The sequence below is a fragment of the Pinus tabuliformis genome, chromosome 8 (genome assembly GCF_031772625.1).
Source record: "Pinus tabuliformis cultivar Carrire ecotype Pingquan chromosome 8, CPIR1, whole genome shotgun sequence".
Classification (NCBI taxonomy): Eukaryota; Viridiplantae; Streptophyta; class Pinopsida; order Pinales; family Pinaceae; genus Pinus; species Pinus tabuliformis.
The window spans coordinates 133,227,177-133,299,265 of NC_142294.1; positions in this window are offsets into that span (position 1 = coordinate 133,227,177).

A 72,089-nucleotide genomic window follows, 5' to 3' on the forward strand; every position below is an offset into this window, starting at 1 on the left:
TGCAGAGATCAAGAAGAAGGTACAGGAGCTACTCGACAAAGGATTCATAAGACCAAGCACATCACCATGCAGATCTCTAATCGTGTTGGTGAGAAAGAAAGATGGTTCGTGGAGGATGTGCATTGATTACAGAGCACTGAATAAAATGACAATCAAGAACCATTATCCTCTTCCTTGCATATATTATCTATTATATCAGTTGAAAGAATTTGTTTACTTTTCCAAGTTGGACTTGTGTAGTGGCTACCATCAGGTCAGAGTTGCAGAACAAGATGCATGGAAGACTGCTTTCAAAACAAAGCAAGGGCTATATGAATGGCTAGTTATGCCTTTTGGCTTAACTAATGCTCCTGCCACTTTCATGAGAGTTATGAATGATGTACTCTGACCTTTTATTGATTATTTATAATTGTATATTTAGATGACATTCTTGTTTTCAGTAAAACATGGGAAGAACATTTGAAGCATGTAAAGCAGACTCTAGATGTTTTGAAAAAATAAAATCTCTATGTTAAGTTATCAAAATGTGAATTTGGAAAAACATCTTAGAATTATTTGGGTCGTATTGTAGGGGCTGGTGAATTGAAGATAGATCCCTCTAAGGTCGAAGTCACTGTGAACTTGCCTAAACCCAAATCTGCTACAGAAGTTAGGAGCTTCCTAGGAGCAGCACAATATTGGAGAAAGTTTATTGCTAACTTTTCCTTAATTGCAGCTCCCTTACATGCTTTAACAAGATTGAATGAGGTGTTTCAATGGGGAGGAAAATAGTAGAAAGCCTTCGACACCTTGAAAGAAAAAATTAGTACAACACCAGTACTAGCATTGCCAGATCTTCAAAGACCATTTGAGATTGAAATAGATGCCAGTGACTATGCCATGGGAGCAGTGTTGATGCAACATGGTAAACACATATGTTATCATTCCGAGACATTTAATTTTGCAGTAGTTAATTATCCCACATATGATAAAGAATTGTGTGCATTAGTACAGAGTGTGAAAAAGTGGAAACATTACCTAATGGGAAAATAAATAGTTATACATACTGATCATCAACCACTTCAATATTTTCACTCACAAACTAAATTGCAGCAATCAAGACACTATAGGTGGATGGGTCTTCTACAACAGTTTCATCTAGTCATCAGATATAAGAAAGGCATACACAATAAAGTTGCAGATATGTTGTCCAAACCAATCATAAATTCATCTACTATACTTAAGCATAATTCAATATTGCATGAAAGCTACATTGAACAATATGCTCAAGATGTAGACTTTAAATATATATATGCAACTTTAAGTCATGGAAAACAAGTAGAAGAATTGGATTATCATGTTAAGGACCAACTCTTTTATCATTTGGGAAAGTTATGCATTCCTAAAACTGAAAGAGTTAACATAATCCGAGAAGCGCATACTTCTCTAATATCAGGTCATTTTGGTGTAAGTAAAACAGTTGCACAACCGCAAAGATTCTGCTATTGGCCAAGAATGCGTGAAACAATTTCTAGATATATTAAAGGGTGTACCATGTGTGCTAAAAGCAAGCCTAACAATAGAAAATTAGGCTTGTACACTTAGCTACCAGTCCCTTCTTGTCCTTGGGAAAGTGTTTCCATGGACTTTGTTGGGGGATTGCCAAAATCCATAAAAGGTCACGACTATTTATATGTTACTGTGGGCAGGTTCAGCAAAATGTGTATTTGAATACCTTCTAACAAACAGATTATAGCCGAACAAACAGTGAAGTTGTTCTTTCAGCATGTCTAGGTGCATTTTGGGTTACCCACTTCGATTGTATCTGATCAAGATTCCTGATTTGTTGGGAAGTTTTGATCAAGTCTGTGGGAGTTGATGCACACCAGACTAAATAAGAGCACAGTCTTTCATCCACAAATAGGTGGCCAAATAGAGGTGGTCAACAGGACAGTGATCTAGTTGCTCAGAGGCTTTTGCAGTAAGAATCCCAAGCTTTGGGATGAACATTTATGTTATGTGCAACATGCTTACAACCGTGCTAAGCATTCTTCTACAGAAAGATCTCCTTTTGAGACTTGTTTTGGTTTTACACCAAGATCTCCCTTGGATTTTGTCTTTAGTAAAGACATAGCAGTTGATGCACACAGTGATGTGGAAAAAGAAACCAAGTTCATTGAACAGATCTTAGAAATTCACCAGGCTATGTAGGAACAACTGGAAAAGAGCCAGGCCAAGTACAAGGCAAGGCATGATAAGCATAGAATTGAGCATAGCTTCCAAGTTGGTGATCAAGTCTAGCTGTACATCAACAAAGATAGAATGCAAGGTGAAGGAAAGAGGTTGAAGCCAATAAGGTATGGGCCTTTCAAGATACTTGAGAAAATTGGTGAGAATGCCTTTCACCTTGATCTTCCAGATTACATGCACATCTATTCAGTAGTTAATGTAGAGAACTTGAGACTATTTGAACCTTCATTGATTGAAGATCCCGAAGAGCAAAGTCAGTTGCCTTCTATTGATGGTCTATTGCCTAAATATCTCAATGAGTTGTAGGAAGATACAGTTCTGGACAGGAAGGTGAGAAATATGCATAGAGGGGATCTCGAGTACCTCAGAATTGGACTCAAAGGTTCAAAACCAGGTAGTGCAAGATGGATAGAGATTGGACAAGTGAGGAAGCTATATCCTCACTTGATTGATGCTTGAAAACCAACTTTTGGTGGTCCAAAATCCTTTTCAATGGGAAGGCGTGATCCAAATGGATCATAGAAAAACCTCTAAGTCTTCAAACACTTGAAACTAATGCATGAGAAGAACTTTTCAAAAAGTTGGATTACACTATCAGGAGGCAAAAATATGAAGAACACAGTGAAAACATGCTTATCGGTGGTCAAAAGGAACAATGCACAGAAGCTGTCAGATCTGGCTGATCAACGGTCCAAATCCGATCGACATATCACAAATCAGCGGAGGCTATCGGAGGCTATTGGAGGTAGTCACATAAGTGTTGTGATAGCTATTAGTGGGGTCAACGAGGACTTTCGATCAAGCACATAGATCGACGACCCACGTTAACCCGCCATATTGCATCGACAGATTACAATGGAAGTGCTTACAATGGTCCGGGGCTCACGCAACATGCGATTGCGATAAGTTGCATCGCAAAATCGCATCAGAGCCACATAGAGGAGCGAGGCTATAGACATCTATATATATATATATATATATATATATATATATATATATATATATATATATATATATATGTGTGTGTGTGTGATGTGATAGCCAGACCCAATAGAGCTATCAACGATATTCCATAAAATTTCAGATCCATCAAATGATAGTTTCTATGTATTTTCGTGTATTTCGTTTATTAAAAGAAATACGAAGGGAAGCGCCAATGCAATGAAAACCAGACCCGAAAGGGTTTGTGAATGAAAATATATATTTTTTCAAGTTCGATATGGGCCATTTTTCGGGATTTTTCAATGTTTAATGTATTTTATAATACAAAGGAAACAAGGAGAGAGAAAATTATCCTTAACAAGCAATTAATCCTGGTACGAAAGAGCTGCCCGAAATGAACCATAGCTGTTGGATCTGGATCTCCTAGATCAATGGTGGAGATGCGATGTCGATATACAGGTGGATCGGATAGGAGTTATAAGGTGGATTCATAATGTTTCAAGTCCGATAAATGGCAATTTGGTAGAGTTTCATAGTTTTGAATGTATTTCTCTGTGTAAACAGACAATGGCTATTTTGGGGATTTCGAAGGCCAAATGGACTCTTTCATTGCAGAACAAGTGGCCACCTCCCCTGAAGACGTTATGTTATGATTGCTAATGCTCAGAAGGGGGATTTGAGCAAACAGAGGTTGGAAGCTAGAGAGCCCGAGAAGAGGAAACGAACAGACAACACAGATTGGCTTTAAATCCACATAAGACATGACAGAGGTAGGCAGTGTTGAGACAGAGCACAGACAGAGATAGAGAGTGATAGAGAGATTCTGTGTATTGAGAGAGGCTTGAGGGGTTCAAGAAAAACTCTTGTTGTTGTATCTGTTGTGTGTTGAGACTCAAATTGAGCTCATACTTTTGTAAAAATCTACTTCTAAAGACATAATAGGGAGGCCACCACTAAAGGCTGGACCAAGAGACATAGCCTAGGAGTTTTGGGTGAACTCCATATTAAACTTGCTGTGTTTATGTGTGTTGTCTATTATGTTTCTTTAACTGCTTCATTGTCTATGTAATTCACAATCTTATCGGTCCATTGCACAAAGTAACATAGGAAAATCCATGCACATGAGTATGTAATACCTTAATAATTGTCTAAGATCTCATTATCAGATCAATATCAGTTCAATCAAATAAGCTTAAAACACATAAACAATTTAAAAACAAACACCAGCATACACCTTATTTTCAAGCACATATTTAATTCCGCATTGGTTAATCATAAAGACTTGGGAATATTTAAGTTTTGGAAGTGGGAGAGGTTCTTGTAAGTTAGACAAGAAGCCTAAGTGTGCTATGGGGTAAAATTCATGGTGTATGGAGAATGGAAATACCCTCAAAGCTCTTCCCGGGACCTACAACAGACTGTAAGATTATCTACAATTGTCACAAAGTTACATGCATGTTCATAAACAATTACCAACTATCAAAGTATGAGAAGGAGATTACCTCAAGACTCCGTGTAGATTTTCTTGAGAGCACAAATGCAGCGAGGTGGAAGTCCCCTGAGTCGACTCTAGATCAAGTCCTGCACAAAGAAGAGACAAGGGTAGTCACAGCATACAACTCTAATAACTAATACATGAATACATAAAGAGCATATGATTGCATCCAACTAAGCTACTCATGCAAATAGATATTGGACAAACAACTTAATGAATGATAGTACCAACACCACAAAGTAGACAACACAACTGCAGTTCTGTATTAATATTGGAAGAGTGATTACAACCATCTGTTGCATCAACCTTCCTTTGCCCCTTCATCTTCTCTCTCTCTCCCCCTTCTTGCCAACTTCTTATGATATGATACCATGCTCAACAGTCAAGTAGGCTATCCTTCCAAATGCCCTAACCCCTTTCACAATAGCCCTAGCTTTGCTTATGTAGCAATTGAGTTAGGGTTGCCAAGTTCCTCCTTGAGTTCACTAGGGCAAAAGCAATGAACTTGCCATGCTTTACAGCTCTTTCCCATTTGCCTCCTTCTTTTAGATTAGAAATTCTCCAAATAGGTTGATTTTGGATGTTTCCTTGCTTTTCTTGAGTAATTTTAGGAAAAAATATCTAGATATTTATGAGTCAATTCATTCCTTTGACCCTTGGAACTTCACCAAGTTTCACTAACACTGTCCCCTGACTAGCAACTTGAGTTAGTAGGGTCACTAATGCACCCTTAGGCTTGGTAACACGCTTTATAAAGTAGGTTGTTAGTGTACAGCCAGTGTTAGTGTGGAATCAAGGCCTGTAATTGTTTTCTTTGCTTCAGCTATCATGTCTTTCCCCTCTGAGTTGATGAGGAGGTCAATTTTTTGTATAACAGATGCCCCCTAAAGTATGAGATCAGAGGCTGCGATGATGGCTGAAATAATTTACTTTAGCTGTAATTTTCCTTCAAAAAGAGAGAGAGGATCGAAGCTTCGGGTGACAAGGGAAACCTGATACAACACATATATATAAAACTGCTAAAGTCATGTCCTGAGTCGGGCATTCCCATGCTCAGTAGCTATGTCAAAGTGATTTTTCTCTAAAGAGATATGACGATAGGCCACCGATAATCACAATGTGGATCCAGTGTCATAATACAATCATCCTGAAAAACTGTCTCCAGAAAACAATATCCGCAGCTTGGGAGATGAAACAAGGCTGAGTGATGCAAGCCTCTACCCAAGGTCTTGATTTACGCTTCACCAAATAGCATAGATCGATACATGTGAATATATGCATTGACATTCAGCATGCACAAAATCATCTGATTATCAGTCAATAATGGAGACCATTAACAGATGCGAGGAAGGCCACCAATAATGGTGATGGTCTCCAAGATGCACAGTACAATCTAATGAGTGTGAAAGATGTCTTTGTTGTCGAACACTCATAGAATCGCTTAACCAGGAGCCATTAATGAGAACCCCTAATCAAACACAAGGAAACCTGCCAATAATATCTGCAAGTACCAAGGCACTGAATGTGTTTCTAGGTTATCCTCCTAGATAGAGTGTTGAAGTCGATAGGAAAAAACCTGTCGAAAGGTAGGAAATAATGTGTCCTACATCAATCGACATGAAACGGGACAAGAATGATTTTGTTTTTTGATGAATATTTTGAGCATTTAGGTCTAAACAACAAAGGGCATGATGAAAGGATATGTTTGATGGGTTGATGGAGGAAACTAAAGGTTAACCCTTGAACAATAGAAGGCATGACAACAATTTTAACCAGACAGCACTAGACTCACGAATACCAAAGAGTGTTAGGATATAGAGATGAAAGAACATCAGGGTATATATGCTAAACTCATAGGATGGTATGGTTCATATTGAGAGGCCAACACAAAGAAGGTTTATCTGAGGGAGTGCCATGTTCAAGGGAATGACTGCTGCCAAAACATGCTTTCAAATACGGAATACAGTTGTACTGTCCAATTTCCCTGCCTGATTAGTTTAGTAAGTCCAGATGGTTAAACTCATCGATCTTTTCATATTTAAAGAGTCTGAAAAGGACCGCAAAAAGAGCGACTCTATTCCCTATTTGATTAGTTTAATGAGTCTAAACTAGCAAATTCATCGATCTTTTCATGTTTTAAGATTCTGAAAAGGACCGCAAAAAAAGCGACTCTATATCTTGTCTGTGTAATTTAAAGAGTCCAGACTAGACAACTGGGTGGTATTTTCATATTTAGAGAGTCTGAAAAGATCGTAAAGAGCAACTCCATGGTGGTCCCTTTGTCATAGTTGTTAACCAGGTGCAACAAAAGGTTAATAGTATACCCGGATCGGTTACTTTTCCGTTAGTTAATCTATTGAATCCGGATAAAGAGAAACCTATGTTCAATAGATGTCGACCTCATTTTGTTACGAGTACAAGGAGACAGACTAAACTCGGTTTTCATCATGAAATTTTAATGAGTCATGTGATGACAAACTCAATACCTTCATTTAAATTTTACCTAGTCAAATGAAGAAAACTCAAGGTATCATTTTTCAGTTTAGTGAGCGAGAAAAAATAGGAAAAGAATTGCTCATTCCTCCTTCATAGTTTTAACAAGTCCGAAGGGGGGTAAAACTCGGGGATTTTTTGATTTAAGAGTGAGAAATAGTCCCAAAAAAGCAGGTGCTCTTGTTGCTGCCATATATGTTTAACGAGCCCGGTAACAAAAACTCGGGATTTTTCAGTTTAACAAGTGAGAAAAGTACCTAAAATAATGCTCGGGTCATCTTTATAAAGTTTAACAAGTCTAAAGACAAAACTCAAGATTTTTTTCAATTTAACGAGCGAGAAAAAAGCACCTAAAAAGAATGCTCTGATGATCTTTTTTAGTTTAATGAGCTAGAAAAAGAACGAAAAAGAGTTGCTCAGACCATCATCATATAGATTTAATGAGCCCAACGATGAAAACTCGGAGATGTTTCTATTTTTTAAAGAGCAATAAAATATCTCAAAAAGTGCTCTAATCTTCGTCGTAGTTGTTTAACGAGCCCAAAGTAGGAGACTCGAGGTTTTTCGGATTAACGAGCAAGAAAAATACCATAAAAAGAATACTCGATCTTCTTCATGGTAGTTTAATGAGCCTGAAGAAGGAGACTCAAGGATTTTTGGGATTAACGAGCAAGAAAACTACCAGAAAAATAATGCTCGATCTTCTTCATGGTAGTTTAATGAGCCTAAAGAAGGAGACTCAAGTATTTTTTGGATTAACGAGAAAGAAAAATACCATAAAAAGAATGCTTGATCTTCCTTGATCTCATGCTTGACAATATAAGGGTCTATGACATGCTCTTCCTCATAAGACCAAGGGAAAACATCGCGGAATTCCTTAAAAGGGCAGGTGAAGCTCACAATTTCCTCATGATTGCGATTGGTTCCAATCTGTGTGTTTTCCACAATGCCTATCATGACAGAAATATCAATGGGCAATGTTATTGAGATATTTCCCCTATTTCCTTCTGCCTCCAAAGTCTGGAGGATCATATAGGGTGAGGAAATGATTTCTGGAATGTCAGGGGACAGGATTTGAAGAGCATCATGTCCGAATCAGATATCGAATCACGATGATGCCAATCCTCCCAAGGTCGCTCTCCTAAACTCATGATTTCTCGAATACCTTCGTCTGTAGGAGGACTTGATCGAGTAGATCAAAAGGAGGAGCATTTATGGGAGGGGTGGTGGTTTCGTTGGCCATAACCAACGTGACCAGAGATGTGGATGCTGATTGAATGGCTTGGTAGGCCAGTTTAGTTGGTGATAGTGGCATTTGGTCTCCGTATGTGTCAAGGTCTGAAGGAGCCGGTAGGATCCATGGATCGGTCTGTTCATGAGGAATAGATGAAAGGATGTTGACCAGCTGTGGAACCTTTAGTAGCTAAAGAGGGAAACAACCCATGAGGGAAGAAGCCTTCAATAGACTGGTACTGAGACTAATGTAAGAGTCAGGCACACCACCTACTAGGGGTACAGAGCTACTTGGTAATGGTGAATAATCAGGGGTGAAAAAGGACAGTTGATCTACTATAACTACCTTTCCATCCAGTGGGAAAAGGATGATGTGAAAGACAATAGATATTAAGGCCGTCATGGCATATGTCCAACTGTGACCCAGTAAGAGATTATAGTCGATTTTTTTGTCTACGACTTCTATGTCCACCGTAACTGTTTTTCCATACAAAGTCATAGGGTAGGTAGCTAGGTAACCTTTTGGGATAAAGGTGTGGCCGTCGAAAGCTTTAAGGGAGTTCGACGACAGGGATAGGGTTGGATAACCCAAGGTGAGCTAGCATGAAGCCTACATGACGCAGGTAGAAGCACCTTCGTCAATGACAGTTCTATGTATACTTTTACCTTTCGAAGTAATTTGCACTTGAAATGCAAGCTAGTGAGAAAGGGGAGGTTTACACTTTTCCATGTTGAAAATGGCAAGCATGGAATCCTATGGGTCTATACCACCAATAGTCGAAAGCAAAGCTTTCTGTTGTGTTAGGCATGTTTGTAATACTTCGAGCGCCAACATAGCCAACAGTGCTTGTGCCATGTCTTCTACAATGCTGTAGTTTTGGGCGGCATGTGCAGATGTATTGTGCATTGTGCATTGAAGTGCCCCTTTTGGGGGTCAAATTACAAGGTCCACAACCGGCCTTTTGATATGCAAATCATTGGGTGGCGATGAGTTTGGACTTGAGGACGGTTCCTCTACATGAGCGACAGGAGCTTCATAAGATTTGGCCCGTGTTTGTAGATCTATCATTTCAAATGTGTAAATGGTGGAAGATCCTTCACTAGCTAAAGGATGTTGTGAACCATCATTGCCCCCTTGTGAGGGTTGTGGTTGGTTTGCAATAAGGTTTTGCTACTGTTGAGCAGGGAAAGGATTTTTGAGGACAGCAGGGGTCAGGCCAGTATCCTTTCTAGAAATGTATTCTGTGCATTCTGAAGACACGGACAATGATAGGTCATGTGGTCTTCAACACAGATTTTGCAAGGAAATGTGGCGGGTTTATCCTTTCCATCATCAATAGGTGTAGCAACCTTCTGTTTTGGGTTTGGCTGCTTTGTTGACTGCTCCTCAGAAGGAGCGGTCTTTTTCTTATTCTTCTTGTTCTTACTACTGGTATTTTGCGTAGATTGCACAGAGTTGATCACGGTGGTAGGAAGAGTAGTTGATTTGGTAGAGGGGTCGACTACCATCTGGGTAATGTGATCACTGAGTTGTTGCATAGCAGCCCTAGAGGTTGCACTGACAATCCCGTCGGCATGCGGTCCAGGGTGCTGAGGAGCAGAAACATTGGAGTTACGAGGGGCATTAGGGATTATGTCGTAAAGAGTGTCAAACTGTGAATATATTAGATCTAAGTGCTGGACATGACTTATGGATTGGTCTTCCATGACCGTACCACCTAAAGTAACATCTCTAGCAATTTGTGAGAGTAAGGACTTGCAGAACCAGTCTGTTAAGAGGTAGTTTGGGAGGGGATCTTTGACTAACCTCCGCCTACATCTCCATTCATGTATATGATCGGAGATGTGGGTAGCGGTATCCTGACATAATTAAGTGAGGAGCTTTGTCCCAGTCTCATAGCAGATGGGAAGCTAGAAGTGCTTTAAGAATTCCATCGCTAAAGCATCAAAGGAGTTTACTGACGTGCGTGGTATCTCGATGTACCATTTAGTTGTGTTTCCAGTGAGGGTGCGGGGAAAAAGACGTAACCGGACACTATCATCCACCATAGAGTTTGAAGCACACCAAAGATGGTAGGTGGTGATATGGGTGCCCGGATCCTCCCCTTGCTTGCCATCGAACTTGGGGATGTTCGTTGGTATCTTATGCGGGATCGGCGGCAATTGTAAGTTGTGATAGATGGGGTCGTTTGTCAGTTTGTACAAGTCAGGTATATCCAACGTTGCCAAGAAAGGTAGAGAGTGTGGTGCCCCCGACTCAGAGCAAGGTGATGACATATGACATGAGGAGCCTTACGCTCCTCCCATCGTTTGATTCTAGATATTATACATGGGCTGCGTGGTGTAGCAGTTACTTTGAGGTATGGTGTTGTAGAGTGGATTTCCATGAGGATTTTTATACTGGGGTATAGAATTGCCCCCAGGAAAAGCGGTGCTCCCTTGACTCATTTGAATGTGTGAGTAGGGTGCCCCCATGGATTGGTTGGGACCTCCTAGAGGATTCCCGCCCATCACAGAACTAACCATTTTTCCTTGATTGACATAAGGAATGCTCATGTCAATTAGCGAATGACCATGCATGCTTGAGAATGGAGGGGGAACTGTTACATTCCCTACTGGCATGTGCATACTAGGAACCCCCCCAGATACATCAATCTAGGGGTTTGAACTTTACAATGGTGGCTAGCCATATTGTTGGTAGATGCAGACCGCACCCATAGTGCCAATTTGAGCATTATAGGGAGCACTGTATGTGGCACTTGTAGAAGGTATGCAGTTTGACACTATAGGGGTGGAACCCAGCATCAGTTGGGTTCCACTCATAAACGGTGTCATGTGAGTGGTTGTACCTGGGACAAATGGGATAGCGGGGTTCGCCATTACCGGTGTTATGGTGACTGTTGACTGGGAAAGTGGTGGGGAACCAAAAGTGTCCCTTAAGTCCCACGAGCCATTAGTCATCGACAATATAGATGGAAATGTTCCAACTACAGAAGCAGGAAGTACAGGTATTGCGAGATCCAAGATTGGGTCTAACGGATTCATAAGCAGAGGTTTTAAGGGAGGAAGGAATCCTTTGGTAAAGAAATTCTTCGGAAAACTTGAATCATCAGTTGTCCAAACAGATCCTGAGTGAGATTTGGGAGACTGATTCCCTGAAGATGGGGAATCCAATTCACTGGACCTTGGTGGATCTTCCATAATAAGTGGAGGAAGTCCTAGCAATCGTCTAGATTGATGACGAGGGCCAGAGTAGCCACGGTGACCATTAATTTTTATCAATAAATTTTATCATGATATTTGTTAAAGTCTCAAAATGATAACACTCGGGTTCCTAAAAATATTAAAAAGAAAAATACACTAAATTGATCAATCAGCAAACAGAGGGAAATTTCCCTGTCCGATAAGCACCAATCACCAGAGATGAAACCCAGTTTCTCAATGAATAATAGAGAATGATGGCCAGATGTACGGTTACAGTTACTCTAGAGCTTCGCCCAAACCTTAGATTGAGGGGCCAAGTACTCTCGTGGAGACGAGCACCCTCGCACAAACTAAAGACAGAGTAGATCTATCCATGTTAGGTACCAGGATAGCCCTTCCCAGTCACTTACATAAGGTGACTTACATAAGGTGACTGGGAAGGGCTATCCTGGTACCTCAGATCACAGGCACCACTAGGGGGGAAATATTCGTAGATAGCATGCTATGTGGGCAGGATACCTGAGTCCCCGACTTAGCTCCGAAATCCCCGAAGGGATCCCCAAGACATAGAATACCCAAAGGAGTTGTAGGAGAAGGTGGGCTACCTTCACTTACAGTTCGATGTTGTCTCATATTTCGCTATGCTTTTATTGGAGTGGTCCCGGTAGTATGAGTGCAGAAGGAATTTTTCTCTCTTTTAATAACACTAGTTAGGTTTTTGACCTTGGGCAGTTTACTCACATGCCTATCCCAAGATTTTAGCTTGCACTAATGTTTGTTTGTTCAATAAAGAGTTACTGATTGATTTTAGGTAAATTTTATGTGTACTTGATTATTGTCTTTGGTAGGGGAGTTGACGTATGAAATGTGATGAGACTCTTGGCTCAATAAATCATGCACAAGACAATGCTTTAAAAAAAAAATCAATTCGATGAAAACAAGTTGTATTCTACATATTCATATTTTTCACATATTCATATTCTTTCCATGCATCTTAGTCATTTAACACATGCATAATCAAAAGACTTCTTTCCAATGTTTCTTAACAACTACTTGAAACCAAAATAGAGCAGCTTTTAACTAGCTAAATAGAAGGATGAATAAAAAATGTGGGTCTTTCTTTCGTAAAAAATTCTTTTAAGAAAGAAAAACAAAACTTATTTACCAAAAAAAAACTCTTTAGGACACCAATTTTTTCTAGCAAATTGTAGTTACAGATCTTATTTCAATCCATGAGAAGGCTTCCTATCCCTTTTGGCTTACAGACACAGCTGAAAATCAAGTTATTGGGAAACTAACACTCTATAACAGTGGCTACTGAGAGTTAATAGGTCCACTAACGCTCCCTGTAAGTAGACACAGTGCTTTATAAATCTCTGTGTAGTCTGCTAACCTGCGTTAGTGTGGGAAATCAGTCAGAAAGAGGGCTTTCTAGATCAGATTCAAAGATGAATACTTGTAAGCAAGATGCAACAAGATATTTGGTGGGTCAGAATAGGATTGCAGAAGTATAGGGAGCTAATAGAAGGAGGAGAAAATTGAGAACTGTCCGGGAAAACCGGGAACTAGATGTATAGTCCCCAGCGGAGTTGCCAATTCTACTATGGGGTAAAATGCACAGTGTATGGAGAATGAAAATACCCTCAAAGATCTTCCCAAGACCTTCGATAGACTGTAAGATTATCTACAACTGTCACAAAGTTACATGCATGTTCATAAACAATTACCAACTATCAAAGTATGAGAAGGAGATTACCTCAAGCCTCCATGTAGATTTGCTGGAGAGCACAAATGCAGCTAGGTGGAAGTCCCCTGAACTGGCTCCAGATCAAGTCCTACACAAAGAAGAGACAAGCGTAATCACAACATACAACTCTGATAACTAATACATGAATACATAAAGAACATATAATTGCATCGAACTAAACTACTCATGAAAACAAATATTGGACAAACAACTTAATGAATGATATTACCAACACCATAGAGTAGAAAACACAACTGTAGTTCTGTATTAATATTGGAAGAGTGATTACAACCATCTATTGCATCAGCGTTCCTTTGCCCCTTCAGCTTCTCTCTCTCTCCCTTCTTGCCAACTTCTTATGATATGAGACCATGTTCAACAGTCAAGTAGGCTATCCTTTCAAATGCTTCAACCACTTTCACAATAGCCCCAACTTTGCTTATGTAGCAATTGAGTTAGGGTTGCCAAGTTCCTCCTTGAGTTCACTAGGGCAAAAGCAATGAACTTGCCATGCTTTTCAGCTCTTTCCCATTTCCTCCTTCTTTCAGATTAGAAATTCTCCAAATATGTTGATTTTGGATGTTTCCTTGCTTTTCTTGAGTAATTTTAGGAACAAATATCTAGATATTTATGAGTCAATTCATTCCTTTGACCCTTGGAACTTCACCAAGTTTCACTAACGTTGTCCCCTGACTAGCAACTTGAGTTAGTAAGGTCACTGACACAGCCTTAGGATTGGTAACAAGCTTTATAAAGTAGGTTGTTAGTGTACAACCAGTGTTAGTCTGGGATCAAGGCTTGTACTTGTGGTCTTTGCTTTAGCTATCATGTCTTTCCCCTCTGAGTTGATGAGGAGGTCAATTTTTTGTATAACAAAGTTCCCCATTTTCAGACCACAAATGGATATGACCCTTTTCCATTAATGTCAAAGGGGGAGTGATAGAGGTGATCGGTCTGGAGTTTGTGTGTGGCTTCCATCAATGCCAAAGGGGGAGATTGTTGTCATTATGGCTTTTGTAGTTGCAGCTTGTGTGTGTTAGCATTGATGTCAACCTTGTAGCATGTCTTGTTGTGTGTTATGTCATGCATATGTTTGATCGGTTGTAGCTATTTGAGTTGGCATTGAGATGGTTATGTTGGCATTGATGTCAAATATTAATGTCAACCTTTTGATGATCAACTAGGTCTTCATCTAGGTCTTCATGCTTATACTCATGGAGACAAATTTTTGCAGTGATTGGTTGGCATCATGATGATGATGATGTTGCATAGGTTCTACAAAGGTATGTTAGAGGTGTTGCAATGTTAGTAGATGTTTTTTGGAGAGTGGAGGACTTGTTGGCACTCTTGCCAACCCTGTTTGTTGGCCCTTTAGGCCAATTTGGTAGTGACACTTGGGAGACTTATTTGATCTAGTTGTATAGGTGTTACTAGACTTCAAAAAGGTTTGGAGGTTTGTACAAGAGCTGGATAGGGTGACAAAATAGCTGCGAGAGGCTCACGACTGAAGTTCATTTATTTTTCCTTATGCTCTACCTTAGTTGCTCCATTCCAGGATCATGAGAGACACTAAAAGTCTCCAGTCGCTAGGACATAAAGCTATGAAAGTGAACAAAGGCTCCAATCTAGTTTACCTAGTGTTGTGCATGTGACTTAGCATTTTCATGAGAAATCCTACTCATTCGTCACATAAATCGGATGAAAATTAACATGAAAATTCCTAGAGGCTTCTAGATGAATTTGAAAACGTTAGAAATGGTTGATTAAGTCCTCCAAAGGGTGTGAATGCATTTACTGCATAAGTAGTGATGTTAGTGGCTTGATTTTGTAAATTTTGTGCACCCTTGATCCTAGACCCGAGATGCTTTTTTCCCAACACATTTTATATACATAATTTTGGAGTTGACTTTTGGTTGGTTGTATGTGTGTATGAGTGAGAAGGTTGCAAAGAAGTAGTAGAATGTTTCAGATCAGTTTTTGAGGACATATGCTTCAGTGTGTGAGGGAAATGGTAGTGTTGTAGTATATTTTTGAAGAATTTCTTTGGCATTTAGTCTAGAGTTTTTGTTTGGAGGATTGGGGTAGATATTATGCTGTTGGATAGTCACAATTTTGATGGATAGATATGAGCCACTATTTTTCTAGTGTTGAGAGAAAATTGTTGGTGGTCTCTTTAATTATGATTTGCAAAGAGTATTGTTGCTGAGAGCATGATTGCAGAGTTGAATTCTTGTTGATCGGAGTGCCTTGGATCCAGTTTGAAAATAGATGAAAGGAGGTATGCATAGTGTAGAGGAGTAGTGATTTCATGAGAGAGGAGCAGTGATATCGAAGATTTAGTGAAAGGAATGGTTTTTCCATCCAATCGTACTTGGGTAGTCCAATAAGAGTTAGGTGAGGATAGATTAATTGTGGTGACCCTCAGTGGATGGTAGTCCATAGATCCATGTGAGAACAAAGTCTTCAAGCTGATCAGTAGTATCAAGTCTCCTAGCTAATTGGTGTTGACCTATTGTACATGAGGTCGAGTCTCCAAGTTGATCGGAGTCAAGTAACTATGTAAAGACAAATTGCTTGACTAATAGAGATTTGGAGCAAAGTAGAAACAACAACGGTAGTTTTTCTCCAGGAAGGGTTTCTGCCAAAAATCTTGTGCCTTACGTGTGTGATGTGTTTATGTTCATTGTTTTTTTGTTGTTGTTGTTGCTTATGGATTTCAATTATGAAAATGCTATGGTTTTTATTAATTATTGGTTAACATATGTGTGATTCAGGAAGTGAATTTTAAATTGGTAAAAAGCACATATATATCACTAGTGATTCATCCCCTCCCATTATTTCTCAAAAGTTTCCAACAATTTGTGTATGGAAAAAGCTGTTGGCGCACTAGAATCTTTTGAAGTTGAGATCTTGCAGCATCACTAATTTGTTGGTGCAGAAGACTTTAGGTCACCCTTGTCTATTGTTGCAATTGTTGGTGCATCTTCTGGCTCCTCTAGCAATTCTTCTTCAAATAGCTCATAAATAGTATTCCAAGACTAGCAACCAAAATTTGTTGTGTATACTGTATCTAAGAAAAGGAATGTGTTAGATAACTTCTCATTGATTTTTTCTTTAAATATTCCAGTCGATTCTTGCACATGAGCCTTCTTCTTGCATTTAGCCATAATAGTTTGTTGATGGGTGCTTCACTGAGAATTCACTTGTAATGGGCAAGGGAAAGGGGAAGAAGAGTTACTATGAACAAAGCATAGACCAGTGTAAAAAGGGTTAAGTAAATCTTAAAAAGATGTAAGAATGCGATAAATGAGGTCATAATGATCCTTCACAATAACAACCAAACACATTAAAACTAGTCACGTGACTTTCAATTTTACTTTACAGTGACAACGTACAATAATACAAATGTTGTATATTCATTCGATATGATTAATAGATAGTAAATGACATGTCACCATATGTCATCTCATAAGGTTGAATCCTGAGGGTATCGTTTGATTTTTTCTATTCAATTTTAAATCCAAACGAGATGACTAGGATGCAGGCTCATGTCGTATTCCTACCATGACATACCAATGAAAAAGTGATGAGAGGGGCCTACTTTGTGATGACTTGTCCAACTAAGTTAATCCCATTGTTTGTGAAAGGACTACAAATTAAATGTTGTCACGTATAGAAAAATGGATGACATGCTTAATAAGGTGAATCAATCCACATTTTGATATGTGTGGGGCCTCACCAGCTCATCTTGTAAGAGGGATCTTGGCAGCAATCAAAATGATAAGTTATATGAAGGGTTGGGATATCAGCGTCAAGCCACATGTTTAGTAGTAGATCCATGAGTGTGTGAGATTTAAAAAGATGAAAATATGTATAAAAAGAAGCCTAAAGCTTGATTTTAATAAGTCTCAGTCACAGCGGTTCTAAGTTGAAAAGGCCACATTTTATTTAATAATAAGAAATTTATTAAAGCAAAGGGTTTTTTTAAAAAAATATTTAACTAAAGATTAAAGAAATAAATGTCTCCCTATTTTTATTATGGATATGTTTAAATGGGGGTTTGTTCTTTGCCACAACAATTAGCAACGCACTGGGTGAAGCAGTTATCTTTGTTAAAAAACAAAATCCGTAAAAATGGAGGAATAACAATTAGATGATAAAAAATGCTAAATCACCAATATCCTGTTAGATTTTTCCCTAACATTTAGAATTAACAACCATAAATCATATCCATCTCCATCCAAGAACTTATATGCAATAGTAAGCTTTCTTGGCACTTAGTTTTGGGAAAGCAAGGTAATCAAGAAAATCATAGTATTAAAATAACTTCTATACTATAGGTAGGGCCAACAGATGTCTATATCCTTGGCAATGATTCATTTAACCCTTTTGGAGGCAAGTATCTGATCAATTAGAAATAAATACATAGTTACAAGTTTATTTTAAAATTTCTTTGAATGTGAATTAAAGAGCACTGCCCTATCTTGGTGACCAGATGATGATAGTTCCACTCACGGTAACTAACAAAGTGAACAAGTCGACTCGTGATGAGATTGCGGCCAAAAGTCGTTACATTGGCTTGGTGACCAATAATGGTAATGCCACAATGTTATATCCTATGATCATGGTAGGTCAACTTGTGATGAGACCTCTTATCCTCTAATTAACTTATTTTATTTTTTAAAGGTTCAACTATGTTTATTGTTAATATCTTAGAGATTACTTAATGTATGGGAAGGAAGATAAAATCCTTAAGGGCAGGGGATGATGTAAAAAAATTTAGGTAACTAATATTTTCTTGGCTAGCCTTTCTTCCCAAGAGAAAATTACCTTAAAGAAACTATTGGTCATTATATTTTTCTTTCATAGAAATGGGGTTAGAAGTATAGTTCATTGGATAATGACGAAAGGATCTAAACACAATGAATCATAACTAAGTAGTTTACCAGTTAGTAAAGTTCAAAGTCAACATAATAACATCATCTTTTAGAGAAATATTCCTTAAAGATCAGATTCCATGTATAGGTAGTATAACATAACTAATTACCCAAAAATGATGCCAAAAATGAAAAGAATATAACTAGAAATTCAAGAAACGTAACAAAAGCATGAAAACAGGTTGACAACAAGTAAACATCCATTAATACATTAATCAAATGACAAGCCAAACAATATTTACATATAAAAGCATAAAGGTAACAAGATTTTAGGACAAATATTTTTTAAGGATAAGTCCATTTACATGGAGATTCTCTTTCATCCCTTCAAGATTTTGCAAAATAAAAGTAAATGGACTTATTTTCTCAACAATTTTGAATGGGCGTAAGCATAGCTTCTTAAATTTAGTATGTTTTCCATTCTCTTCATGAGCTTTATCCCATTTCAAAACTAAATCACCAACCTAGAAATATTTGTTTCCTATTGAACTATTATCGAACCGATTTTTGCTAATTTTTTGGTGTTTGGCATAAATTTCATTAGAATTTTCTCTTTCTTCTTAAAGTTTAAAAAAATTTGATAATCTTTATTGTAGTGTAGATCAAGGTTATTCCTCAATGGAATGTATCAAAGCTAGAGAAGGAAAAAACAATATTATTTGGGAGAAAAAACTCCTTCCGATATACTAGGAAGTATGAAGCTGTACCTAAGAATGCTTTGAATGTTATTGTCTCTATCCATAAGGTGTATATTGAAGCTTTATGCCAGTTGTTCTTATTAATATCTATGGTTCTTTTGATAATTCTCAAGAGATTGTTTTGTGGATTATGTCAATCCATTACCCCGAGGTAATAATTCGCAAAGTATTTTATCATAAAACCTATTTTTAAAGAAAATTGTGTTAGAGCATTTCGAGAAAAATAAGAAGTGTTATCAAACATCAAAGAGCTTGGGAGACCGAATCTAGTAATATTGTGTTGATCAATGAAATTGATAACCTGCTCGAAATTAACCACTTTCAAGGGCATGACATGCACCCATTTAGTAAAATAGTTTGTTATAGTAAGAATATATCTAGACTTCTTAGAAGAATGAGGAATGATCTCACCAATTACCTCCAATCCCCATTATTAGAGTCAGTCTTTTCAGTCCTCCGTCAGAGATCAAAAATCTTTCTACATTTCATTTTTAGGTGTCTTGCTCCATTCACTCAGCTACATTCCACTAGGGGCATGCCATAATCTGATGGAAGGGCCTTATCATTCATTCCCCTCATGTCTTGCACCTGCTGGCTTAGGTCTTTTCATCAAAGTGTAGTAAAGTCCATGATAGTCAATGTTTGATCTTTTAATGGACGAGAGTCATTTCGGTCATTAAGTCTAAGGATTGGTCTTCAAACAATGTCCAATAAAGCCAGCAAGGCCAGAGGGAGGCTCTTATAAAGTTGTGATTCAAAGATTTTCATCGTCATGTTGATAGATTACGACTGTTCTTCAAAACTTTGTTTTGAAGAAAAGTCAACAGTTTATCATTTGTAATAATTTTCAAAAGTTTCTCAGTGGATTTATCCAAGTGCAGCCCTGGTCTCCTTAGCCAAATTCCATGTCAGCTACCCCTGCAAAAAATTGCCAAAAATTTCATCATTTTAGTCAAATAAATCAAAAGGAAGTGTCAAAAGCAGTGTTGTATTAATTGTGAAAAAGTGCCAAAGTGAAAACATTACAAAATGGGTTCTGGAGAAAGAAAAAATCAAATCCAACTCTTGCAAGATATTTCTCCAAGTATATAAATCATTTGTACCAAGTTACATTCATGAAATCTTATAGCAAAGTCGAATTTGGAGGTTGAAAAAAAAACCACAGTTTGAAAGGCTGTGACTGTGTTAAAGGTTGGAGCGCGGCGCACAGGTGGAGTGGCGCGGTGCACTGGAAGCGTGCGACACACTGGGGATTTCCTCCCAGTGTTAATTTGAATGGGCGCAATGCACATAGAGAGCGCGACACACTGGGTTCTTGGTGCGGCTCACATAGTTCAGAGCCCAAAATTGTGTCAAATTTTTTCAAATTGCTCATCCCTTGCGTGGAGTTGTTAGGTAGGGCCTTCTATTTTGACATTGCTTTAGATTTTATGATAAGAGATGGTGGTGTAAGGGTGATAAAGTTTGAAACAAAAATTCATACCCAACACAAAAAAATTTGATGCCAGGGTTTCAGAGCTCACAGTTTTGTCACCAAGGACTCTCCTCCATCCCCATTCTCCCTTGTTGCCTCATTTCCTACCCCCCCACCAAGTTGATCAATCCTACATTACATTCAACATCCCAAAACCCTAGCCCTTATTAAAATCTCCTCAACCCTATATAACTAATCCCAAACCATAAACCTTATTCCCATATATAAAATCCCCCTCCTCTCCCTAATTAAAATTATCCCAATAATTCTCATTCCTCAATATTGTTTCCCCTTCCTCACAATCCCTAACAGTCCCTGTTGCATTTGTTTTTTCCCTTGGTGGCAAAAATCGAAATACAACACCAAAAAGAGCAGTTCAAGCACAGTTCATACACAACAGTCATCTTGTCTTCAAGGTATTTTGTATAGCAGTCATGGCATCTGAGCATTCATCAGACTATGAGGTGGAAACCCAAAGTGACTCTCCCTTGGAAGAATAGGCACCCCGGAGGCCTCATAAAAGTGGTAGACATGTTAGAGAAGAACCGACCACCCTTACAGAATTGCAGGCTTGCCCTCTTGCTATGTCATGTTTTCAACATCAGTCATGCTATGAGTTTTTTCAAAAGGTGGCTAGTGTCCAATTTCATCATGAGTTGGCTCATCTTTTTGTGTTGCACTTGCATGGAGATCAAGCTATCTTGGCTGGTGTCACCTTCACACTTACACCAGAATCTGTCTCATTAGCAACCGGTATACTGAACATTAGTGAACCATGGCACAAGAAACAGAAGATTGACCAGCAGCATTATGAGCCATACATCAAAACCAGTTTCTTAAGGCAGCTCAAGAGAGTGTTCCCGTTCCGATATCTGAAGGATGAATATGCTCCACTAATGAGATTGATCATTAAATATTTCAGCTGTGAGGGACGGTTCTCTCGTCTTTATGCTTACCACATCAGGTTGCTCATGCATTTCACCAGGGTATGAATGATGAACATTCTATATTTCATTTGCAGGAACATAGAGAGGATGACCACCTTTATACAGCGCAAAACACCTCAGAAGCAACTTAACAGTGTCTATCATTTTGCTCTTATTAAGATTTTGGTGGTTCATCAGCTTGGATTGCAGGGCATCACTTGGGATGATTTCATCTCGCGTGATTTCTTCAGAGCTTCACGGGGAGTATCAGAGGTTAAGCATGAGGGTGAACCTTCTCATCAGTATGAGCGCCATGAGATTGCTAGTGTGCCGGTTTTCATCACATATCAAAAAGGCACCAGACGTTTGTTTGCAGCGGCAAAGCGAGTGTTATCTCCACCTGGGATGGAAGGGGCCTCACTTCCTCCATCAGCATCACAGGAATAGGACAAAGGCAAGGAGCCAATACAAGATGAGGGGCCTTCAGGTGAGCCATCAGGTGAACGAGAGACCGACTTCATTCTCCTTCATGATGATGATAGAGATATGGGTCCACAAAGTGCCAAACTTAGAGAGATCATCCAGGAGCAGCAATCAGAGATCGAAGCCTTATCCCTTGACTTGGAGAGGGCTAAGTGGACCATGAAATACTTGGAGTAGAGGAACAAATATCTTGAGTATTAGCAGCGAGAATCGCCAAGCTGCGCAAAGGAGAAGAGTTGAGCTCACGTCATTGGAACAAGAGATTAATTAGGATCGGGAGGCCAATCTCGAGAGAGTTAACATGCACCTAGAGAGGCTGTTGGACAAGGCCAACAAAGACCATGCATTTCTGAGACACATGGCTTTCCACTACATGGCACGAAACAAAGTGTGCAAGGCCCGAATCAGGAATTTGAAGACGAAATTGAGGAAGGCAATCAAGAAGCAAAAGAGGCAAAGGGAGCTCGATCATCTTTAGATATTGGTCAAGGTAGCTTTAGCCTAGTAGAACACTTGATAAGGAAGCTTCAGCCCAAATTTCAAGAAATTTGGGGCATTTTTGGTATTTTTGGAAATTTTTGTACAAAAAACAGGGTTTTTCTCCCTGTGCGCGACGCCACGTGGCGTGCGCTTACAATAGGAGGCTCCAAATGAAAAAACGTTTATAGTTTTGGATTTTTCATGTAAAATCATGACTTTTGGTGCATGGCCAAGAAATTTGGGCAAGTTTTGAGTCCTCAGGAGGTCAAAAACACCCTAAAAATGACCTCTCCGCCCCTAATTTCACACACAGGAAGTAGTATTTGGAGATTGAGGTTTTGGAGGGGTAAATGGGCACCAAATTCAGAAATTCCACTTGGGTTGAAAAGTAGACAGGTAGGGCTTTCCAACAAGCACACTTGGGCTTAATTTGGACTTCAGAAGGTGCCTCAAAACCAGCTCCAAAGTGGCGTGATGCATACAGTTTTTGGCGCGACGCACAGAGACCCAAAGGCCAAAATCACTCCCGCTCTGTGAAATTTTGATTCAAAATTTTCTCCAAGTGGGCCCACTCATTTAAAATACATTTTTCCTGGCATCAAAGGCAAAGTTTAAAAAACATTTTTGGCTTCTATCCAAGTGGCCAAATGAAGGCGAACAACCACCCAAAAAATCTACGCTCATATTTGATTTTTTCTAATTGGTCCTCATAGAAAATTAAATGTAACTGCTGATGGTTGGCTCTTCATTTCCTGGGTTGATCGAATTTCTCATGGCAAATCTTATTTATTGTATTGAGAGTCATTTTGTAAAGGGTTGGAATTTCTGGGAAACTGTGGGAGAGAAACCCAGTCACTCACTGTACATTTTGACAGAGAATTAATGAAAGATTGCAGCTCTGGTTCATGAGATTCCTGTGGCGTGAGTTTAGCAAATGTATTTTCTTTATGTTTCATATGTATTTCGTTATGTTTCATATTTTCATTCATATTCGTTTCCAGTGAAAGCTTTCTAAGTAAGAAAAGGTAGAATTCAGTGCACTGCTCTGCCTTGGGATAGTTTTCACGTTCTATGTTTTCTTCTGTTGAAAAGGATTCATGTATTTATGCCCTTTTCACACTCTTAAACAATCTCTCCACTTCATATTATTTCGAATCTAATTGCTAGACTTTCCGCCTGTCTTGCCTCACGAAATAATCTACGTCTTTGAGTTAAATTCTCTGCTCATGCTGTTCCTTGGTCCCACACATCCCAGAAAACTCAGTCATTCATCAAAATACCTCTATCACATTTATTTACCTAGCCTAAAATCAATATCCATTTTTGCGTCATCTCAGACCCTATTGTTTATTTTCCTGAGTGTGACCCGGAGAGAGCCCTCTCCTGTTCTGGTAGGGCTAGCTACCAAACTGAGTGTGGTTTGTGGTTACCCTGAATTTTGCCTTCCTTCAGCCTAAGGCAAATTTTAGGTGCTAACACCCATTGTTTAAATGGTTGCTCAATGTTGACTCGTTGTAATGGAAATGTTGCTTTTTTATATTTTCCTGAAGTTGTTTGACTAACCTGGAATTTTCTAACATAAGCATGAACATATCTAAATAAGGTTGGATAATAATATTCGACATGAAGCATTTTGTGTGTTGTATTATCTCCTCCATAATATCCACCAACAAGTCCATCATGCATTTCCTGCAAAAAAAATTCATCTCCATCGTTCTCTAAACATCTAATAAATACAGAAACATAATTATTCCTAAAAAAGATTCCATAAACAAGTTGGTATTGATTATCTTTTAGTCTTAGAGATCTTATTTTTTAGGTTATAAATTAGAAGGGACATGAGCATGAGTCAAAAAATAAACTATATATGCATGTTGTGAATGAGAGGTCATGAAACATACCCATTGTATATTTTCTTTTTCATGTAAGAGATTTTATGATAAAGAGCCATTAGAACCATTAAATAGTTTACAAAAACCTTGTCCTCACACAATCTTAGCAACTTTTTTTCTAAGTCATATTCTTGAAGAACAACAACCCAGTGTGTTTTTTTCTCACCGAGATCGCTTTGTCTTAGTAAATTCATCACTACTAAGTATGGTACAATTACCTTTATATGATATTTTAATAGAAAGGTCCTAAATGTTTTACTGAATTGACTATGTAGGACTACTCCTCGACCTTTGAACACTTTAAATTTTCTTCTTGTAATCCTAACCTATTAAAATCTATTAAGGCTTTTGCTGCATCAATATTCTATGTTAACACTATGTTGGAAAAAATACTGAGAGGGGGAGGTGAATCAATATTTTTAACTTCAACTTTTAAATTTCTTATTTTGATTTATGTACGCTACTATCATTTAGGAAACTAGCGTATGTATGTGACTGTGATGAATACAAGAAAAATATATCCAGTTAGCTACTTTTCTTATATTTAATCATTTGTTCATCTTCTAACCAATTTTCCATTACTTCATTATTCATTCATTAGGCATAAACCATGAGAAGTAAATAACAGATAGATCATCAACACACAAGGAACATATGAACACACATGAACAAAAGGATTTTTAGGTGGAAACCCAATGTGGGAGAAAACCACTACGGCTATCATATTTGTCTTATTTATTATTATACAAAGAAATCTTCTTACAATCTTGTGCTGACAGAGATTCATACCAATACACATGCACCCACCTGCATGAGGCTACAACCTTATCTCATTCTCTAGCACCCACTGGAAGGGAGATCCAACCCCTTGATCTCGTTTACCAGCTCCTATCAAAAGGGATCTCCTACCCCCTACAAAAATTATCCAACTACTACTAGAAGGAAGTTTTGACTTCGTCATTGAAGGCTATAACCCTCAACACCTCTTGTGGACCACATTTCATAATATTTCATACTAGATCCACGTGACTCAAAACATCAAACCTATAGGAAACCTTTCATCATATTTTCATACTGAACCCACTTCCATCATTGAGCCCAATACAAAATAACAATTATAAAACAAATCACTGAATAAAATCACCCAATCATTAAACCAAATGAATCATCAAAGAAATCACTGAATCTTAGTCAACCAATGCAACTAGATCAAACCAATTCATATCAGATCATAAAAATGCACAACTGCTCATAAGTATACCAGACTATATACTCTTCATCAGAGAAACCAAATGTTGTCATTGTAAACCCTAATCAAACACATGTAAGAATGTATACACTACTTCTATGAAACACACCAACATATGTATGCAACCCCTAGAAGAAGACTTGCATCCAGATCTCAATATACTGACAGTTGAATCTTAATCACTATAATACTAAAATAACCACTGAACAAAATACTCAATCTATTCATCCAATCAACATCAACAAACCAATCACTAAATCTCAATCAACCAAAGCAACTAGATTAAACCAATGCACAATCACTAATTACTGTATCAATCCATACTCTGTTCATTACAAAAACCAATTCCTGACAGTGCAAACCCTGATCAACCATACATCAGAATGTATAAGGTACTTTTCTAAAGAACATTTGTGTATGTATGCACTTCCATTATACAAAAATTGTGTACATATCTTAGAATGCTAAATATTGAATCGTCAAACAATGAACTATACTTAGATCACTTCATCGGTCACATATTACTTTAACCAGGCATAGATCACCATACTGTAACATAATTACCAATCAATATTCCACTTGTAACTCAGTCAACAGTATCACATCAGAGACATCATCGACAGACAACACCAATTATAACAACATTGATGAAATGTCATGAACAAGTCATACTACAAAACACTAGTATATGTACGTGAATTGCAAAAGACAAATCAACATATGTACATGCTTACCATACACATAACTCGCATAAATATTTGCACATACTAAAAACACTTGAAAGAATATGTACACAACTACCCATAAGAAAATCTGCATATGTACACGACTAACCTCAGTAAAACTAACATACATATCTGAAATCATTGAATTATACTTTTTCTGCATAACATGAAATTTGTCAAACCCAAGTCTTGAGATACATTGTTACAATTAGACATCATTATGCCATTATCATAGATCTATCAAAACGTAAATAGATCAAGCAATATGTATTCATTTTATATCTATCAGATCTTATCGATCTCCATCTTCTTATATAGAATTACCCTTAGCCAATGCCTTAGGCCAATCCCTTAGTAATTTCATTAGTATTCTTTAACGGGATCAAATAACCATTGTCGCTCTCATTACTATGGTTCAATACCAGGGTAATGACCCTTGGTATCCAAAACACCATGGTGCGAATTCTATACACGACTTTTACTCAGAGGACTCGCGTATATACACGACCCTTATGCATATGATCCACATATGCTTACGCAAACTTTACCTTTATTATTCATCTACCTTTGATCTATCATTTCTATTTTCATCACTTCTCTAGCATCTGTTCTAGCTTGCATAACCATCTTGTTATCATAATGTTGACATCTTTATCAAGTGGATTTCCATCAAGGACAACACATTAGCCATGATGCCAACAATCTCCCCCTTTGGGTTTGATGGCAACCACTTTGGTGTTTGGGCATCATCTATAAACACTTGAAAATACCAAGACTTCTTACCAAGGTTCTTTAAGCATTCTTCTCCAAATATCAAGCTTCTCTCCCCCTTTTCTATCAAGGGAAAATGTATGACCAATGTTGGACCAAAGATTTTCTCCCTTTGTATAGAAGATCATTGTAGGGATGATCTACTGAATATGAGAACTACATGTTGACCATTCTCCCCCTGAGCATATGATGAACCTTTTGAAGATAATAACACAGGAATTTATAACTCAATAAAATAATACCTTTCGTATCACCAATGACTCATGATTACATCAATCACCCAACACAATGGGGTTTTATATTTGACTCACCATTACATCAATTGCCCAAAATAATGGGATTGCATACATAAATTACTTGACCAGAATAGTCGATATTTAACTGAATTTAACAGTTATTTGAAGCATGGGTCCTTACAAGACCTTTACATCAAGAGACAAATATGACATTTATGACTAGAACCAGAGAGATGAATAGTGAGGTAACAAGGCCATGCTAATCATCAACGACTATCATACACAATATAGGAACCTGCAACATGAACATCTTCATCATCATCATGAAGTAAGATAAGGAAATGTAGCATCAATCTTCAACAACATCAACATATGACCAATGCTTTGAAGAAGCATAAGATAATGCAATATATCCATTTCAGCAACTCATTCCCTTGACCTTATATCATTAATGTCAAAATGCTCTTTCCATTTCTAGGAAGGGCCACAATCCACAAACATCAAGGGCATATAGATCTCTTGCAGCCTAAAAAAATATATTTTCTTGTACCAACAACATATGTGAGAACCAACAATATCACATAGAAACTTTTCACATGTAGCTCAAGCAACATATAGGCATCATTCATAAATTCACCATATGCAACTTATGCATCATAGAAGACATAATGACAACAACATATAAATGTCAACAAGTCGTGAGTGAATCATCAACCATAGCATGCACATCTTCTTCATCAAGTGTATCAAATATGATCATCTTCAATATATAGTCACCATCCAGGACTTCAACAACATATGTATCTTTAGCAACATCGACTATACATCATCAATGATATGTAATAAGAACTTCTCAAGAAACCATAATTCCAATAATGCATCATTCGAAGCATAGAAGATGCCCCCCCTAAACCTATGCCATCTTATCATTATCAAATCTAAATATATCCAACTCATTAATCAACAAATCCATTAAAGAATCACAACAACAATAACATTTTGCAACATCTCATGAACTAACCATCATTCCTAAGCATTATTAACAGTCTACATCAAGTCAATATTAGAACCAGAAGGCCAATAACAATTGATTGAAGCATATCATTAACTCACCCTGATTTTGTCCAACTATTTATTCATCTCAAAGAAAAATATGGGACTGTCTAGATCAAAACTTGTGTATATATGTGATTTCCCTTCATGTAATCCACGTACGAAAAGTAAAATGTTGGAATTTTCATAAAACCAACTTCCCCTAAACATATCATACTTGTTCTTGTTCATTCTTTCCTCATGAATGTATTTTTAGCAATATAAGCATTACCAAATGAATAAAAAACCAAACTCGAGAACTATCACCAAGATACTCATGCCTAGCTCCCCTTGAGATCATATACTAATGATCTTGTGGACCTGATAATAAACACCTACTCTCACATCACTTCTCCAGTCACTGTTAGAAGTATGCTTTTTTTTATAGGAAAAAGTAGGCTACAATGGGAACTATCTTCTTTTATTCTGAGTCTAAAGAGGAAGGGGAACTGCTAACACATATAATTTGTCTATATTTCTGTATCCTCTTCCTATAACCTTTCTAGTTTCTTCGTCTATAATTTTTCATTCAGTTGATCTAAATACAATTATATGTCCTTTGTCAGCCATTTGACCCACACTTAGAATATTCTACTCTAGCCCTTGAAGTAATAATGCATCAACTTTTTTTTCATACTTCTCAAGATTTATTCTACCTTTTCCCATAACATTTGTTGTATCACTATTTACAAAAATCACCTTACCATCTTTGTTTTTATTGAGAAAGTAAAACTTGTCCTTATCTCTATTCATGAGATGAGAGCATCCACTATATATGTACCATTCATCTTCATCTTCAAAAGAGCGTATAGCAATACCCCACCTTGTTTGTTCTTCTTCTTTCATCTTTTTATGAGAAGTGCTGTGTTATGAAACCAGCTCAAGAAAAGATAGAAAAGATAGATCAACGCCTTAGAATTCAGCCTCTTCGAGGGGGCAACCTCCTTTACATTACATAAATGAACAATTCTTGGATGATACAAATGAAAAGACCTCCTTTCTATATATAGGTGTTTAATGGGTCATAACATAATCAGAGCCGACATAACAATAATAATGTAAGGGCACAATAATAACAATAGTGGGCTTCTATGTGGCAGAATAACAACAATATGGGCACTACATGGGTACATCAATATAATAAGTGGGTTGTACTAATAACAATAAGGGGTTACACTAGTAGTATAGGGGCCTAACATGCCCCTCTCCTTCAAAAAGCGTTGTCCTCAACGCTTGAGTAGTTCTTGATGCTTCTGTATAAAATTCTTGTCCTCCCATGTGGAATCTTCAACAGGTAAGTTCTTTCGCTTGATGAGATACTCTGAAATTGATCGATTTCATAGCTGTCGGGTTCTTGTTTCTGTGACTGCTTCAAGTTCCAATATGATTTTTCCTTCCTCTTCAATTTCTGGCAATATTGTTTGAATTGGGATCTTTTGCAACTTTTGAATAAGTGGCCACACTTCTTCGTCCTTCTTCCATTCATCCCTTGCTTCGTTTATCCAATCTGGTTGGATAATACAAATAGCACAAAACAATGCTTCCACGGCCTCATCCTTGAAGAGTCTTCACATTCGGTAAGGTCGCCATTTTTTAAGTGCATGTAGTATTTTCAACATTTCCTTCTCATAATTAGCTTGCTTGAGATGTAGCAGTAAAAATACCCAATCACCTACATCAAAACATTTTTCACTATGATGTTGATCCACCTATTGTTTCATTTGATTTCGCACTGAAGTGGCGTTATCCTTTAAAAGTTGGAGAACTTGTTGTTGATGCTCAATGTGATCTTTCTCTGCTTGAAGCTTTTTCTTCTTGATATATCCTTCTATCTCTAGAGTTTGAGGAGTGGCAATTTCTTCCAATCCTTTACCAGATATGGTCGGATTCATTTCTTGATGCTCGATGTGATCTTTCACTTCTGGAACATTTTTCTTCTTGATATGTCCTTCTATCTTGATAGTTTGAGGAGTGGTAATTTCGACCAATGAATTACAAGATATGTTTGGATTCATTTCTTCTTTCTCGTTGTGATCTTTCACTTCTTGCACCTTTTTCTTCTTGATATGTCCTTCTATCTTGAGAGTTTGAGGAGTGGTAATTTTTGCCAATGCTTTACAAGATATGGTCTGATTCATTTCTTCTTTCTCTGGGGTGGGGTCCTGGCATATATCATCTTCTTTTGATGTTTCTTGATCCTTTTCTTCCTCCTCTTCATATTCTATGTAAAATAATTTCTTCTCAGCACACTTATGATCTTTAGTGCATTTGCTATCACAATTCTAACAAAGCCCTTTTTCTCTTTTTTCTTCCAATTGTTGTGGTGTAACCCTTGTAGGTTGTGGAAGGTTGGGAGAAACAACACTTCCATCTTTATAGTTGTGAGGGGTATGCTTCCTGGTTTCCATAATTTTTCTTTCCAGTATGTCACAAAGCCCTTTTACTCTTTCCAATTGTTGTGGTGTTACTCTAACGAATGTGTTTCTCTTTGTATCATCATAATGTGCTATCATTTCCCCCGTGAAAATTGACCACGTAACAAGTTTTTTACGAGAACAAAGCCCTTCATACCATAAAAATTGATCCAGTTCTAAATATGAAGATGCAATACATACCTTTTGTAATAGTGGTACACCATGTAGATCAAAATATTGCTCCATCTGAAGTATCCAATTTACCAGATCCTTGCCATCAAACTTCCTCATCTTGCTTTTTCTTGATTTTAGGAGCTCGATCTTGAAACAACTGTAACTCTGTACTTTTAGATCTTTAAGTTCTAAAATTGTGAGCTATAGTAGCAATCCATGCCCTCTTTCAAATGCCACCAGTCTGATCCAAATTGGATTCTCCAAGAAAGAGTTATGCACAATATCCCAAGATGACCTGATTATAGACTAGTTCAGTAGAGCGAAATTGTACGACGTGCCACGAGTCACTGTTTCGACCTTTGGATCTGAAAAATGCATACAAGAAACTAAAGTCCGTCTTCTTTCTATACCTTCTTACAAAATTTCAATCCGATCCCCAGAGAAAAAGTTATGACGATTTTCCTCAGGTCACCTGTTTGGAATGTAATTCAGGAGTCTGCAAAAAGACCAACTTCCGCAGATCATATCTCCACAAATATAGTGCGAAACGCTCTGAAATTTGGACTCAAGGTTTAGCACGATTACTCTCAAATGGGTTTTTTTTTAAATGTCTGAAACGTCACACAAAAAAAGTTATGGCGAAAATTCCACGATGACATGTTTGGAGCAGCGAAACCCTAGAATCCAAAGCTCTGATACCAAATGTTATGAAACCAGCTCAAGAAAAGATACAAAAGATAGATCAACGCCTTAGAATTCAGCCTCTCTGAGGGGGAAACCTCTTTTACATTACATAAATGAACAATTCTTGGATGATACAAACGAAAAGACCTCCTTTCTATATATAGGTGTCTAAGGGGTCATAACATAATCAGAGCCGACATAACAATAATAATGTAAGGGCACAATAATAACAATAGTGGGCTTCTATGTGGCACAATAACAACAATATGGGCACTACATGGGTACATCAATATAATAAGTGGGTTGTACTAATAACAATAAGGGGTTACACTAGTAGTATAGGGGCCTAACATGCTGGTGCTGGTGGATCCATCTTTCTTAGGTCTTTTGGAAGTAGTATTCTTATCTAATTTATTTTCATGTTGCCTATGGAGGTCCATTGACTTGTTCTTGCATTATTTTTCTACATGCCCAAAATTGTTACAAGTATAACATTTTATATGACCTGAAAAGGGAGCAGAGGAATTATAACATTTCTATTTCATATTCCTCCTATTGCAATGAATAGATTTGTGACCAAATATGTTGCAAGCAAAGAAATATCCTTTAAATAAACCTAATTACTTGGGAGCTAATAATCTTCTTATGAAGTGATACTTTCTTAGGATTGAAATAATTTTCTTCTGCAATTGGCTCCAATATGTCCATAATTATGACATATAAAGCATTCAACATTATTGACCAGAGGAGAGAATCAATTAATGTTTCTATTATTGGGAGAAAATGATTTCTTTTGAAAATTCATCTTCCTTGGATGTTGAGCAGGTTGACTCCTTATCTCTTTAACAGGAATTTCAAATTTTGTATTATTATCCTTCAATATCCTTGCACAATCCTGTGAACTAGATTTTCCTTTTATAGTTTCATGAAAACCAAGAATAGATTTAATGGAAGGAGACCTTTGACTACTAAGATTGTTATCCAAAATCTTAGTACTATCTTGAAATTTTAGATGCTTATCATTTTCTTCTAATTTACCTTTTAGAATGTTTACCTCAACTTTTAGTTTTTGACATTGTTCTTTCTTTTCCAAATACTACTTTCTCATTCCTTCTTAAACCTTTCTTACTTACTCCAACTGCTCCTTTAATTTGATAACCTCTTTCTTCAACACATTTTCTTTTTATTCAAATAATTGAAGTAGCTATTCATTTTTCTTGTTTGATTTTTCAAGATATGCTCTTAGAGAGATAATTTCATGATCCCTATTATCATATGCATGTAACTTATCCTTAAGACTGATAATCGTTTTCAAAGAAAAATCATTTTTTCTTTAGTATTAAGAACTTCCTCTAACTTGTCTTCTTCTAAATCAGTAACTCCATCTCACATAAAAAAGGTTGTTTAATCATCATACTCATCCTTGACACATATTTAGAAATAATATTACCTGATGGTTCTCCTGATGAACAATATTGCTTTGAATTTCATTCATGAATGGCCTGTAGATTATCACATACTTCCTTTGCAGTTTCATGGTGCATAACTTCTTCTAATGCTGAATCAGGTATGTTACCAATGATTTCATTCACTGCAACATTATTCTTTTGTAACTCTTCAATTTATGGAGGATTGTTAGTGCAACCATTACATACTAAATTCCAAATATCAGATCCTATATTTATTAATTGAGACTTCATCTTTTCTTTCCAATCCTAATAGTTATGATCACCTTTATTCTTCATGTTTTTTGACTTGCCTTGTTCTTTTGTTGTAGATTCTTCCCATGAATGTAGATATTTCTATAACATCAGATGCATCACTATCATTTTTCTCCTAAATATACTTCTTTGTTTGAGCTATCTTCTACTTTTTCTTATTTCCCATCGTTCCTGATCCACCTGAAGCGGCTAGGCTTCAAATGAAGTGACCCGCTCTGATAGTAATTATTGGGAAAAATACAGCGGGGGTGGGGTGGGGGGGGGGGGGGGGGGGGGGGAATTAGTATTTTTAACTTCAATTTTTCAATTTCTTATTCTGATTTATGTATGATATTGTCATTTATGAAACTAGTGTATGTACGCGACTGTGATGAATACAAACAATGTATACCTAGTTAAGTACTTTTCTTATATTTCATCATTTGCTCATCTTCTAACCAGTGTGTCATTACTTCATTATTCATTCATTAATCAAAAACCATGAGCAATAAATAATAGATAGATCATCAACACACAAGGTACATATCAACGGACATGAACATTGGTTCATTTAAGTGGAAACCCAATTTGGAAAAAAACCACCATTTTTGTCATCTCTATCTTCTTTATTGTTATATAAAGAAAATCTTCTTACAATCTTGTCTTGGTACAAATTCATATCAGTACACAAGAAACCAGATTCAGAAGGCTACAACCTCCTCTCATTCTCGAACACCCACTAGAAGAGAGCTCCAACCCCCTGATCTCATTTACCAGCTCCTACTAGGAGGGATTTGCTACCCCCTGCACAAATTCTCCAGTGACTACTAGGAGGAAGCTTCGACTCCCTCGTTGAAGGCTCCAACCCTCAACACATCTTGTGGACCAAATTTCATAATATTTCATACTTAGAGATCCACCTAACTCAAAAAATCAAACCTGTAGGCCACCTTTCATCATATTTTTAGGCTAAACCCACTTCCATCATTAAGCCCATTACCAAATAACAATTCTGAAACCAATCACTAAATCAAATCATCCAATTTTTGAACCAAATGAATCATCAAATCAATCACTGAATCTTAGTCAACCAATGAAACTAGATAAAAAAAAATCATATCAGATCATATAAATGCACAACCACTCAAATGTATACCAAACCATTTATTGTTCATCATAGAAACAAGATTTTGTCACTGTAGATCCTGATCAAACACATGTCAAAATGTATGTGCTACTTCTCTAAAGCACAAAAATGTATGTACGTGATCCCTCTAAAGAATACCTACATATAGATCTCAATATACTGACAGCTTAATCTGAATCAATATAATATTGAAATAACCACTCAACCAAATACTAAATCAACACATCCAATTAACATCATAAAACCAATCATTGAATCGTAATCAACCAAAGACACTAGATTAAACCAATGCGCAGTCACTCATCAGTATATCAATCCATACTCTCTTCATTACATAAGCCAATTCTTTTCACTACAAACCCCTTTCAACCATACATCAAAATTTATACACTACTTTTCTATACAACATCCACGTATGTACACGCTTCCACTGTACAAAAATTGCATACATATCTCAACATACTAAACATTCAACCATCAAACACTGAACCATAGATCACTTCATCAGTCAATTATTACTTGAACCAAACATAGATCACCATATTATAGCATAATTACCAATCAATATTCCACTTTTAACTCAATCAACACTATCACATCAGAGACATCATCGACAGACAACAACAATAAGAACAAAACAGATCAAATGTCATTAAAAAGTCATATTACAAAACCCTATTATATGTATGCGACTTGCACAAACCATATCGGTGTATGTACGTTCTTACCATACAAAATGTCTGTGTATAGATCTGCACATACTAAAAACACTTCACAAAATATATATGCGACTACCCAGAAGAAAACCTGCATATGTACATGACTAACCTGAGTAAAACTAGTGTACATATCTGAGATCATTGAATTATACTTTTACTGCACAACATGACATCTATCAAACCCAATTCTCAACATACACTATTACAATCACACATCATTATAACATTATCATATATCTATCAAAACATAAACAGATCAAGAAATATGTATTCATTGAAGATCAATCAAATCTGATCCATCTCCATTCTCCCTGGTGCACACTTGTTTCAGATCAAATCATTCATAAATAATCCATCACTTGCACACCTAACACTTTGATCTCCATATTTTTATATAACATTAGCCTTAGCCAATACCTTAGGCCAATTCCTTAGTAATGCCATTATTATTCTTTGATAGGATCAAATAACCATTGTCGCTGTAATTACTATGGGCCAATACAATGGTAATCACCCTTGGTATCCAAAATACCATGGTGCGGATTCTATACATGATTTTTACTCACATCATCCACATATGTATGCGACCCTTATTCATAGGATCCATGTATACTTACCAAAACTTCACCTTTATCATTCATCTGTCTCTAATATCCCATTTCTCTCTTCATCACGTGTGTAACGTATATTCCATCTTGCATTCTCATCCTATTTTCATAATTTTGACATATTTATCAAGTAGGTTTCCTTCAAGGACAACTCATTAGCCATCATGCCAAGACACTATTGCACGAGAATTATCAGAAGAAAAAGTACATAAAATGAATTATTTAGTGTAATCAAGAGAAAACAAAGATGGAGCTTGTAAGATTTCTTTTTCGTTTGAATCAAATGTGTTTTTCTCGATTGGACCCCATTTAAAGGTTACATTCTTTCTAATCATGTTTTGTAAAGGCAATACACTTTGTGAAAAATATAGAACAAAGCACTTTATAAAATTAATATATCCTAGGAAATACTGTATGTATTTCTTATTATGGGGGAGAGAAATTTTAGAAATAGCCTTTACTCTACCAAGATCAATTCTTATTCCTTATTTAGAGACAATATATCTTAATGATTTTCCTTCAGTCAGAGTAAAGAAATATTTCTTTGGATTTAAAGAGATGCCACATTTTATACATAATTCAAAGATATGTTTTAAGTTGTGGAGATGTTTACTTCATTTCTTAGAATAGATAGTGATTTCATTGAGGTAAATTAGTATCGATTTATTTATGAGACCTATGAATGCAATTCCCATGGCTCTTTGGAATGGTGCACTTGCGTTGATCAAACCAAATGGAATTTTATGGTATGGATAAGTGTCCCATTTGGTTCTAAAAGTGGTCTTCAATCTGTCACTAGAGAGAACCAAGATCTGATTATAACCTAAAAAATGATGCAAGAAAGACATTAGTTCTGACCCAACAACTGGTTGTAGAATCTATTCCATTAGTGGTAAAGGAAAGTTATCTTTCTCGGAAGATTTATTCAAATTTCTAAAGTCATTGCATATCCTAATTTCACCATTTTTATTCCTTACAGGAACTAAATTGGAACCCACTTAGAATGTTTCACAAGAAAAACAATCTTGGCCTTTAATAATTTGTTTGACTCATTTTTTATTTTTGGTTCAATATTTGGACGAATCTTTCTTATCTTTTTCTAGACTAGCTTTATGTTTGGTAGAATTGAAATTGTATGTTGTATGATTGAGGTATCATATGTCTTAAGATCGTCATAACTCCAAGAAAATACATCTTTGTACCTCCTAAGAAAATGAAAAGGAAAGTCTTTCATCACGAGATAACCTAAGATATAAATTCATATTTTGAGGTTTCTCTTCAATGCCCATATTATTAACTTAAAATATTTAGGATGAGCTTTGAATCTTGAAGTTGGTTGGATGCTTGAATATATCTTTAAGGTCGTTAAAAAGATTCTAATTTAACCATAGATTTAGGCAATGTGGTTTTAGTTCTATTTTACTCATAAGATTTATTCAATTCCTTGTCATGTGAGTCTCCATCGATGATTTGATCATCATAAGTCCCTTCAGATGTAAGAAAGCTAATGATGTATGCATCATCATAAAATACTCACCAATTGGTGATCTTATCTGGGATTGATGGATGGAAAATAAATTCAATAGAAAAACGATAAGGAGTAAATTCTTTAAGTGGAATTAATTTGGAAGTAACGTTGGCCAATAGATAAATGCTCGCATTATGCAATCCATATATAAGGATAATATTAAATGCAAGAAAGTGAGATTTCAAATCTTGAACTAATTATTGAAAATCCTTCAAATGATTAGAACACAATGAATGGTATTTCTTACCTGTTTGATAACTATTTATGAGTCACTTCATACTTTTAAGTACTTGACATATAAAATTATTTCTTTTTGCAAACCCTGCACAAGTGCTTCACATTTAGTAACATTATTTGTACAATCAAATTCTAATCCACAAGTAAGAATATTTTTCTCATTTTCAAGGTTGAAAAGGATACAACCTACACCTGAACCGTGATTGGACTTTGATCCATTAAGGCAAAGAGTGCAAATCAAACTATCTATAGGATTTTTTATAGGTAATTCTACAAGATTTACACATCAGGATGTATCTGTTTGTGAAGAATTTTCAATTTGTGATGAAACATAATCTAAAGGATGAGGCAATGATTGGGCAGGGAAATTTCTAAAGAAATATTCAGCCGAATAATCCCCTAAAATATTGTTTGTGAAAGAAACTGGCTCATTTTCCTCTTCCAAACCAATTATAATGTATTTCATGTGCTTCTCCCTATCAATCTTGATTTAGTTTGGTTTACCATTGTAAGGTAACCAAACATGAGACCAATCAATAGAAAAGTATCCATTTAATTTCTTCGAATAGTCTCTGCAAATAATCAAACCATAAAATTAAGGGATATTGGGCATCTAAATATCAATGATTTAAAATAATTTAGGGTTGGATGACAATCTAATTAAAACCTGATTCATTTGTTTTTGGGTAGGGGCCCCCTCGGTCTACATTTTGTTCGAGTCATGGAGGGACTCCGCATTTCTAGGAGGGGAGCGGGATTAGCGCAGGGCTATATGAGTCAAACGGCTATAGGGCAAGTCAAAGCCCCTTCTTTTGTAAAGGGATGGTATTACCTAGAGGATTGTGAGCACTACCCATGGTTTGTGGACCATGGGATTGTAAGGATAAAAGCATATATAAAGGGATTTTTTAGTAAGTATAAAAGACGAGAAGAAAATGAATGAATTGAAATATCTTTGAGTTTATTTTTGTAATATATTTCTATAGTTAGGCGAAGGGGAAGAATCCTGCAACTATATGCATGGAGACCTTGGTAAGTCTATATTTGTGTGCACAGGCTACTACAGCTGTGTGTGTAGGGTTAGGAAGATTGTATTTGGGAAGACTTGACTAAGAAAGAAGAATTTTGAAGTAGATCTGTGTATTTTCCTATGTTCACATAGTTTCTTTGTTTATGGTTTGTTTTATATATTTCTTCTGCAATTACATCACGAAGGTTTAGACACTATCTTAGATGTCGAATAATACATGTTAAAATGGTTTTGTGTAAATCGCAAGTCTGTTAAGTAGGAAAACCCTCTACGATTGTAACAATAAGGTTAATGGTTCGCGAAGGTCAGATTATGCCCTAAAACTAATAAAACATTATAGCCACACTACATAGTCCCTTTGGATGCAGAAACCTAGTTCGAGCATTCCCCAATATCGCCTCGGGTGAGACTGTAGTCTATGCTGAGGAGATCCTTGCCAAAGGGGCTGATGGTATAGGGTTTTGTTGGTTAGTGTAGCTAACCCTGAACCTGGGTTTAAGCCCCTGAAGCCAACAAATGGTTCTATTTCCAAGACCAGGATCTATATGAGGATGTGTGACGTGGCTACCAACTAGAAACGAGATACAAATTTGGGTAGATCAGAAGTTTCATAATTTGTAGCACAAGAAAGAAGAGATTCACACCAATCGAAAGAAAGGTGCTTACAGAGGTATATCTATACATAACAAAACAAGGTATTTTTTGCATCATTCACTAATGAGATGCATGAGTGGATTTCAAAGACAGCGGACAATAAACCCTATTGGAAACAGGACAATCCTATGGTGTGGACCCCAAAGTTTATTGTGGAGTTCCATAAAAAAAAATTACACCCTTTTTCCTCCATTTTCCTCTTTTTCATCATCGTTATAAACTCAATAAAGGAAATAAACCATATATTTTTATAAGGTAAAAGATCTCATATGTCTTATTTTTTATATTCGTTAAGGTGCCTTCTTATTATGTTAAAGATTGAATTAGCTACAGAATTAACATTATTCTGTAGCTATTTTCAAATCTTCAGCTATCTCCATGGTTTGTGGGGTTTTGGTGCACCAACAAGGCAAAGAAGCATATGGGTGGTTGAAGATCGATCCCCTCATGGATCTCATCATATTTTCTCAAGCCAATTCACTGAAGGAATCACACAGTGGCGTAGTCAAAGGTACGGGTAAAACACATAATAGCATAAGTCTGAATGCATCATGTATGTCCGATTTGCTTTCCAAATAATAAATCGTCGAGATAACACTTTTACTGTTAAGTTTCTAAATGGAATAAGGATTGATTAAAAAACCTGTAGGTGTAGAAGTCTCAAACTGTTCAGCATGCGTTTTATATATAAACATGTATCCTATGTAAAGAAAATAAGGAAGTAATAGTTAAATCTCTGAAGAATTGTGAAACAGACCTTTATTTTGATATTGAATTAAAGTTAAATTTCTGTTATTCTATGCGTATGTGAGTGTGATTTACACCTACTATATGCGGAGAGCCCTTGCAGACAATCGAGGTTTAGTTTATTTCATTTTATCACTTTTTGTTATCGCATTTATATTTTGTTCTAGTTTAGATTCTTTACTTTGCTATTTGATCATTTCGTTATAACTCAGTTAAATATTGTTATTTTGTTTTCATTTGAATTTCTTCACAGTCGTTTAATGATTTAGTTTCTTCAATGTTTATCGCTTAATTACAACTAGTATTAAAAGAGTATTTTCATGCTTTTAGAATTAGAACTTTTATATACTCTGTAGTTAGTGTTAGAAGATTACTTTCATGCTTTCTAGAATCAGAATTTGTATATACTCTGCAGACAAATTTTGAAGGATCGTTTTCTTGCTCTTAGAATCATTTGAATTTCAATGCTCTGTTTTATAGAAACAAGGTGTTTAGGATAGATTCATATTTTTATAATGATTAACATAATATATTTTAGAATGATACTCAACATAGATATGACCTGGTAGGTTAGTCTAACAATATCTTAACTTCCATTCATTAATTTGTAGAAATCTAACTCTAATCTAATAAGAACCTAGATAACAACAAAAATCCCAAAACAAATACAACCATCATCTTACAAACTAAAATAAATGCTTATAGTATATATAGTGCATTTGCATTTCATATGTTTATCAACTCCGATCGATAATTTATGCTTGCAATTTAAGAACATTAAATTGATCAAACACTTTAGCATCATTGTCGGGGAAGTGTAAATAGAAGCCTTAAAAGAATATCAAATAAAAACATGATATGCATATGGAAAGAGACTTTAGAGGTAGGTTTGTAGGTCAAGGAAGAATTCTAATTCCCACATCATCACTCATGCCACCACGACCATGTAGTGCAACACCACCCACATAAACGTGAATTCCATACATAGCAGACCAATATAGACTTCCTAAAGTCTTGAGATCTGAAATCCAATCTAAAGGTTCACCAACTTCATCAATAGAAGTTGTAATAGAAGTAGATCCTACATCTTCAACAATAGGAATAATTTTCCTATCTTGAACTGGAGAACAACTACTAGCCCAAGAGTTGGAAGTTACTACTAAAGAAGAGGAAGACGGAACCTACTTCAAACCATCAATAGAGGAACCAGAAGAACTAGAGAAAAATCTAGATAATCCTCTTGTAAAGCCGGATATTTATTATGAGGAATCCATCATGGTTGAAGAAGCAGAAGGAGAGGTACACAATATCAATGGTGAAAATCATAGGATTGGAGGAGGAGGAGGAGGAATTAATGGAGGGGATGGAAGAGGAGGTGGTAGAGGTAGAGGAAGAGGAGATCCAGAACCTTTTGGATTCTCTATCCTTGATGAGGATACAACATTAACAATGAAAAGCATCTCGCCTTCTATCCTCCCTAATTTTCATGGAGTAAGAAGTGAACATCTAGAGACATTTCTCTTTGAATTTGAAGTATTATGCGGATCATGGGATTATTTGCACGATGCTCAAAAGCTAAAATTATTCCCTGCCACCTTAAAAGATTTAGCATTAAAATGGTTCATGAGTTTAGGAACGAATTCTATAAGAACATGGGCACAAATGAAAGAAGAATTCTTGGAGAAATAAAAGGATTATTGTATGCCTCATAACATTAAAGATGCACTCTTCAAAATGGTACAAAAAGAAGATGAAAATTTTGAAGATTTTGTCAAAAGATTTGTTTATAGTCAAAAGGGAAAAACGAATAATCTCGATGAGGAAACTTTGAAATCTCTCTTACTAAAATCCATTAAAGATGAGTGGATTAATCTTCTCAATATAATGGGAAAAGGAGATATTTCTCAGATACCATTTTCAGATATTTGTGATTTATGTGTACATATTTCAAGAGGTAAAGCAAGAATAGGGAAAAGTCCAAGGGATCCTCTTTTATCAAGAGTAAATAAATATGCAATCAGGACAATAGGTAGGGAAAATTTTGGTAGTTTGCTTGATAATTTTAAGACATATATTTTAGGGAGTCTTAGTGAGAAAATTGACACCCTTAAAGTAAAGAACACGCAGAAAGCCGAAAACGTTACATTATCCATTTTTTGTCCTAGTTGTAGAAAGAAAAATTATCTTAGAGAATGTCCTTTAGATTTAAAAAGCATAGAAACTTGTGTTATATGTGTGGAAAATCACAATACAGAGGAATTTACCTCTATACTAAGTCTTAAGGTTGTGTTCAGTGAAGAAGGAATGCCAAATCAGGTAGACACTCTTTACTTTACTGCCAAAAGACCATGGAAAAATCCAAAAACAAATCAAACTCAAGGTTTTAATCCTCAACAATTTTCACAATCTTCACAAAATAATTGGAATCCACCTATGCCATGTTAGCCTTGATCAGATATTGATCCAGGACTTTAGTGATAGCTCAAAATTCAAAGTGTTCAAAAGTGTATCAAACCTAAATGACTAGATAGATCTCATCGTCTTGATTTTGGCGCTGCAAACGGTTCAAAAAATGGACACCGTATGGAGGAGTTATTGCATTTTAAAAATGCCCAGTAAACTGCAAATTTATGAATTTTGGAAAAATTTTAAAAAGAATATTCCTTGGAATATTCCTTGGAATATTCCCTGGAATATTCTCTAGAATATTTGTTGGAATATTCTATTTGGTTGACCTATTAGAGGCCGACCCGTGGCAAGCCTAGAGGCCACCACATGGCCTTGAATTAGCATATCAAACTTTTTATGGGTCAACCGGGGTTAAACCTGTGACCTCCTGCATACAAACCAAAGAGCTCCGACCACCTGTGCTACCATTAATTCTTAACAACTATTGGTTGCATGTTTTATTTCAACAGGTACAGTTTCCAGTTTGGGGGTAGACCGCTAGCGGTCCTGGGAAGAGTGGTCATATGCACGTGGTCAGCTGATGGTTTCGCTAACCATACTGCCAGCCAGACCGTAGCTGCCACCCAGAACACCTGTCATATGCGTGGTTTAAGCCGATGGTTACACCCAGCGGTCACGTTGGCGGACTACCCAAAATTGGCGGAAATTGCCGAAAATATTGCCAGTTAACTGCCACTTCTAGATTTGGTGGAGGAATACAAGGAGAAATTCATTCAATGAACTGAAGATGAAATTTTTGAGCTAAGAGAGTGAAGAAAGAGTCTACCTAGGCTAATTGGGTCCTTCTGAAGCCATTGGAACAGTCCATAGAAGCTGAAGAAGCCATCTTGAAGGATATTTTCGTTCAGGGAGATTTTGGAGCTCAGGGCCACCAGGGGTTGGAGGGTGTTGTAGGAGCTACCAGTATCCATTCTTAGCAAACAAACAATCGTTCCTGACTGTAATGAACCTTCTGAATCCAATGAAGGTGTTTTCAGAAGCATTTGGAGACTTCTAAAGGTTGAGATGCTAAATGGAGGTATTAGGCAACCTAGAGCCAACCGTGGAGGAAGATCAGGGATGCAGTGCTCATTTTGAGAAAATGAATAGTCATTTGTTGATGTCAGATATGTGATGGAGACTGTAGTAGAGGTTTCAAAGACATTTGAAGCATTTTAAATGATTTTGTGCCATTAAGAAGCTTAGGGAAGCTCAGTGCACTTGCTGAAGGAATCAAGTCCAAGGAAGCCTAGATCTGCTTGCACAATGAGGACAGCCATGACAAGGATGTATATGGTTTTTCTAATACCATAGGTTCAGTTCAGTAAACTCTGTAGTTGAGTGTGGAACTTGTAAAAGAATTCAAGCTATAATCCCAAAGAGCCAAGTCAAGTTGACAAGAGCTCACAGAGACGTAGCCCACTAGATCAGCGTGAACTCCTTATTAAATTTGCTATTATGTGTGATGTTTATTTGCTGCATTATATGTGTGATATATGTGTTTAATATCAAAAGAAAAAAATTAAGTTAAAGCACTTAAATAGATGAAAACAAACAAACACATACACCTGTTTCAAGTACATAATTCCCCAATTGTCAACATAAGCTAGATCATGTCTGTTTAAGCTCTGGAGTGGGAGGTTCTTGTAAGCCTGACAAGATGTTCAAACCCTCATTTCAAATCGCGTGGTATCAGATTAGGATTCTTGATTGACAGAGCAATCTATTTGCTTGTTTGACTTGAAAGGTGTTCAAACAGTACAAAGGATTTCACTGTTTGATTATTTGTAAACTGACTATTGTTTGAGTTTGTGAAGGTGAAGGGAAAGGTACTGATAGCTAAGTCTAGGAGAGGACAAGAAGGAAGAAGGGCTGAAGGCATTCTCCTTACCGCAAGGACCTCAAGGCAATCCTTGAAGCACAAGAGGTTTGATGCAAAATGGTTGTTTGAATAAGAGTTTGACTATGCAGTCATTTGGTTCAGTCATTTGATTCAGGAACTTGTTAATAGATTCTGAATTTTGTTGAAGTTCTTTTGTTCATTTTGATAATGACAACTTCCACAAGTGAGTTTTCAAAATCATCCTCGCTCACAAGATTCTTTGATGAAGGCTTGAAGCAAGAATGTTATATGATGATGAATATGGTGAGAGAAATTTATGAGGATGAAAGGAAGAGCACTAAACTTCGAGAGCAGTTGAATTCCATGAAGGAAGAGAAGCAGTTGCTTTCTGACCAATTGCAGGAAATGGAAAGCCAACTTCATATTGCAAATATGAATCTGTAAAGGATGCATGAGTTTCATACACAGCTCCTTGTTGCCAAAGAAGCCTTAGCCAAGTATCAGCTTAAGGAAGAGGTAAACAATTCTAGTTTGTCTTCAAATTCTTCTAAGAATGTTTATGTTGGTTCTTTTGAGAAACATACTAGAGGCATAGGGTCCAAGTTGATGTCCAAAATGGGATATGAAGGAAAAGGATTGGGCAAACATGCACAGGGTATTGTTGAGCCAATAATGGTTGAGGAAAGGCCTAAGTATTTGGGTCTTGGCTATGGGAAATCTTATGGAGAAAGTTCCAGAGCAGCCATGAAGGCAATTGAAACAGTTCCTAGAAGAAGTTTCATTTCAGGTTCTCTACCTCAAGGTTGTAAAGATTGTATTCTTGGGGAATGCAATAGTTTGAAACATACTTTGCAGGAAGAAGGTGTTCATAAGCATGCACTTGAACAAGATAGTTCTGAAAGCTCTAAAACCATTGAAGGGATTGATGGTGTTCCAAAGGGAGCTTCTTCTTCATTCAAATCACCTCCTCATGAAGGTAATAAAGGTGAAAGGGAGAGGTATAAATCTGATTTTCATCATATTTCCTTTGATCATGTAAAGCATGGTTGATTTCCACATAAGAATTGGAAAATAATTGCATGTTCTTTTTGTGGTTTGTTTAACCGTAGTGTTTCTAGATGTTGGAAAAGAATGGCCACATACAGGAAAATTTTGAAGGAAAGAAGGCAAGAAGCCAAAGGTCCATTGAACAATGCAAATCGTGTTGTCAAGAAGATGCACATGCATTGTAGTTATTGCCATAAGCAAGGACATACTACTGAAAGGTGTTGGACTATGAATCCAACAATGCTGCCATGAAAGTTGAAGAAAGTGGAGAAAGAGTATGGCAAGAATGGAAAGGAATTTTCCATCATTGATATATGTCAGGATGATCCACATGTTGATGTTAATGTGTAGTTAAAGGAAGTGCCTTTGATATGGATTGGTAAGAAATGGTTAGAGTTCTTATCCAATTAAAGTTGCATGTATTTTGATTAAATGCATTTCTTTGCTAAGGGAATGCAAGTTGCAGGATGGAAAATTTGAGTATGAGACTCACTTTTTTGCAGCGAAAGTTAGATTCATTTTAGCTTTGAAAGTACATGTACATGTGATCAAGGATCTTGTACTGATGATTGTACTTAAGAAAAAGTTGAAGGATGAAATGCATGCATGAGAATGATATGCATGAGCACAGGGATAATGATTTCCTAGTATTTTTAACATGTATGTGTGATTAACTTGAAGGGTTGATTACCTTGTTTTAAACATTCATGTAATGTAATATTGACTAGAAAAAGTTGATTTGATCTCAAAGATTGTAAAAGGGAGATAATGATGAAGTGTTTCATCTTTGTAAAAGCATTGTTTAAATTCTTCTTGTACATGCTTGACTTGAAGGGTCAAATGTTTGAAAGGCATGATTTTTGTCAACTTTTGAGATAGTCGATCATTTGTAAGTAAGATGTAAAGACATGATGATGATTCACATGATGTGAAAGTTGTTTCTTTTGTTGAAACAAAAATTTATTTCATCAAGTTCTTTTCTTCTTTCGATATCGTCTATAGAAGAAGATTTACAACAACAAAAGTCACCATAGTTACCTTTGTGACTTTTTCATGGAAGTGGCTTGGAGGCGATGTTCAACTACCTTCTGTAAATTCTGAATGAGTTCAAGGAAGACAGTTCTTGACAGGAGGATAAGCGCATTTAGGAAGGGAAGTGTCATCTACCTTTGAGTTTTTGTTGAAAGGAACTAGCTATGCAGGTAAGTGTATGGAGGCTAAAAGAAGAGGGTGATTTACTCTCATCTACTGTTCAGATTAGTATATCAGTCTTTTGGGGTCCAAAATATTCCCAATGGGGAGGAGTGATCAGATATTGATCCAGGACTTTAGTGATAGCTCAAAATTCAAAGTGTTCAAAAGTGTGTCGAACCTAAACGACCAGATGGATCTCGTCATCTTGATTTTGGCACTGTGAATCGTTCAAAAAATGGATACCGTATGGAGGATTTATTGCATTTTAAAAATGCCCAGTAAACTGCAAATTTATGAATTTTGGAAAAATTAAAAAAATAATATTTTGAGGAATCTTCCTTGGAATATTCCCTAGAATATTCTCCAAAATATTCACTAGAATATTCTATTTGTTTGACCAATCAGAGGTTGACACGTGGCAAGCCCAGAGGCCCCCACGTGGCCATAAATTGGCATATCAAAATTTTTATGGGTCGACCGGGGTTGAACCTGTGACCTCCCGCATACAAACCAAAGAGCTCTGACCACCTACGCTAGAGTTAATTCTTAAAAATTATTGGTTGCACATTTTATTTCAATAGGTACGGTTTCCATTTTGGGGGTAGACCACTAGCAGTTACCCACCAACGGTCCCAGGAAGAGCAGTCATTTGCACGCGGTCAGCCGGCGGTTCTGGTAACCATACCACCAGTCAGATCCTAACTATCGCCCAGAACACTTGTCATATGCGTGGTTTAAGCCAATGGTTATGCCTAGTAGTCAACTTAGTGGACTACCCAAAATTGGCAGAAATTGCCAAAAATAGTGCCAGTTAGTTGCTAGTTCCAGATTTGGTGGAGGAATACTAGGAGAAATCCGTTCAATGATCTGAAGATGAAATTTTTTACCTAAGAGATTGAAACAAGAGTCTACCTAGGCTAATCGGGGCCTTCTAAAGCCATTGGAATAGTCCAGAAAAGCTGAAGAGGCAATTTTCAAGGAGATTTTCATCCAGGGAAATTTTGGAGCTTAGGGCCACCAGGGGTTGGAGGCTGTTGCAGGGGCTACCATTATCCATTCTCCGCAAAAAAACACTCGTTCCTAGCTGTAATGAACCTTCTGAATCCAATGAATGTGTTTTCAAAATAATTTGGAGACTTCTAAAGGCTAAGATGCTAAAGGGAAGTTTCAGGCAGCCTAGAGCCAACCATGGAGGAAGGCCTAGATCGGGGATGCAGTGCTCATTTTGAGAAAATGAACAGTCATTTGTTGATTTCAGATATGTTTTGGAGATAGTAGTAGAGGTTTTAGAGACATTTGAAGAATTCTGAAGGAGTTTGTGCCATTACGAAGCTTGGGGAAGCTTAGTGCACCTGCTGAAGGAATCAAGTCCAAGGGAGCCTAGATCTGCTTGCACAATGTGGACAGCCATGATAGGGATGTATATGGTTTTTCTAAGCCCATAGGTTTATTTCAGTAACCTATAGAGCTGAGTGTGGAACTTGTAAAAGAATTCAAGCCATAATCCCAAGGAGCCAAGTCAAGTTGATAAGAGCTCACGGAGACGTAGCCCACTAGATCAGCGTGAACTCCTTATTAAATTTGCTATTATGTATGATGTTTATTTGCTGCATTATATGTGTGATTATGTGTTTAATATCAGAAGAAAAAAATCAAGTTAAAGCACTTAAACAGATGAAAACAAACAAACACATACACATGTTTCAAGTACATAATTCCACATTTGTCAACATAAGCTAGATCATGTTTGTTTAAGCTTTGGAGTGGGAGGTTCTTATAAGCATGTCAAGATGTTCGAACCCTCATTTAAGATCAAGCCATGGGCTCAACCGCAATCTTGGAATCAAGGATGGAAAAATCCTTATGGAAGATATTCTCAATATCAACAATATCTGCCATCCTCTCCAAATTTTCCACCACAATACTTCCCTCAAACCAACAAGTTACCTCAAGCTCAAGCTCAAAATGTAAATCCACAACTTTATTTTCCATTTCCACAAAGACCATATCAATTACCCATTCAACCAAGTCCAAATCCAAAAAATAAAACTTCACAACATGTTTACAACTTAGAAGGACAAAATCCACTAAATTATATGATAACTCCATTAGATCTTAATAATGTTCAATTAAGGCCTAGTATAGTATTAGAAAGGAAGAAACCATTTGTTGTTATTTAGGAAACAAAAAATAATTCCCAAAAATATAATAATGAGTCTCAACACAAGATTTTCCTTTCGCAGAAGGAAAATATTGAAACAGAAAAAATCCTATACATTCTAATAATACTCGTATTATAGAACAACCTTCAGTATCTGTCTCAAGACCACCCTTTCCTGAAAGGTTGAAAATCGATAAAGGAGTAGAAAAAAAAATCATATTTCCTGATTATGATATGTTAGATGAATTGAAAAATGTTTATATAAAAATTCCTTTATTACAAGAAATAAAAGAAATACCGATTTTTGTAAAAATAAATTTAGGAACTGAGTACTTAAGGATCAGGAAGAAAAAGAAAAGAAATAAACAGAATTCAACTAGTTGGGAGAATCACAGATATCATGATGGGGAAAACAACAATTAAAAAATATTTAGATCCAGGAAGCCCCATTGTGAAAACACACATCAGTGTAACTGAAATACCAAACACATTGATTGATATAGGAGTAGCCATAAACATAATGGGCAAACAAAATATGGATAAATTGAAGCTTCCTAATCTTTAATATACATCAACATTGTTACAATTAGCAGATAGGTCTGTAATTAGCTTGATGGTGTGTTAGAAGATATATATGTATCATTCTATTCTTCGGAATATCCTGTTGATTTCATGATTTTAACACCCAAGAATAATTTAGGAGGACATCCATTAATTTTAAGAAGGCCATGGTTAGCTATATTCGATGATTTTATCAGTTGTAGATTAGGAGACATGTTTATCTCAGATGGAAACTCAACAAAGAAAATTACATTGTATCCACCTACAAAAATAGTGATAGAAGTAGAAAGTGAAGAATGGATAGATGATGATAATGATTTACAACCAGTTTTCATTATTGCACAAATAAATGAAGAGGATCAAATTTTAAATTCAATAGAAAATAATGAACCCTCTTTATATTATGACAATAGTCAGGATTTTCAAGAACAATGTAATATTGAATATCTATAATCTATACAAATGTCTTTACATTCTATGGAAAATTTTGGAAACTCTTGAATAGAAATTCTTCCAGGGAAAATTTTGAATATCAATGAAAATCTGGAAGAATTACAGAAAAAGAAACAGGTAGAAATATTGCAAAAACACTCTTCTGCATATGCATGGGAATATATTGATATGAAGGGAATTAATCCTAAAACTTGTATGCATCATATTTATATTGAAGAAAATTCTAGACCAGTTTGACAAACACAAAGAAGAATGAATCCAAACTTAAAAGAAATTGTTAAATAGGAATTTCATAAACTGTTAAATGTAAATTTCATTTATCCAATATCATACAGTCATTGGGTTTCACTGCTAGTAATCATTCCTATGAATAATGGAAAATGCAGAGTCTGCATTGATTACAGGGAATTGAATAAAGCTACTTTGAACGATCATTTTCCACTTTTGTTCACAGATCAAGTTTTAGATACTTTAGCAGGAAAAAAATATTTCTAATTCTTGGATGGTTTTAGTGGGTATAATCAAATTCAACTAGCACTTGAAGATCATGACAATACCACATTCACTTGTCCATGGGGCACTTATGCTTACAAAGTACTTCCTTTTGGATTACGCAATGCCCCAACAACATTCCAAAGATAAGTACTCTAAATTTTCTCTGATCTTATTCATGATTGCGTGGAAGTGTATATGGATGATTTTATAGTTTATGGAAATGGTTTTGAAGAAGCACTTGAAAATTTAGAAAAGTTTCTCATAAGATGCAAAGAAGAAAATCTTTCATTATGTCATGAGAAATTTTTTATGATGTTTAATGAAGGAATTGTTTTAGGACATCATATTTCAGGAAATGGAATTAAGGTAGACTCATCTAAGGTAGAAATTAGTTCCAAGTTATCAATCCCAATTTGTCAACAAGATGTTAGGATTTTTATTGGTTTTATTGGATATTATAGAAGATTCATAGAAAAGTTCACAAAGATTGCATCTCCACTCTTAAAATTACTCACCAAAGACTATGAATTCATTGGGAACTCTGATTGTCAAAAGGCTTTTGAAACTTTGAAAAAGAAGATCTCTGAAGCACTTATCTTAAAAGGACCTAATAGGAAATTTCCTTTTCCTATATCAACTGATGCTTCAGACACAACTCTAGGAGCTTTGTTAGGACAAAAATATCTCACTCCTTATGCCATTTATTATACAAGTAAAAATTTAACTCCTGTAGAGCTAAATTATACCATAACTGAAAAGGAGTTTTTCACTGTCATTCATGCCATTAATAAATTCATACATTACATCATTATCTATGAAACTTCCATTCATATAGACCATTCTGCCATTAGATATTTAAGGAACAAACGAGTTACTAATGGTCGAGTAACAAGATGGCTATTACTATTACAAGAATTTAATACCACCATTCTGGACCGACCTGGAAAACAAAACACAATTGCTGACGTTTTATCTAGAATTCAAAATGATAACAATGATACACCTGTAGAGGATAAATTTCCTGATGAGTATATTTTTGCAGTATCTAGTAAATCACCTTGGTTTGCAGATATTGCTAATTATTTAGTTACAGAGAATTGACCCTCCTATTTGTTTCCTAGAGAAAAGAGAAGAATAATCCAAACAAGTGCATCTTATTCATTGATAAATGAAGAACTATACAAGACAGGACCTCATCTCATCATCTGAAGATGTGTAAGAGAAGATGAAATACCTAAGATACTTAAAGCATGCCATGATGGACCACGTGGAGGTCATTTTGATGACAAAAGAATTGTTTGCAAAATCCTTTTCTTAGGATACTATTGGCCTTCCCTATTTAAGGATGCCGAGGAATATGTTAAGAGGTGTGACAGTTGTCAAAGAATGGGGAAACCTTCTTCCTTCAGATGAAATTCCATTACAACCTTAGGTACTCATTGAAACTTTTAAAAAATAGGCTTTGGATTTTGTTGGACCAATTAATCCATCTTCAAAACAAAAAAAAATATATTGTTCTATCCACTGATTATGTTACTAAATGGGTAGAATACAAATCACTTTATTTTGCTACTGAAAATGTTGTAGTTTTATTTGTTTTTTAGGATATTTTTACTCATTTTGGCATCCCAAGAGAAATTATAATAAATCAAGGAGAGTAATTTACATCCAAAGTAGTGCAAAATATACTTGAAGAATATAAAATCAAGCATCATAAATCTACTCCATACCATCCACAAGAAAATGGGGAATTGGACTCTACCAACAAAGTGATTGAAGCAATACTCACCATCACAGTTAACTTGCACACAAGGGATTGGGTATAAAAGCTTCCAGAAGATTTATGGGCCTACCGTACCACATGGAGAAACGCTACAGGACATACTCCCTATGAGCTTGTTTATGGGAAGTAAGTCCTATTTTCAACTGAGTTCCAGATTCAGACCTATAAGATAGCAGTCAAGTTAGGACTTAACATATCAAAATCAGAAAAGGAAAGAATGGGACAACTCAATGAGCTTGATGAAATAATGCAAGATACTATTGAGAAGACTAGCTTAGCCTAGCAATAGAGATCCAAATGGCATGATAAATACATCAAAGAAATAAAATTTCGTCTAGGAGACTAGGAATTACTCTTTGATTCAAAGTTCAAAAGTTTCCAAGGAAAGTTTCAAACTCACTTGCTTGAGCCTTATGAAATTGGGGTTTTTTTTAATAATGGAGTAGTCAGAATTAGGACTATGGATGAAGAAAAAGTTCCTCTCTTAGTGAATGAACATTGACTTAGGATCTATCATAATCTAATGACCAAGGAGGAATTTGTAAGGATTGTTTAGAACAACTCTGATTCGAAGTTGGTGAAGAAGAATTATTCTTCTTCTCCACCTTAAAAACTTTCTTTTTCATAATATATATATATATCTATATATATATATATATATATATATATATATATATATATATATATATATATATATATATATATATATATATATAGATATATATATATATATATATATATATATATCTATATATATATATAGATATATATATATATATATATATATATCTATATATATATATATATATATATATATATATATATATATATATATATATATATATATATATATATATATATATATATATATATGTATATTGTATAAACATGAAAACCAACAATTGTAAGCATGTTTATGCAGCAAATTCAATCTGAAAACCAAGAATTCTCAGCATCTTAAATTTTCTTTGTATCCCATTTTCTAGAATTCCATCTTCTTTTATCCCTTTCTTTAAAAAAAAAAAATAGCTACAGAATTATTGATTTTCTGTGGCTCTGATAACTTTCTGCATCCAATTTGACAAAAACTTGTAATGATACAATTGAAGGAATGATTGAATCCCTCCACTACAAAGTACCTAAAGACAACATAAAAAAGGAAAACAAAGGTTAGCAAGAAAGTAATTCAAAGATATGTGCTTATTTAATTTAATAATAGGGATCAAAGAATTACACATATGAATTATAAGACATGGTACTACCAAAAACCAAATCATTATTGTTAAGAGTTGATAGTGTCATGTCAAATCATGTATAATCTGCCATTGACTCCTAGTCATCATAACTCATATCCCAACCCATTGAACCGATCGCCAAAATCATAAACATGAATTCTCTTAATAGTTAGATCCTTCCACACTCCCTTATACTCTCACTACCTATGCTTTCTTTATTTCATCACTCACGCTCTCAACCTTTCTGCTCTGAAAACCCTATCAATCCATCCTAACCTATCAAGAAAAATAGTTTTTTAAATGAAGCTTCTCGGCCATGGGAGTGATAGCTAGAACAAAGCCAACAAGGAAGAACTTTTTGGAGGGGCATCCACAGACAAAATAATTGTTCCAGAAGGCATAGTGGCTAGAATTTATAAACAAATTCGATGGCTTCCATAAAGAAGTGGCCAAGTCCTTCACTAGATATTTTGATGGAGTCGAAGTGGAGATAGGCTACATCAAATTCACAATGACATAGTCATTTATAGCTGAACGTACTGGACTACTGCAGATTGGAGAAAAATGGTTCAAAAATAGAAGTATTGAAAGATAAGATTGGAAGGTTTTCCTTAATAAACCAAGCATGGGCACCACCATTTTCATGAAGGGCATCCCAAGCATGACATTAAAATGTAAGTGGAGGAATTTTCTTCTAATAATCCAAAAAAAATTTACTTAGGAAGGAAGGTTTGGATGTATGTTTTTCTGTCATATTCGGTTGCTATTGAATTTTTTTGAAGAAAATGAGATAAATATTCCATATTTCTTACTGAATAGTCTAAGAAAGGTGTCACGGAATGCTCAAAGGAGAATTCAATTCATAGATAATACAATGTATCAGCCTGGTCTAGTCAAAATACTTGTTGAATTTCATCTCCAAAACATAGGTGATAATTGGAAAAGATTTTTAGTAAGGAATCACTTTCAGGAAGATACTCATGGGTAGCCAAATAACAACAGGCCTAAGAGGGGAAGGAAAAGAAAAATTGATAGGACACTGGAACAAGAACCACAATAGTCGTAGGAATTGTTAGAGGATGACATCCCTCTTGTAGAAGTTTTAGAGAAAATAAACAAAAGAAATGTTAGAAGAAAGAAAGCCAGTAAAGAGACAGAGATTTCACCTCAAACAGAGAAGCCTAAAACAAAAAGGAAGAAAACTCAAAAGACCTTTGTCATAAGTCTAAGAAGGAGTACTAGACTCAAATTAGTAAAATAATTACCCTCAAAAAGGATAGAGCATATCAATGAAGAAACAAAAGAGGACTCATAGGTAGAAGAAGATTCAGGAATTTCTCCAAGAACATCTCCAAGAGTTTCATCACCAAGGGTTTCATCACCAACTTTCACCTTGCCTCCTCAAAGTCCAAGATGAAAAACCACAGAAATTGATCCTATGCAGCAAGAGGTTTATGATTATATTGAATCCCTCGAGAAAGTGGATGCAGCCAGAACATCAATTCCAATTCAGGAGGAGGAAGAAGTCCAGTTTAATGAACCACAAGAACCTCTAGTAATCAATGTATTAAAAGAGGAAATCTTCGAACTAGAGACATTAGATAGGTACATTAAAAATGAAAATCAAGACTTGAAAGCACATAATGAAATCCAAATAACTAAGAGTGACAACCTCCTTTTACATCTAAGTCTGTGGTTTAAGAAGAAATTGAAGAAGAAAAATAGGGTTTTACAGAGACAGGTTACAAACTTGAAATACATGATGCTCATGAGAAAAATAAGGATGGAAATGACTCATAAGAAACTGAAAAGGGTGAAGTTAGATGTATTGGCATAAGTGTCCAAGAAAATAAAGTGGTTCAACAAAGATATCAATTTTGTGTTTTGTATGAGGACATACAAAATATTCAGTGTGGGGGAATGTAGAGTTCCATAACTATTTTGTTTTGACACCCTTTTTCCTCTTTTTCATTATCGCTAGTAACTCAATAAAATAAAACCATAGATTTTGATAAGGTAAAATATCTCATATGTCTTATTTTCCATATCCGTTAATGTGACTTATTATTATGTTAAAGATTGAATTAGCTACAAAATTAACATGATTCTGCAGCTATTTTACAAATCTGCAACTATCTCCATTGCTTGTCGGTTTCTGGTGCACCAACGAAGCAAAGATGCATATGGGCAGTTGAGGATTGATCCCCTCATGGATGTCCTCCTATTCGCTTGAGCCAATTCACCGAAGGAATCACACGGTGGCATGATCAAAGGCATGGGTCAAACACGTAGTAGCAGAAGTCTGAATGCATCAAGTCTCTCTGATTTTCTTTCCAAATATAAAATCGTCGAGATAAGATTTTACTGTTAAGTTTTGAATCTGAATAAGGATTGATTAAAAGACCTGTAGGCATAGAAGTTTCAAACTGTTGAGCACACATTTTATATCTAAACATGTATCCTCTGTAAAGAAAAACAAGGTAGTAATAGTTAAATCTATGAAGAATTGTGAAACAGACCTTTGTTCTCATATTGAATTAAAGTAACCTTTCTATTATTCGATGTATATGTGAGAGTGACTTACACCTATTGTATGCGGAAGTCCTTTGCAGACAGTCGAGGTTTAGTTTATTTCATTTTATCGCTTTCTATTATCGCATTGTTATTTCATTCTAGTTTAGTTTCTTTATTTTCTTATTTCATCATTTCATTATAACTCAGTTAAATCTCGTTATTTCGTTTGCACTTGAATTTCTTCACAATTGTTTTATGGTTTATTTTCTTCAATGTTTATCTCTTAATTATAGTCAGTATTAAAAGAGTATTTTCATGCTTTTAGAATCAGAACATGCATATACTCTGCAGTCAACATTAGAAAATTACTTTCATGCTTTTTAGAATTAGAATTTGTATATAGTCTGCAGACAAATTTTGAAGGATCATTTTCTTGCTCTTAGAATCATTTGAATTTCAATACTTTGTTTTGTAGTAGCAAGGTGTTTAGGATAGATTCATTATTTTAGAATGATTAACATAAGATATTTTAGAATGATATTCAATATAGATATGACCTAGTAGATTAGTATAATAATAACTTAACTTCCATTCATTAATTTGTAGAAATATAAATCTAATCTAATAGGAACCTAGATAACAATGAAAATCCCAAAACAAATATAACCATCATCTTACAAACTAAAGCAAAGGCTTCTAGCATATATAGTGCACTTGCACTTCATAATTTTACCAACTTTGGTCGATAATTTATGCTGGCAATATAAGAACATTAAATTGACCAAACATTTATTAAGTGACTTAAGGAGTCTAAATATAAGGTCGTAAGAGTTGTTGATTATTGGATCAATAGTATCCTCAGAGGCTTTATTTTTGAATTTGAAATTGACACAACAATATCCTACAGTGAAATTGAGTGCAGTTTTTTCAAAGATCCATAGGTAAGTATCTGAATTCATTAAAGCTCTGGATTAATATGTTGTTATGTGAAAGGGTGGTATGCCTATAGATTGGTGTTTAAAAGAGTCCATATTATATCTATGCAAAGTGGAAAAAGATACAGACCCAATCGTGACAAATATATTGATGCTAAGTACAACCCATTGTTGGGTCAACCAGATAGGGAGGAAGAAAGGAGCAACCCTGGTACACCCAGAGGCCTGGTGTAGTCAGAAACTCAATGTACTTCTGGGATTCCCCACCTATCCATCCCACCTCCACCTTCGCCTCCACCTCATACACCTATGCCTCCACCTCCACCTCCACCTCCACTATTCTACATAGCTAATGCAAGGAGGATGCCTATCTTTAAGGTTCAGGGATCAGAGGATCCTAATCAATTTTGGATTGTCAGAGAAGTTGTCTGGAAAGTGCAGCAGATCAATGACAGGGATATGAAGAAAGAACAGCTTGTCACAATGCTGGAGGATAGAGCATTGTTGTGGTATATAAAGTACCGTACGATGGATTTAGTTGCTTCACTAGTTGCAACGAAGAACACACTAAATGTGGAGTTGAAGAAGCCCAAGTCACAGTCATAGTGTATTATAGAAATAAAATAGATTAAGCAAGCCATCAATGAAACTACCTGGGATGTAGATTAGTGGTTAAAATTTTTGATGGGTCAAGCCGATTTCCAAATCTCTGATGAGTTGCATAAAGGGTGGTATATAGTTGCGCTATTTCAACACATCATATTACCACTATCACATAAAAATAGCGGAAGAATTGGAAAGCGTAATGAAAATACAAGCTTCATTGGTACAAGACACTCACATAGGGGTTTAGTAGATACAGTCCTAGTTGGAAAGTTTGCATATGGAGTTGCAAGACCTAAAGAAAGGAAAGGACGTTTGTTCTAAGATGCACAGAGAAGTATGGTGCCTAAAGTGTAAGAAGGAAGGTCACTATAAGGACTAGTGTCCTATCTACCCTGATTATTTGGCTGGTCAAGGTCCCAATACTTTGAAGCCAGAGCCTAGTGTTCGACCAAGTACCAAACCAAGCGTATGGTGTACTATTTTCCGAGTTGCAGGCCATCACCCGACTGATCATTGCTATTTTCTATAGAAATATGTGCAGTCGCCACAACAATTATTTTATAAGTTTTGTCGATTAGTAGGACATGATGATAGCCATTGTCGTAGCTATGATTTAATGATAGATCAAACCTTGACATATAGGATGAAGGTTGAAGGTCATGCACAAAAAGAGAATGGTTCACTTATGGTTTGCAGAGGATTTCAAGGGTGAGGACATGGTCACGGAGGAGGTGTTGGAGGAGGATAGGGCCAGATCATATACTATAATTATGGTGAAGCTGGAAATTATGCACGAGATTGTTAAAATCCCACTCATCCTTCATATCAGTATTGTAGATAGTTTGACCATGTGATAAAATATTGCCCTGTTTTAATGGTTAAGATGAGGGAAAAGAAGAATCAATAGTCTGCATGGAATATACAAACGATGCAATCTGAACTATACGAGGATGATCAAATCATTAATATAGTGACATGAAGTGGTGTGGCTACTAGAAAAGATAGTGCAGAAGGTAGAAAGCCAGTGGCAGATACATGGGTTAGAAAGGAAGGAGAAAAGAGTATTGGGTTCAATCTATAGAAGGAAAAGGAAAATTTCTTGGAGGCAAAGAATAGTTTCATCAACCCAGGAGCTTTGACATCAAAGAAGCAGAGGCAATTCGTACCCAGAAAGATGCTCCTGAAGTAAGTACTGCAGTGGAGGACCCTTATTCAACCATTCTGAAGTCCTTTCTGCATAAATGTATGAAGAATCTAATGGACAAAAAAATAGTAGAAGGGTTACAAGAATTGATTGAAAATTGTGCCAGTAAAGATAAGCCACAACTTGAACAACACATAGTAAATAAGATCAACAAAAATAAGAAAAGGATTGGCTGGGAAATATGATTAACCTCACAGATCAATGAATTTGAAATGGACCAAGTAATTCTGGAGTTACAATCATATGAGAATTTCTTACTCAAGAAAACTTTGGAATAGACGGGGTAAAAAAAGTTACAATGGTCACTAATTCAGCTATGCATGGACAATTAACAAAAGATTATCCTGATGGGTTGGCTGCAAGGCATTATGGTGGATATTGAAGGAGAAAGCATGAGGGTGCACTTCGAAGTCATCGATATAGTGGATGACAGTAATCCATACCTAGCGTTTCTTGGAATTGATAGGGATTTTGATATGGATGCCATAACCAATCTAAAATGGAGGATTATTTTATTTGGAAAGAACGGTACTAGGGCCGTTGTTCTCTTAGATACTTATGAAGGAGTGCGATATAGAGAACTTATCTGTGAATAATACACTAATGAAGATATTGACCACATCCATAAGTTAACTACATGTGACGAGGATTGGTTCAACCCCATCACAGATGGACAAATAAGATAGGGGAAGGATAGTTCATGTCATTCAGACTTGGATGAAGAATTGGAGAACTAGCAAAACCAGTTGCACAAAGTTTCTACTATATGCAATAATAGAATTACTAAATCTCTTCGCTGCATATCTACCGAGGTACATAACTTACCATATTATGATGGGATAGGTGATGTCGATGTATTTTTGGATAAATTTGAAAGGGATGTACCGGAAGAATAATGATTCCAGGCCTTGGATCTGGCTTTGAGGGCTACACTTGCGCACTGGTGGAGTACACATAATGATATATATAGGGGATTGGCAAGAGTACAAAAATTTCATGAGGCTCAGGTTTGGGCATGAAAACACAAGAATCATAGAGAAACACAATGGTAAAGAGGATCCTAGAGATTATTTGTCTCATTGGACTAAGGCATGGGGAGAAGAATCTCGACTTGAATGGGTCCATGTATTTGTTAACACTTTGGATGTGATACCCATGAATTGGTATATTGAAGTAGAGTTGTGCCATGGTATCATTTATTGGAATGATATGAAAGAAAATTTTATATTAACATTTAGCTTTGAGAATGGATTTCAGTGTATAGATGATGCCCTTCAAGAAATTAGAGCAGTGATTTTCCAGACACCTAAGGGGCCAATGACTTGGGTAAATCCCAAATGGAATTCACATCTGCAGCAGACACTAGAATGCTATAATATGACCACTGAGGAAGGCAAGGAAGACCTATGCAACATTAATATTATTGAGTCAGAAGGACAGTGTGAAGTGGTAGGACCAGATGTTAAAATCCCTAATGTAACAAAACCTATTAAGATGAGGCAGGTCAACATAGGCTTAGAGGCAGAGCCCAAGTTCATGCACAGAGGAGATTACTAAGATGAAGATACAATAGGAAAGGTCATCGAGTTACTACATGAGTACCAGGAATTGTTCCCAATGAATTTCACAGAGTTAAAAGGCATCATGGGAGACCTTGGCATCACGAAAACCACTCTAAATCCCGATGTAAAAATTGTAAAATAGTGACCGTATAGACTCAAACCAAAGTACAAGGAGAAGGTAAAGGAGGAACTTGAGAAGATGGTCGCAACTGGCATAATCGAACCTATGGAAGAATCTGACTGGGTGAGTCCAATGGTAGTACAAGAGAAAAATACTAAGGGAGAAATAAGGATTTATGTCAACTTAAGGAAGCTAAATGATGCATGCATACATGACCCATTCCCAACACCATTCATAGATGAAGTTTTGGAAAATGTAGGAGGACAGGAGGCCTACTCCTTTATAGATGGGTTTTCTGGGTACCATCAGATTATGATAGCGTCGGAAGATAGGAGTAAGACCACCTTTACGATTGAATGGGGATCCTTTCAATATACAGTCATTCCATTTGGGTTGAAGAATGCATTGGCGATATTTTCCAGAGTTGTCATCACAACGTTTAAAGAATTCATTCACAAGTTTCTGGAGGTGTACTTTGATGAATGGATAGTCTTTGAGCTGTTGAAAAAGAATGTCTCCATCCTGCGCTTGATGTTGGACATCTGCAGGAAGTATCAAATCTCATTAAACCTGAAGAAGTGAATTTTTTTTTTTATGTTGAGGGACTAAGTCCCCTAGGGTTTTGGGTCAACACCCTAGCAGAGCGAGGGGTTATCTACAATAAAAGTCAAGCATTCCATGCAGACATCATACTTAAATAAGAAAACTATGCAAAGAGACGTGTACCTAAGGGTCCTTCGTTCGAGTAGATCCAACTAGGGTTCAAATCCTCTTGGAGTTCCTCTCGATCCTTGAACCTATAAAAAAGCCAATTCAAAGAAGAATAGAAACATATGGACAAAATATCATATAGAAATCAACTTCATAACATATTGAAAGATGGTTAATTATACATTGAAACAATTATTCATATGTAAACCATAACAATAACATCATATGCGTAAGGAAGATTGATTTTGGGAACAAGACAAATGTTTCTTTATTGCAAATAACTAAAACAAAGCAAGGAATGATATCAGCTGAATCTTCCTCTTGCTGGCTCCAAGCGGAACCATCCTCCACGTCCATCCAATCCCAAGCTTTTAAAAGGCTCCTTCCATGACTCACACAAGGATATCTCAACTAGCGAAATGACATCAAAACTCAAGGAAACAAGGGTTTCCTGTAGTGGCTGAAGTGCTAGAAGCACAGGGATCTTCAGACTTGATCGGGGATAATCTCAGCAGAGTAATTCTCTCTTCCTTTTCCTCCCTAAGGCCTTCCCATTGAAGCCTTTTTATACTTCTCCCAGAGTAGTTTTTAGTTGGGAATTCATTAGGAAAAGTTGGGGCCATGGGCACTAATAGGTAATCACCAGGTAAAACCCATGATCTCCACCCAAAATTAAGGATATTTAGTTTTTTTAAGTGTTTTAAGACATATACGTGGGTTGGATATACACTGACCTGCATATACACGCGTTTAGCTCAGGGAAATGTCACTTACAGGGAATAAAACACTGTTTTTTAAGTATTTGGACCAAGTCTGGAAGAAGGGGTTGCCCCAGGCCATAAATGCAGCATCACAAATATCAAGGGTGAGATTTGGAGCTATAACAGTTTACCTTATGAACTTTTACTAGGACATGTTGTCTGTAAGCAAGGGCTGATGGTAGATCTTGCAAAAATCATTGTTATTATTAATTTGGATCCACCAAATAATGTGAACTAGCTATGTGCAACTCCTTGAAACACTAGATATTATCAAAAATTCATTAAGGCTTACACACAGATCACTGTGTTGATGGAGAAATTACTAAAGAAAGATGCCACCTTTTGTTGGGATAATGAGTGTCAGAAGAGTCTCAACGTCTTAAAAGAGAAAATGGACACTATGCTGATCCTGGTGTTTTTGAATTGGAAGAAGGAGTTCCACATTCATGTGTATGCATCATGTATAGCTTTGGGATTTGTCTTAGCATAGCTAGGGGAGGGGGATATTCATCACCCCATTGCATTATGAGTCGCAAACTGTCTAAGGCAGAGAGGAATTATTCCGTGACAGAAAAAGAAGGCTTGGTTATGGTGTACGTGCTGCAAAAGTTCAGAAATTATTTGTTGGGTGTGCACTTCAAGATGTTCACGGACCATTCCACGCTGAAATACTTGGTGAACAAGCCTTTTTTGGGGGGGAATATTTGCGTATGGCCATTATTGTTTCAAGAATATGATTTTGAGGTAATCTTCAAACCAGGACAACTAAATGGTAGGCCAACCAACATTGAGGAAGGATTTCCTGATGTGTAGATCTTCGCAGTAAGGGTTGCTGATGAAAATTTTGCATATATTATTTACTTTTTGACTACCAGACTAGCTCTTGCAAAGTATACAATGCAACAAAAGAAAGAACTAGTAGTGAGAGAGACAAATTTTTCTTTGATTGTTGGGCATATGTATAAAATGGGCCTTGATGGAATATTGTGCAAATAATGCCCCTGAGCATGGACGACATAGTATTTTGGTAGAGGCACATGGTGGTGTCATGGGAGGGCACTACGTAGGAAAAGCAACCACACATAAAAGTTTTAGGGCAGGACTATGGTGGCCCATGGTGCATAACGATTCTAAGGAATATTGTATTTCTAATGACATTTTCCAAAGGACCGAAAAACCATCATGGAGAGATGAATTTCCATCCAATCCACAAGTTACTTGATAGGGTTTTGATAAGTGGGTGATTTATTTTGTAGGCCTGATCAATCTTCTAGGAAAGAAGACTAGTGCACACTACATTATTACTGTGATGGATTATCTAACCAGGTGGGCTAAGGCACAACCAGTAAAGGATCACACTGCAGACATTGTTTCTCACTTCATCTTCGAGTATATATTGTCGAGGTTTGGGTTCTCGAAGATCCTGATGAGTGGCATAGGAATGCACTTCCTCAACATCATGATTGAAGCATTAATCGAAGAGTTTCAGGTACATCACCGTAAGAGCATGCCTTATCATCCTCAGGTGAATGGCACGGTTGAAGCTTTTAATAAAATTTTGGAGACTCTTTGAAGAAGGTTTACAACTTCAAGAGGAATGATTAGGATGTGCGCATAACCACAGTGTTATGGGCATACATGACTACTTGTAAGAAGTTGGTAGGGAATACTCCATTCAAGTTGGTGTATGGATAGGAAGATGCAATGCCCCGAGAATATATAGTACCCAATATTAGAATTGCAACAGTCATGCATATGGATGACAATGATATTATGGAAGAAATATTGGTGTTGTCACCTTCTGAAAAATGTGTTTTCAGCTGCCTAGAGTACAAATGAGCATAGAATTTTGCAGCCATATTCCAATCCATTGAAATACCCAAAGCACAAATCATACCCCCTACAAAGCAAAGTTCTCTGAACAAGCTTTCCAGTGATATGTAGGAGTCCAAAAGTGGACTGCTGGATTATAATTTATGGTCTTATAAATTTAAAGGATTAAAGCCTCAAGGAAAGAAGGAATATCTAAGGTTCGATATCGTAGATCACAAATCGAAGGTTCAATCATGTTGCAGATTAGTGATCGCACTTCAGAGAAACATTGCATATCGGTAATCACACATCATGAAGCATAAGATATCGACGACCATAGCTTTGTGCACATCAGAATATTGACGGCCACATAATCAGAGGTGTAATATATCAGCAGTTGCAACCATCATAGGTCTGGAGAACAAAGGTGAAGTAGCTTAACGACGTCTGATATCGGCAATCACAAATGGAGTAGGTAGTATCAGAGATCGGTGGTTGAGACATCGTAAATTTTGATTGTGAACCTTTAAAATGCACCAATAGTGTAAACTTCTGGGAAAGGGCCAAAATCATTTTACAAAGTATTTTAGTAGAAAACCTAGGTCAAACGGGCTTTTTTCTCCCTTCTCTAGCAGGATGCATGGTGGCATGGTATTAGCTCCAGAAAGGACACATGGCAGTTGATGCCAGCATCATAGGTAATACAGAGGGAAACGTGGCAGTCTGTTTTGGAATTTTGAGGGGGAAGATGAGGGCATATCTGAGTGACACGTGTCACCACTCAGGAAGTGCCACATGGCCAGGATGACGTCACATCATAGATCGCATGTCGTAGGTGGATGGATGTCAACACTTTATAACATAGTACACTTTTAAAAGTTCCAATAAGGGGGCTCCTATATATGTACATGCACTATGGTCATGAGGAATTGAAGAACTAAAGGTGGGGCTGAAGGTCGAGCACCAAGGGGCTATTAGAGATTGGAAATCGATGGAATTAAATGCCACACCACTATGAAGTTACGATATGGTACTTCTCTAGTATTACACTATGGTGACATTATAAGGCATATAAGGCCCTGATAGCATTGTTGGGCAAAAATATTGTCATTTAATAATTTCCCAATCATTAATTGGCAACCCGAGGATTTCGTAGACATATGAGGCACATGCATAATATATGCAGAATTGAAGCCAAATTAACCTAATCTAATGTTTGAAATTGAAGCACGCAACTGAAATTGAATTGCATAAATTAAATTAATCTAGAAATATGAAATTGCATAAAAGAAAAACAACATGTGGAAAGCAACAAAGAATAAATAAGAAATAGAAGAAAAAAACACATGTGAGCTCACATTCACAAATAAAGAAATCTCAATCTATTACATCACAATGACTTACAATCCTCTCCAACCATAACATAACATAACATAACATAATCAAATAGAGAGATCACACATATTTATACATGAGATGCTTTGAAAAGGAGATAAGCAACTCATAAACACAACTCTACTTTTCTCTCAACCAATCTGACACATATCCCTTTATCCATGATATTTCTCCCATAAGATATGTTTGACTCTTATCCCAAATATTCTTCCAATCTTGAAGAGAATTTGCAATTGAACTTTGGAGGTGACATAAGAGTGTCTTGGAAGCTTCCAAATCACCTACACATGTCACCAAACTTGTTCCACCTTTAGGTATAAGTAAATACATGTTATTTTTCAAACTTTTAATCATAACTTCACTTCAAATGCATGAAAATAAATAAATTGGAAAACAATAAGGGAGACCAAGGAAAATTTTAAGGATGGAAAATTTTCTTGAAGTTTAAAAACATTGGCGAATCTCACTAATCCCTAATATGCAAAATATAAAATGTTTATTGATATATTTGTAAAATTATTCAAATTTACAATGATTTTATATATATTCTCTATATAATGTTGGCGATTTTTAAGGTAAAATAATTTTATATTCTAAAATTTGGGCGAATCATCTTTTATAAAAATTGGAAATGGCGAATCTTTTTTGTGGAAAAATCATGGAAAATTAGCCCACTGGGCGAATATTAGCCCCTAAAATTTTCCATGAGGGAGACCCATATTTAACATGAAAATGGTATGATAAATGGTGAATGGAGAAATATAATATGGATAAATGTGAGGAATAATGGAAGGAAAAGAGGAAAAATACAACAATTTGGGGACTCAACATTAACCCCAACTGCACTTGTTGCATGTTCTCATACAACATTGCATGAATTTTCTTGTTGGCTTTTGGCTTCTTAACTTTGGCTTTCATGTATTTTTAACAATAAATCTTTCCATGATGTGAAGTACATGAGTAGCAGCTGATAATTCTTATGGTTGGTTCTTGTGTGTCAACCATGAATATGACAAATGTTGGTTCTTGTGTTAACAACATTTATTTCATTTAGTTTGTTTGCTGAAATAATATTTTAAACATATTTGCACTCGAAATGATAAGTTATGAATGTACACACAAAAGCTCTTTTCTTCATATTTGTGAATCATGCCAATATATATATCAATGTTCTTGCAACAAAGTGTAATTGGAAGAGACATGTTGGTCGATGGTAAAGAGATGGGATTATGAGATGGTAATAAATATAGTTCATCCCCAAACTAAAGATGTGTTGTATTTACGAAAGAAAGGAAATGGAACATGATGAGGGAATTTTCCAAATTCATTCATTTCTAGCAATTAAGGAATCATATGATTAATGATTAGAAAATAACATACCTCCACTTACCCAAAAAGTTGATGAACTATGAAATAGGAATGTGGTTGCTTCTGCTGTATAAACCTGATGGTACAATTATAGTCTTGTGAATAAATGTTTTTATGTCAAGAAGGAAGAGAAATCAATGGATTACTGGCCATTAATGAATTTCATTAACCAATGTGAGGCAAACTCACCATTAATGTCAATGAGTGCCAAGGTACCTAAGTACATCTTGCAAAGTTCAAATAGATGAGTTGCTGTCAAGCCACTTGCAAGATCCAACAATCATGGGATATTGATGTATCGCCATGATTTTTGGTGAGAGAACTTGTCATTAAGGCATACAAGCCTCAAGGTACTAATGAAGACTCTAGTATTTATCCCAGATAAGGTGTTTAGGTTGATGGCTCAAGACTTGTTGAAAGGTGGTCCTTATGGAATCCCACATCGGTCAATGCGAGTTCATACAAAATGATTGGTAGGACTATAGATAAAAGATCTCATGGTCAAATAGTTTTTATGGAAAGGAAACCAAGGCAATGTAGAGAGCTGAATGGTTTTATTCGTAAGGCAAAAAGATGAACTTAAAAGAAGGCAAAAATGTATGCGACTTAGAAAAGTAGACATGTGTGAAGTCATGACGGGTAAGGAAATGAATAAGTGGACTCAAATATGGATGAATAATGAGCTTTGAAGGAGGAAAGTGGGTAAACATATCATGACGCAAAAGGTTTTTGTGTAGCAGAAAATGTTATGACATATGTAATGAAGAATTAGCTCCTCTAAGCTTTAATGATGTATGTTTTATTGTGATTTTTGGGGATCATATCTGCATGAAATTGGATCATCTACACACCTATAAAAGGTTAGTACAAATCCTGCATGAAAACTGTGAGAGCTTTTCGAAAGACGTAAAATGCAGGAATGAGTATAAATGCTAGCAAAATTAAACTGATTTTTTTTTCTTTACATGTTTCCTTTGCGCACAAGTTCATTTGAAGAAACCCCGAGAAACAAGTTATCATAAATCATTTTCAAGAGTTATCAAATGCCCATTTGCGAAATATTTTTGTTTGTTTTTATTTTTTTATTTGTTTTTTTTTTTAATGTTCACACAACCCTTTATGAAACAAAGAAAATCATTAGCAAAAATCCAAGCATGAAATGAAATTTACCTATTCAGAGGTGACAACTTTTTTATGTATTCTTAGAGTCATCTAGGTTTTTAGTCTCGAATTCAATGTTTTTGTGTGTTTTTTTATTTTATTTAAAACAATGAATTATTATTATGTTGTTCTACTAACAAGATTGACGCTCTGTTTTTCATGTTCTGTTTTTCCTTAGAAACTAAATTTCAACTCCATGCAAAAGATATTGCAAAAACAATGGAATAATCACAATATGATGGCATTCTTTGTGTTAGTGGGGATGATATTCTTGTTGAGGTTTGTGAAGAGAACCTTGTTTGATCATAATGTTTTTTTTTAACTCCATGAAAGTTCACGTTTATGTTTTCTTATCCTCGACAAGCATCCATATTTTTTTCATAAAGTGTTCATTCCAAGTTTTAAAGCTTTTTATTTAATGCATACATTTTGATGTTCACCACATTCTAGTTGTTCAAGCTAGTAATATGGAATGGTTGGCAAATAAAACAAATGAAAGAACTATTTCATGTAAAGCATCGACACACGAAAAGGCAGTGGATTTCTATGAGAAGTTGTAGAACAACGATAGGAACATCTTGATCTACACTCTGATGGATGAATACTCTTCTCAAAATTAAAGCATTAATGGTCGTATTTCATTTTCATTTATCTTCAACTTTAGCACCACGAAGTCCAAGTATTCTACTTTCTCTTGGTCTTCTCTAAGGTTATCCTTCTTTTTGTCATCAAATCAATTACACTACCAAAATATCAAGCAATTAATATGAACAAATAACCGAAGAAAATTCTCAATGGAAACCAAAATCTAAGCTAATCATTAGAGGTTCGCTGGTGGAAAATCATAGTTGTACATTAAGAGACCACTATGGTTAAAGAATCTAATAGGATGAAATTTCTAGGACTTCGAAGAGAGATAGTAGGATTTTCATATGTTGTGAATCATGGGGTTGCTATAGCAACGATTTGGATCTATACCTTGAGTGCTTGTTTGTCGATGGACTATACTCTATCAAACATGCCAGAGCCTCCAATTGTCATGGCACTGATTTTCACCATTGTTGCCTCTGTGCACATCAAGAGGGATTAGAAAACAATTGATCAAGCTTTCCAGCCTCCACATATGATACACTTATGCCATTGTGGCCCTTGCTTGAAGCATTCATTTATATCTGCAGGTCTTTCAGATTGACAAAACTATAATTTCCATACATAGGTGGAGGTTCCCTGATCGAAAACACATAAAAAATGTTTGTCTCTCACAAAAATACTTGGATCTAAAATGCAATGAGGTGAGGAAGTCGAGGCCTAGCTTGATCAAGATCAAATTTCAACAAACTAGAATCTTGGATATATTCCACCAATAATGTTCCAAAATGCCTTCTTCTATAGTGGGATGCAGAAATTATATAAATTCTCTACAAATCTCACTCCAGTACCATGTAGAAAGTCTCTACAAATCTAGCTCTGATACCATGTAGAAATTCTCTACAAATCTAGCTCTGATACTATGTAGAAAATCTGCCTGTAGGTTAACCTGATCATGCAATATAAATTAAAGAAGAATATTATAACCTACTTCTACTATCATTTTGCGGAAGCTTAAAGATTGAGCTGAACAATATAACTAGAAGATGAAGAATCAATGCACAATGCACATGAAAATACTTTGGGGAAATCCTGAGCTAAAAACCCCACTATTTGTATTATCATAAAACGTGGAAATAAATAGGAATTATACAAGGCCTTAGCTCTCACAGCTAGCCAACTCTCAGTAAAACCCTCACAGATGCTCATAGGCAATCTTGGCTTCTCACAGGCCTTCCTCTCTACCCTCCAAGCTCCTATTTCCTTGTGTTGTTCATAGTGGACGATTCTCACCTCACCAAGTGGAAAACTGCACTCACACACTGTCAGAACTGCGCAATCCTCAAGGAATTGATTCCTTCCGCATGCATGAGTTTTCTTTATAGGAAAACACATGCAACTGATTATACAATGTCCTTGTCTTTAATCTCAACTGGGTCTTTCTCAAAATAGACATGCATGAGTTTTTGATGAGGGAATCTTCAGTTAACTAGAGTACATTAGTTGAGTACATGCATGCATCAACTAACTGTTAACTCTCTATTAGTTCCTCAAACAGTTTGGAACTAATTTAAATAGACTTAACTTAGTAAACTGAGTTAACTGATTACAACTCAAATATAACTCAATCTTATCTCCTTAATTTAAGACTTATCTCTTTAATTTAAGGGATAACTCTTGCATGACTTCAAAAAGACTTCTAACTTGAATTTCTCCAACTAATTAAGTCAAAATAAATTAATTAATTATTTCCAAGTAGCTGTTAAGACTAAATTCGACTATAATTCACAATTTTAATTCAAGGACAAATTAAAATTGGAATATTCTTGTTGCCACATTTCAACACTCTCTCTCAACAAGAAAGGGATTATCTTCCACCCTGATTGTGTCTCTATGGAACTGGAATTTACACTTTGACAATGCCTTTGTGAAAATGTCAGCATCTTGCTCCTCTATCGAAATATATTGCAGCAACATGATCCTCCTCACTACACAGTCTCTGAGATGATGATATTAGATGTCGATGTGCTTGGACCTATCATGAAATATTAATTTCTCAGAGAGTTTGATACAACTTTGATTATCAAAATAGATCACAGTTGGATGCATCCTCTAATCAAACAAACCAACTAGGATTTTCCACATCCAGATGGCCTCACATGCTACTTGACTTGTAACCATGTATTCAGCCTCTGCCAAGCTAAGTGTAACCGACCTCTGTTTCATGCTGTACCAAGAAACTGTCGCTGACCCAAGGATGAAAATCCCTCCTGATGTGCTCTACCGATTAGATGGACTCCCTGCCTAATCTACATTAGTGAAGCCCTGTAGGTTCACTCCCTCTATCCATTTTACCATAATACATATTGAGATGTGCCTCTGAGGTATCTCAATACATACTTTGCCTCCTTCCAAAACATCTTGGTAGGCTGAAACCATCACTTGATTCAGCTGGTTCACCGCATAGCACAAATCTAGTCGTGTGTTCACTAAGTACATCAGTGAGCCCACAAGCTTCCTATACATAGTAGCCTCTACTACTTCCCTTGAAGTAGCATCCTCCTTCTTCCAGTTACCAACTAGAGGAGTATGGATGGGCTTTCACCTCTCCATGTGGAATCTCTTGAGTATCTCATTGGCATACCTGCCCTAAGACACAAACAACTCCCCATTGTTCTGCCACACTTCCATGTCAAGGAAGTAATGCATAAGACCCATGTCTTTCATCTCGAATTCTCTTGCAAGGTCCTCCTTGCAAGACATGATCAACTGATCATCACCAGTCAATATGAGATCATCAACATAAAGAACGATGATTAACAGCTTACCTTCCACCATGATGTTGTACAGGTTCGCATCTTCTTCACTCTTTGTGAAGCCCAACCAGGTGAAGTAGTTGTCTATCCTGGTGTACCAAGCACGAGGTGCTTGCTTCAGCCTGTACAACGCTCTCTTGAATCGGCACACATGCGACTCAAGATCGAAGGTCTCAAAACCTTCCAGGTTCTCTATGTACACCTCTTCCTCAATCTCACCAATGATGAATGCAATATTCACATCCATCTAATGGATCTTCCAACCCATCTATGCTGATAGTGCCAACATAGATATGATAGATGAGTACCTTGTGACAAGTGAAAAAGTCTCATCATAGTCAATCCCCTCGACCTGTGAAAAGCCACGGGCAATAAATCTTTCCTTATGCTTCTCCACACTACCATTAGCAGCTTTCTTTACCTTGTAAAGCAAATGGGAACTCACAACTAACTTGTTCTCTAGTCTTGGAACCACATCCCAAACACTGTTACGAACTATGGAGTCATACTCCTCCACCATAGAATCAACTTAAATTAGCTACTGCATTGCTTCCTCAAAGGAAGATGGCTCGCTCTCAACACATTCTTGAGCAAGGGCCATGTATCTAAGGTACCTCTTAGGTGACCTCCTCAGTTCACGCTGAGAAAATGGTGCTCCAACATTCTCTCTCACATCCTCCAACAATCTGTTAGCTTCTCTTGTGTGCTTTCGTCCATCTCTAGAAGACTCTTCTTGAGTAGATGTCTCCACTCTTGGAACCTCTGCATGTGGTTGCTTTGCATCAGTCTGAGGCTCCTCCTCCTTAGGAGCTAACAGTTCCTCCAAAACTTGTAGTTGGAGCTCCCTCTTAAGGGAAACTCACATGGCCTTCTGCTCATAAAAATTGAGATCTCTGGGAACCATTGTCCTCCGACTGGTAGGCAAGTACACCCGATAGTTGTGAGGTGTATCAGTGTACTCGATAAACATCCCCAACTCTATTTTCAACTCAAGCTTCTTTCGTGCATCCTTTGTCCCACAGAAATATAAAGATGAGCCAAAGATCCTGAAGTGACCCACATCTGGTCTCTCACCGGAGAAAGCTTCCTCTGGTGTCTTCATCCCAAGTATGCGATGTGGGCTTCTATTCTACAAATAGACCACTGTGTTGCATGCCTCATCCCACAAGTGAAGTGGTAGGCCTTGGTCATGCAACATTGCCCGTGCTGCCCCTACAATAGTTTTGTTCTTCCTCTCATCCACCCCATTTTGTTGTGGGTTATGAGGTGCCGTCAACTCTCGTTTAATTTTTTCAACTGCACAGAAGTCCTTAAACTCTTGAGAGACATATTCTCCACCATTGTCACTTCTCAAGGCCTTGATCTTC